Here is a 70,162-nt window from a genome sequence, read left to right as displayed (position 1 = left end):
TGGAGGGCAGAAACAAAGGATTCAACTTGCAAGAGCTGTCTATAGTGATGCTGATTTATATCTTCTTGATGACCCTTTTAGCGCGGTAGATGCACATACGGCTGCGACCCTTTTTAAAGTAGGTAAAAATGTTAAAATTCTTCAGAAAATTGGACACATTCATATACATACCTAAATACATAGATGCATTCATTCATTTATACTGATTAAGCTTAAGCTTTTGAAGTAAGTGGTTGTTTCACATGGTCTCAAAGCTATTGCCTCATGCAGGTCCTGGGTTCAAAACCCAACAACTCCTTGATATTAAAAATCCACGTGTACGGCCAACCCAAAAGAGGGGCCACATGTGCCCACGTGTATGGCCAATCTAAAATAACAGGGGCCACACGCGAGGGGGAGTGTTGAAGTATAAATAATTAAATAACACCAATTCTAACAGCTAAAGCTTTTGGACTAATTGGTTCTTTCACAGCATGCAAATACACATACAAATATTTTCTTCTCTTGTTTACTGAATGTGACTAAAACAATTGCAGGATTGTGTCATGGGTGCTTTAAAAAAGAAAGCTGTCATTCTTGTGACTCATCAGGTTGAGTTTCTTGCGGAAGCTGATAGAATTCTGGTAATGAGGCTTACTGGAAGTAATCAAATTTTCCTAGAAAATATGTTAGTCGATTAATCAAATTTTCCTGGAAAATATGTTAGTCAATCCTTGGCATAGATTGAGATCAGGTGCTTACTTGTTCAGGTTATGGACAATGGACTAGTAACTCAATCGGGAAGCTATGAGGAGATTCTGAAGGATGGGACAGCATTTGAACAGCTTGTGAATGCTCACCAAGATGCAATGACAGCCATCGATCGTGAGAGCGATGATCAAGCAGATGAAACTCGACAAGTTGACAGGGATCAAGTGGAACCCACAAAAGAAAAAAATCAGGGAGATATTTCAATCAAGGGTCTACCAACAATCCAGCTAACAGAAGAAGAAGAAATAAATACAGGAAATGTCGGATTAAAACCATACATCGATTATGTTTCTGTTTCAAAGGGATCCCTTCTTTTTGCCTCAGCAGTATCTTTTCAATTTGTTTTCATCATTCTTCAAACTTTGTCATCATATTGGGTGGCAAGGGCTGTTCAAATTCCTCACATGAGCAGTGGTATTTTGGTCGGAGTTTACACAGGAATTTCAACTCTCAGTTGTGTATTTGTACATCTAAGGACCTGGTTTGCAGCCCATCTAGGACTGAAGGCTTCTAAAGCTTTCTTTTCTGGTTTAACAAATTCGGTGTTCAACGCTCCAATGCTATTTTTTGACTCTACGCCAGTAGGGAGGATTTTGACACGGGTAAGATTTCTTACTGCGATTTTATCAGTAGACCATCCACCTAAGTTCTTCAACCTTGAGGCCAGAGGTTCAATCCCAGCTTACCTCCCAAAAAGCATATGATACCCTAATAATTATTAAAGGGGTGTTCAACGCTCCAATGCTATTTTTTTACTCTACCCCTGTAGGGAGGATTTTGACACAGGTAAGATTTCTTACTGCGATTTTATCAGTAAACCATCCACCTAAGTTCTTCAACCTTGAGGCCAGTGGTTCGATCCCAGCTTACCTCCCAAAAAACCATATGATACCCAAATAATTATTAAAGGCTTAAGTACTTGTGTAGTGACAGATTGTGAAGTGATGGACCTTATTTATTACAATAGCTGATAGAAAGTGTTACCTAAATCACCCTCATCTGTATCGGGGATTTAGATAAGTGCTATGTTTTGTCTGAACTAGTTGCATCTAAATTCATACCCATATCCCTGTCTGTAAAGTTATCTGGGCATCATAAATTTGTCTTGGTTATTCATGATACACTCTTATTTGGATCCATATTCATATCTGCATTGTTATCTGTGCATCATAAAATTGTCTTGGTTATTTACAATACAAAGTTACAAACTTATTTTGAGGTTGGTGTCATGCAGGCATCTTCAGATATGACTGTATTGGATTTTGACATATGTTATTCCATGACTTTTGCAATGACCGCGGCAATTGAGATGGCAACAGCCATAGTGGTTTTGGCAGTGGTGACATGGGAAGTTCTAATTGTGGCTATTCCCATTTTGTTAGCTACAAGATATGTGGAGGTGAATCTTGACACTGAATTTTACTTTTCAAGCTCTACCTGTCTTTGATCGTTGGATATAAGAGAATCTTGTAGTTCATCTTACCTATTCTTAATTTATTTTATTAAAAGGGGTACTATATAGCCTCTGCAAGGGAGCTAACAAGGATTAACGGGACGACCAAGGCTCCTCTTATGAACGACACGGCAGAGACATCACTCGGTGTGGTGACAATAAGAGCTTTTTCTATGATGGAGAGGTTCATCCAAAACAACTTAAAACTCATAGACACGGATGCAAGTCTTTTCTATTATACAAATGCTTCTATGGAATGGGTACTTCTACGAGTTGAATTGCTCCAAAATCTGACCATATTCACCTCCACTCTTCTCCTTGTTTTGCTTCCTCAGGGTACTATAGATCCAGGTATGTGATCGGCATTTCTTTTATATCCGTTATTGAAAAATCCCACATCGGAAAGGGAGAGAAAGTGACTGGGCTATATATGTAGACCTCTCTCTCCATAAGGGACGGAGCCAGGGGGAGAGGGGGGCGATTTTTGCCTAAATTTTTTCCTATGAATTAGCATATGGCACAGACGTTAAATATCAGCTTTAAAGAAGCCAAATTTTTTTTCCTTCTACAAACGAAAGTTGGGCTTTAAGAGTGCATTGCAGATTTGTGATTGTAGAGAATATCTTTTTGATAGAAAGGGTTTTTGTTCTTTCCACATATATTGTCCAGAGCAGTTTTGAGATTTAAAGAGGGACGTTACAATATTTTGTAACTAAAACTAGGAAATTGCCCTCTCCATGGTGATAATTTTGGGATTTAAAAAGGGACATGAGTGAACATGTATATGAAATCAAGACCATTGATCTTGTAAAACATCATCGGGTGACTCACATGGTCTTAGCACCATCCTAAATGAATACCCAACAAGGTGTAATACAAGTCATTATAAAAGTAAGAGTTAACTTTTTAGTGGAAAAGCCTTGTTGGTTTTTCTGATTTTGAATCTAAAACTGATTATTGTCCTCTGTTTTGGAATTTTTTTTTTTTTTTTTTGCACTTTATGCATAGCATGGGTGGGGCCCACCATTTTACACATGTTTTGATGGGTGAGGCCTACCATTTTAATTCATGTTTTGATGCTGTGCATGCATCCCACTATCTCCACCCAAGCCATTGCATAAGCTGGGTCCCACCATTTTACAGCTATGGAGCAGGGCCCGCCATTTACACATGATGTTTTGATTTGGTGGGGCCCAGTATTTTCACCTCATGTTTGGGTAATGATACATTCGCCCCTTTTTTTGTTACTTGGGACAGCCATCTCTAGTGGATTAGTGTAGCATAAATACACTAGAGGCGGTTGTCCCAAGTAAAAAATGGGGCGGATATATCACTTTGCCTCATGTTTTGATGGGGGTGGGGCCTATAATTTTATGGGCTACGAATGCTTAGTTACTCAAATCTTATGACTTGTGAGAGCTTCGAAATTAATTTGGAAGACAATGAAGTGAGCAAATTTTTTGTGAGCAGAAAAAATAAATATAAGTAATTTTTAAATTGAAAGTAATTTGAATTAAAATTTGTGTACTTTTTTTTTTCCTTTAAGATAATTTATTGATTATTATATAACAACTATTTTTTGCCCCCCGTGGGGCAAATTCCTGGCTCCGCCCTTGCTCTCCATGTGTGATGCATTTTAAAACCTGGGCGGGTTGAGATCTAGAACCAGACAATGTCTACATAATGGGTCGAGGAATGACAGAATGGTACCAAAGCCGTACCTCCCGCAGTACGATGTGCCAGCAAGGACACTGGGCCCTAAGGCTACGAGGGATGGATTGTAGAACCCCATATCGGAAAGGGAGAGAAAGTGACTGGGCTATATATGTAGACCTCTCTCTCCATGTGTAGGTGCGTTTTAAAACAGGGCGGGTTGAGATCTAGAACCGGACAATATCTACACAGTGGCGTCGGGGCGTGACAGTTATACTTCATTTTGGACCATAATGTCTAACTTCTTTGAGGGATAAATTTTTTCAGGATTTGTGGGGCTTGCTCTTTCTTATGCACTAAATATGACATCTACCCAAGTGTTTCTAACGCGATGGTACAGTAACTTAGCCAACCATATCATATCAGTTGAACGGTTAAAACAATATATGCATATTCCATCAGAGCCTCCAGCTATTGTTGATCACAGTAGGCCACCCCTTTCATGGCCCTTTGAAGGGAGAATAGATTTGCAGGATCTTAAGGTAAGGTTGCAAGGCTGAAGAGTGCCTTCACGAAGTCTCAATATTCATAGTTCTTATTTAGTCAATGTAAAAATCTTGAATTTTCATGATGTCTCCTTATTTGGTTATTTCCAGATAAGATATCGTCTGAATGCTCCTCTTGTTCTGAAGGGAATCACATGCACTTTTATAGCAGGGAGTAGAATAGGGGTGGTTGGGAGAACAGGAAGTGGAAAAACAACACTTATAAGTGCTTTATTCCGACTTGTCGAACCTGACAGTGGGAGAGTTTTTATAGATGGATTGGATATTTGCTCCATTGGTCTGAGGGATCTGAGAATGAAGCTCAGCATAATTCCTCAAGATCCTTCTCTTTTCCGAGGCAGTATTCGCACTAACATGGACCCGTTAGGCCTTTACTCTGACCATGCGATATGGGAGGTAAGCAAGTTTGTTCTTATTTTCTTAGAAAATTCTTATTATCTCGTATATGTTCCTTAATTAATTACGATTTATTTCTCCCTTTCTATATCCTTTGTACTTGGAAGGGTTTAGTCTGTGAGTCTTGAATTTATGTAGTCCCCCTAGAGAGTTAAACATCACCATCTGATTGATGAGATTTAGAGTTCTTTTCCAGTTTGTTTATCTTAACACTTACCTTAAGAAAATCCGAGTTGGTTTCTCTGTGATCTTTCCCAATGTTTCTTTCCACCATTGCATGAACCAAGTTTAAAAGCATAAAAGAATTGAACCTATGTAAATTGCATAAAGAAAAACCAGAACACCCATTATTCTATCCATTGACAGCTGATTCATTGGAACAACTGCTCATTAATCTTGGAAGCAATTTATTTAATAACTGAGATTTCTTGGATTGTATAGATAGGTTATCATATGTTTATTTTTACTCTTTTGTGCTTAAATACTTGGAATTCTAAGATGTAATGCACTTTAGAGGAGTTTGTGTTCTGATCTTATCTAGTTCCCTTCATGCAGTGCCCATTTATTCCTTCATCACTTTTGTCAACATGGAATTCTAAGATGTAATGGACTTTAGAGGAGTTTGTGTTCTGATCTTATCTAGTTCCCTTCATGTAGTGACCATTTATTCCTTCATCACTTTTGTCCACATAATTAATTTTTTCTTATTGTTCAGTTATTTACAGTGGCCACTTTGATCTCGGTTACGCTCTCTGACTTACTGTCATGTTACTCATTTCAGGCTTTAGAGAAGTGCCAATTAGCGACTAGAGTTCGTAGCTTGCCAAGTCTTCTCGATTCATCTGGTAAGTTGATTTCAACAGCCATTAACAAAATGAATATCCTAAGGTGGGTATCTAAAATAAATTCTTTGTTCTTATTCGTTCCCATCAACAGTGAGCGACGAAGGTGGGAACTGGAGTGTCGGGCAGCGCCAACTATTCTGCCTTGGACGTGTACTTCTCAAGAGAAATAGAATCCTGGTTCTCGATGAAGCAACTGCATCCATCGACTCTGCAACAGATGCTGTCATTCAGAGGATTATCAGACAGGAATTCTCTAACTGCACAGTGATAACTGTAGCTCACAGAGTTCCCACAGTTATAGACAGTGATATGGTCATGGTTCTTTCTTATGGTACGACACCCTTCTGAAGATTTTTCACTAAGGTTCTGTTTCTTTCGACGTAAAATAGGTGTAGAACAAATTTTATGCCGATTTTTATTTATACAAATGGGTGTAAATTTTGTTCTACGCCCATTTTTACCTCGAAAGAAACAGAGCCTAAAAGATGTCTCATTTGACAGAGGATCTGTTTGAGCTAGTTATTTCAAATGATGGATTTTCATTGGCTGTGTTTTGCAGGGGAGCTTGTTGAATATGATAAGCCGTCAATTCTTATGGAAACCAACTCCTCCTTCTCTAAGCTTGTAGCTGAATACTGGTCCAACTCCAGAAGGAACTCTATGTAGAATCTCGGGAATTACCAGTGAGAGGGAATAAAAATAAACTGGGTTTCCTTCTATGAACAGTCACCACCGACTTTACTTATTAGATAGAGTTTTTCTTATTTAGGACTTCTTTTAGATAAGTTATAAGAGTTTGTAGTTAGCATGATAAGTAGGGTTGATTTTATCCATATCTTGGCTGCTGTTAACAAGTCAAACAATCTACTTGATGTATTTATATTAGTGGATCGTGTGGAATAAAAGTAGAGTGCATTCACATTTCAACAATATCTCCATTCTCACGGTTTCCTATGTGTGCTTTTACGTTTTGCAATTTGTTTTGTCTCCCAAGTTTTGCAAAGCAGTTTCTTTACTTTCCTCATGTAAAATTCCAATAATCTCTCTCTTTCTTCTAAGATTACCAAAGAGGTTCACAAGTGGTATTAGAGCAAGGTGGTCGAGCGGAATACTTGTTTGTTCTTTGGTTTGCTTCGAGGTGAATCGATGTGTGAATACCGGTATGCTCTTTGGTTTGATTCGAGGTAATATCGAGGTTGGAAGAACAAGGAGATGGAGGAAAACGTTGGTATGTTGGCAGGGATCGAAAAGCTCAACAATACCAAGTACATCTAGTGGAAGTCGTGCTTGGAGTTGTACCTTCAAGTTCAGGAACTATGAGAGACAGTGAATGGCAAGGACATCGAGGGAGTGGATGCACTGCAAAAGTGGAAGATTCATGCCGGAAAATCTTTGTACGTATTGAAAGCGTCAATACAGAAGGAGTTGGTGATCTTATTAGAAATGCTTCAACTCCGAAAGAAGTGTGGGAGGCACCCTCTCTCTTTTTACTAGCGAATGATACACGGTTGCAGATGTTGGAGAACGGGATCAGTTCAATAATACAAGGTACTTTATTTGTCTCTGCTTATTTTATAAAAATAAAGAACTTGTGTAATGAGATCTCTCAGTTAGATGGGGAATCTAAGATTAGTGAAAGACAGATGCAGATTCATTATCCGCGGCTCAAGACCTGAGTTTAGCGGTTTTATCACCGCTATACATGGTTGGCCAATGCAACCATCTCTCTTGGAATCGGAGAATCTTATGATTAATCAAGAAATGTTGGCAAAGCTAATGGTTGGATTTTTTGTGAAATAGAGTGATGAAGTGCTTGCGGTAACTACCATGCGGAAGTGGCAGAAAAGTAAGAAATCGAAGGATTGTTATTGGAAAGGTGATCAGGCTAAACATAATGATAAATCACATGAAAAATGTGATTTTTATTGTTATCACTGTGGTAAGCCGGGTTATATTAAAGAAATTGTCAGGTTAAGATCGAGACTGATTATGGAACTATTGTCATCGAATCCAAGGACAAGAATGACAATGTGAAGTGGTAAGACAAGAGACTACTACGGAATATGACTTTGAAAGGGGGTTTCCTCTGCACTGAGTGTTGCAGAATCCCCTATTGCAAAGAGTCATGAGTCCGAAACAAATTTGGTTTGTGATCAAGAAACACTTATAGTACAATATAATGTCTTAGAAGATTGTAAGGTGGAGGAGCCGACTTCCTTTGAAGAGGTAAGAGACATCAAGGAGTTGAGTACTTTTCTCTCCATCAAAGAAAAAGATAATGATTTGTGTGAAGTAACTCTTACAACTATAGAGATTGTGGATATCGGTAGTTTAGAAGACATAAGCAATGGTGACCGAAGAGTTGATTTGGGATATTTGAATCATGTGATAGCCATTCCGTTTGATAGTGACTCTAGTGGGCGTGATGTCAAATTAGAAAAAGCTCAAGAGGAGGTGATGCCCATAGAAGAAAACTAAAAGCCTACAGATGTGATGTATGTAGCGACATCAGTTGAAGAAGTCGATAATTATCGTACCGACATCTTTTGAAGAAGTCCAAGCTGTTCCTGAATTGAAGGGAGCATTGGAATAGGAGATTCTAATCTTGCTAGTTCCACTACTTGGTGGAGTGTCATCTATTTCCTGTCAATGGGGACACAAGATAAAGACGGAAGCGGATGGATCAGTAGAGCGGTTCAAGGCGAGACTTGTTTCTCAAGAATTCTTACAGAAGTACGGGTGTGATTATGAGAAGACATTTAGTCTAGTAGCCTAAGTTACAAAGGTTCATGTCTTCGTAGCCCTTGTTGTTTTCGAAGGGCTAAACTACAAGAAGTTTACGAAGTTTCAAAGGGAACTTAGCGTGACTAGTGGAGTCAACGCTGAGGGGATGCTCGAGTCACCACTGATTCATGCAAGGCGTCGAAGGGGTCTGGCCGAAAGGTTTGAATCCTAGTTGTTTTAAGAGTATGAGTCAGTGTTGAGAGGGAGAAGTGTGAACTATCACCACCAAATTTACTTATTAGATAGAGTTTTTCTTATTTAGGACTTCTTTTAGGTAAGTTAGAGGAGTTTGTAGTTAGCATGATAAGTACGATTAATTTTATCTATATCTTCGTCGTTGTTACCAAGTCAAACAATCTACTTGATGTATTTATATTAGTGGATCGTGCGAAATAAAAGTAGAGTGCATTCACGTTTCAACAGTATCTCCATTCTCACGATGTAATAACCCAAAATACCCCTAAGCAAATTTTTGCCCCCTCTCTTATTAGAGGGCATTTTCGTCCTTGTAGTGTAAGTTGAGATTAGGGATTCTTGTTGGGGGTATAAATAACACTTTTGGGATTTGTGCAGGGATTAACCCTCACCCAAACGTGCGCAGCCCCCAAGAGAGTCATTTTCGTGGGGAAGAAGAAGAAAGCCAAGATCAGAGATCGCGAATCGCGATCAGAGGTAAGATCCATATTCCTAGATGATTTTTGGTCCCTAAAGAACTCTAAAAAGATCAAGTGTTGTGTGTAGGAGAGTTTTGTTTCAAAATATTTTCATCGTTGAGAGTATTCTTTGATCGATCTTGAGTTCCTTGGGTTTATCTAGTGTCTGAATCCTCAACAGACCCACACCATCTTACTTAAATCAATAAAATAAGAAAACTAAGTGATTACAGAATCAATTTTTTACTCCAATCATTATCACTCGAGTATCCGGTGACTGGATTGGGTACGATGGAATCCTCATGTCACAAGGAGTACAACGGATCCAACTTCGCATAAATCAGAGGTCAAACGAATGAGATATGATCATTCAAAGTTGTGGACATACACTAGCCCTGTCGATAGGTATTTGAATAAGAACCAGTAACTAGTTCTGACATAGTGGACAGTCGATGTAAAATAACATATCATTAGAACCGCGATATAACACGATATATTATATTATTACTATATGACTAGGCCCATGACCAGATATGTACAAGAACTTTGTACCCCTGACCATGTGAATTAGAACTTTGCACTTGTGACCATTAGTATAAGAACTTTGAACTTTGTTTCCCTTTGTATAAGAACTTCGACCCACTTTAAATCTTTTGTATGTTAGTTCCCCATTGGACATAGAATCATTAGAACTGTGGTTTACGTTATACTCTCTTGATTCCCTACGCCATGCTATTCTCAACTGAATTGATTATTATCATGTATTTGAGCTTTGGCTGACTGTGGATTAACATTTTTAAGATACCGATCCTCGCGGCGTTGACGAAGGAGCTGAGGCATAGTTTCATCCACGATCACTTCTTAGTTAGTTTCTCTTTTATTTGCTAGTGAGTACTTTTGGATGGATGTAATAAACAATGTTTGGTCATTTTGTTTATGGGTAGATGGGAGTGTGAGAGTTTGATTCACTGGTTTATGTAAGACTTTGCTATTGCTTTAGTATTTATTTGCCATGGATGGTTTTGAAAGTGCTTTCCTGGCCTTGTATACTTGCAGAGATTTTCTTTGTAGGTGTACAGCGTTGCCATGTTGTAGACACCCCATTTTTTTCAAGATCGGACTAATAATAGTTTGGCGCGATGATGATTCCAATGATGAATCCATGTTAGGAGATTTATGCTTACCCTTGTGGTATAGTATCTTGAATCCATGTTAGGAGATTTATGTTTACCCTTGTAGTATAGTATCTGCAGCATGAGAACTGGAGAGTGTAGATGCTTGGATTTCAGAATTTTCAGAAAATTAAATAAAAATTTCTTAAGTTCTGAAAATTCGTATGAATTTCTAACTAATTTTCGTATAAAAATATATGTACGAAAATTTAAAATTCGTACGAATGTTCAGTACTCTCGGAAAAAATTTTATTGTGAAATTTTGTACGAAATTATTGTTTATTTTGTACGAAATTACAGAAGAGCAAATAGTTTCGTACGAAATTTCAGAATGATGATCCAATCCATGAAATCTTTAAATTGTTTTGCATGATCTGACTCTTAAGACTAGGATTTCTTGGGCGGGAGTGGTGCTTAACACTAGGGGTGTAAATGGATATTCGAAAATTCGATTACCGTCCGCATCCGAATCCGTTTAAAGCGAATATTATCCGGATCCGTTTCAAGCGGATATTATCCGAATCCGTTTATGAGATATCCGGCTCTTAGCAGATGCGAATCTGGTAAATGGTATATCCGATCCGTTTAACATCCGAATCCGAGAAGTAAATCCTTTTTATTTATTATTAATAATATCATTAATATTTATTTTTAGTAATGACACACTATCTTTTGTTTCTAGAAAAGTGAATTTTCTTTTTAGAAAAAAACAAAAGCAAAAAGTGTTTTGGGTAGGAAATGAAGTAATCTCTCATTTTAAGGACATTCTTGGAGTTTGACATGCCTTCTTTATGAAGAAACAAATGTGGGTTATAGGATGAAAGAGACAAATGTATGATGGTGATTGAAAGACTATGTCATAGTTTCTAAAGAATTCTAGAGCAAAAATGCCATAGTCATTGATGGTAAATGGATGGCTCAGGTCAATTTTTCAACTTCGGGTTATATAAAAACCCAAAATGTAATTAAAAGAGGGGACATCTAAGGTTTGCAAGGAGAAGCAAGAGAGAGGAAAAAAGGAGGAGGCTGAGACACCATCTTTGGCATTCCTTGGTGCCTCCAACCCCACCAAAATCCACCGTCGCGCCTCTCCACCTTCTCACAACCACCTCCATCACTGTCAGTCACCTCCATCTCTAATCCAGTCCCCATCTCCATCCCCATTTCTCTTCATATTCCACAATCAGCACTCCTACTTCCCCTGTTCAAAATAGCCCAAACCCATTCCATCATATACATTAAAAAAAAAAAAAAAAAAACCAAAGACCACTACCAACACCATCATCCATCCCCACCGCCTCTCTCTCTCTCTCTCTCTCTCTCTCTCTCTCTCTCTCTCTCTCTCTGCCTTTGTTTTAAAAGGAAGAAGAGGATCTCATATATTTTAGGGTTTGAGAGTTAATTTTGTGAAGAGAAGGTAGAGGTCAGGTTTTAGGGTTTGGAAAATTTATTCGAGAAGTAAGAAGGAGAAGAAAGATAAAGTGCTGCAATAAAATGTTCGAATTTACCGGATAAACGGATTCGGATAATATCCGAATTCGAACAATATCCGACAGATACGAATTCGGTAATAGATATTAAATATCCGTCAAATTCGAATCCGAATCCGAATTCGGATAGTGTATACTGTAATCGAATTCGGATATAGCCATATCCTATTCGAATTCGATCCGTTTACACCCCTACTTAACACCTTCCACTCGTGTAACCTAATACGACCTAGAATCTTGGTGAAGCTGAAGCCTTATAAAGAGTTAACAAAGGTGTTAGAGTAATTAGGTCAAGCAAGAGGTTGCTTGAAGCATTACACCCAAGGTATCTAATTTGGAATATCAAGTTTGTTGCCTCCAGCCCCTATATATATTAGATACACTAGGGTTTTAATAGGTTAGTGGGCTCTAGCCCAAATAGGCCCACTACACCGGTCCATTATCTTATTGGGCTTATATTAGAACATACATGGGTTATATTATATACCCAACAATCTCCTCCTATGTTCTACATATAACACAATCCAATAGATAGATAGTGTAATGTTCAAAATAAAATATTGAATCATCCACATCACCATATGGTCTATATCATAAAAGATCTGTAATCCAACTGAAAACACGAATCCTTTTATGAAAAACCAAGAGTTTTAGATATATATAACAAGCTAAACTCAACTAAAAGGTAGTTTCACATATAAGTGAACCCCACTGATCTTAGATGAATTCATTCATGGGGTATGATTCTCATCGAGATCCAAAATAAAGTTCCACAAAAAAGTGAACTCTATACATACTGAAATGAAAGCATAGTCTTTATGACTATAGAAGATTTACTCATCAAGTAAGTCATCTTCATCAAAATCCAAATCAGGACAAGCTCCTCCTTTTTCGCCAATTCCTGTGAATTACCAAATATGGATTTCATGAAAATGAATCCAATCATTTGTGTAAAACACTAAAGTATCTAGTTCTACCTGAAGAAGAACTTAGTACAAATCAAAAATGGCTGAAAAAGTATCAGTATCACTCTCACCATAAGCATCATTGTCAAGTTTCAATAAAGAACAAGACCTAAATAGCTTCTTTTGCAAAGAATCATTCCTAATTGTCAAATTTCAATAAAGAACAAGACCAAATAGTTTCTTTTGCAAATAACCATTTCATGTTTCTTTTTGGAATGTTACAGTCATCTTATCCATATTTAAGTTAAGTTGTATCATCAAGTTTGGAATGTACAACCTTTCCAAAAAATGACATGACATCAAATGTGGAATGACACACAACAACTGTAAACATCATCGAAATATATCAAGTGCCTATCTTGGCCAAAAGGGAGATTCGAAGATTCAAAATAACATGGATGTAGGTTGCTTGAAGCATTACACCCAAGGTATCTAATTTGGAATACCAAGTTTGTTGCCTCCAATCCCTATATATATTAGATACACTAGGGTTTTAATAGGTTAGTAGGCTCTAGCCCAAATAGGCCTTACACCGGTCCATTATCTTATTGGGCTTATATTAGAACATACATGGGTTATATTATATACCCAACAAAAGGTACCTAGGCCCAATCCTATGTGGCGACTCTACAATCTTCATCAGATTAAATTCTGATGAAGATCTTGATTTGATTTTCAAACTAAAAAGATTTCAAATCATATCAAAACCAACGACAAGAGAGATCTAAGAACCAAATCTGTAGGAGGACTACCCGAGAACGCTACACATGTCCTCTGGCGTGAGTGTATGGTCTGGAGCGTGACACACGGTTTCAAAAGTGTGCTTTTACATTTTGCAATTTATTTTGTGTCTCAAGTTTTGCAAAGCAGGTTCTTCACTTTCCTCCCATAAAATTCCAATATTCTCTCTTGTTCTTCCAAGATTACCAAAGAGGTTCACACCTTTTATACGTATGGAGAATCATTTTATCCTTTTTTTGCTTGCTTAATTAGGAGATTGAATAAACGTTAGCTGAGAAACCCTTGATTGGAATCCTTAGTATCTGACAGTGGAGGTGAAGAATGGTTGACCGGACTATGGTGGGAAAAAAATCCCATGTTTGGTTGACCGGTAAAATAAAAATCCCATGTTTGGTTGACCGGACTATGGTGGGGAAAAAATCCTGGTAAAATAAAAATCCCACTTTGTTTGGTTGCTTGAACTGTTGGGAAGAAAAAAGTTCTTCTTTTGGTTATTTTGGTTCCTCGGATTTCATACAGGATTATTTTGGTTCCTCGGATTTCATACAGGATTATTTTGGTTCCTCGGATTTCGTGCGGGATTATTTTGGATCCTTGGATTTTTTTTTCCAGCTTTGGGTTTCGTGCGGGGTTATTTTAGTTCGTGGGATTTTTTTTGGGCCCACTATTTAACCAGCAACCAAACATGGGTTTCCTGCAGAAATTCCACAAAAGTCCCAAGAACCAAAAAAATTCTTGCATCCAAATGGAGCAGGTTTTATGTAGCTCTGCAAGCCTAATCTCAACGTATTGGTACCCATTGTCATTGTGTCGGCATTTTCCAATCAACAGAGACTAGAATATGGATGTCATAATTTATTAACGGTATCTATTCTAGAGTTTTTATATGGTGTAAGGCCTTACAACAATAAGGCCATTGTATGCAGGGGTGGCGACGGGGCGGGGCCCGCCGGATGTTGCATTCTCTGGCCCCAGCCCCAGCCCCAGCCCCGCCTCAAGGGAAATTCCCCATCCCCGCTTCAAGATCCGAAACTAACAACACGCAAGGCCCTGTTCGTTTTGGATTTTGAGAACAGATTAAAATTTGACTCCCATAATCAGTTTTGGACTCACAATCAGTTCTCAACTCAACTAAGCCTTTGTTCCAAACTAGTTGGGGTCGGCACTCACAATCAGTTCTAAAATAACAAAAAAACAAATAGGGCCTAAACATAAATTTGAGTCCAATAATCAGTTTTTGACTCACACTAGGTTCTCAAAATCCAAAACAAACAGGGTCAAGGATCAGGAAGTGATGGTGGCTTGGGAAACAGTTTATTTGACTAAGGCATTGAGCTCACGAGAGAGAGAGAGAGAGAGAGAGAGAGAGACGATTGACCACTCATCCAGTATGTTAGAAGCCTCACATGATCTATGATTCTACAGTTTGCCTTTTCAACGATAGGGACAACTCTATGCATTACTAGTCCTTGTCTTCTCTCTCTAACCTCACGGATTTGCCCCTCACTCTTTCTAACATTTTCCCATTCATTCACAACAATGAACTAGTATTAATTGGGCATCTTATTTCCAATGGCCATTTACAACTTTAAGTAAGAGAGAGTGTAAAAAGCAAAAATTACCCTGACCCTTTTGAGAACCTAGGGTTCTTTCATTAACTTTGAGAAAATTCTTGTAAATTGTGTATGGTGATCGTGTCTATATATTTTGTGGCCTCTCATCAGTCTAACCTGTTGCCATTGATTAATTTGGTTTTTGTAATCTGACTTGATGGAATCTTCTTTTTAGGTGGGACCTACACACTTGGAAACATCTAAAGAAGACCCATTAGATCAACGGTCATTATCAAAAAACACATACGGCACTTGTATGCATCATGATCATTTATACTATATAAGGACACAACTGGCAATTTTGAAGAATGTAAGGACATTTCCACCATTCTAGTCCCCAATATCTCTAGACCCTCTTTTAACATATTAGGAGTACGTGAGGTTTCACTGATTTGCACTTTTGAGAAAACGACAACATGGAAACTTTGTCATTTACTTCAAAAAACACAAGGGTACATCCGTCATCGAAATGAAACAAAATTTGTGACATAAATAAATCGACCTTAGCAGTCATGGAGCAGCCACAAAACCTATCCCTCTCTCTCCAAACACAACAAAAATCCTTCTTCACTTCTCCTTTACTTCATTCCTTCCATCTTCCATCCTCTCTTACCTTCACTACACAAACTTCATAAGGGCTAACTTACCCTAGTCATCTCTCTCTCTCTCTCTCTCAACACAACACAACACAACACGACCTTATTTTCTTCTTCTTCCCTCCACTCCTATCATCTTCCATCCTCTCTCACCTTTACTCTACAATCTTCATAAGTGCTAACTTGCCCTAGGCCTCTCTCTCTCTCTCACACACACACACATAATACAATACCTTATTTACTTCTCCTTTCCTTCATTCTTTTCGTCATCATCTCTCACCTTCACTACACAAACTTCATAAGGGCTAACTTTCCCTAGGCATATAAATGGAACCACCCCAGGCTCCCCCACAGGGTCTCACCAGAGAAGAATTCACTAGACTCGAACCGATCATTCATCAGTACCACAATTTCGAGCAATCGCCCAATACATGCACATCATTGATAGCCCAAAAGGTCGATGCTCCGCTTCGGGCGGTGTGGCCCCTCATTAGGAGCTTTGAGAATCCTCAAAGATACAAGCACTTCATCAAAAGTTGTTCTATGAGAGGAGATGGAGGTGTGGGAAGCATAAGGGACGTGTCTGTAATTTCGGGTCTTCCGGCGTCCACGAGCACAGAAAGACTGGAGATTTTAGATGATGAGAAGCATATATTGAGTTTTAGTGTTGTGGGTGGTGAACATAGGCTAAGGAACTATAGGTCTGTGACATCAGTTAATGAGTTTAGCAAGGATGGGAAGGTCTATACAATTGTTTTAGAGTCATATGTAGTTGAAATACCTGAAGGGAATACAGGAGAAGATACCAAGATGTTTGTGGATACGGTTGTGAAATTGAACCTGCAAAAGCTGGGTGTTGTAGCAATGGCTTCTTTACAAGGGCATGATGTCTGCACAACTTGATTTTGATCATGGTGATGACGATAATGGCGATGGTGGTTATGGGTTCTCTTTACTTTTTTGTTTAATTTTAGTCTAGTGCTTGATATGAATAAATAAACTAATGGAATTCTGCAAGTTGGGATGGTTTTTTATTTTGTTTTGGTGGGTGGACTTTGATGTATTCTTACTGAAAATTATCACAATGACAGTTTGTAATCTCTCTCTCTCTCTCTCTCTCTCTCTCTCTCTCTCTCTCTCTCTCTCTCTCTTATATTTCGGCTTTCTCCACTTTCCACTGATCTATATCTCCTGTTGTAACAGAATGCTCAAGCCAAATTCATTTGGGTTTTGGTTTTTCTTGAATCCCATTTTAGTTTTTTTTTTTTTTCAATTTTTCAAAATTTTCTACTCTCTCCAACGTGGTTTGTCTATGCAGGCATTAGTATTTTTAGCTTTTCTTTTTCTTCCTTCTTTGAACCATTAAATTTCATGTAAAATGATGGAAATCAAGAACATGTGCTCATATTTATTATTCTTTTCTCTTTTTCCATCTGGTGCTTGCCCTGAATATCAATGCTTATAATTTCTTGTACCGTGTACTCTTTCATTACCAATGCTTTTTCTTTTTTCACGAGGGGAGTTTCATACCATTTTCTGATATTCTTGTTTCCCAATGTCCTTGCTTAGACATGTAAGTAAGTGGACAGATCAGAACCATATGAAGCTTGAATTTCCTTAAAAGTGTTAGAAGTAGGCAAGTCATTTACGGTACCACATCCCTTTACGTCTTTAATATCAACCCTAGTTTCAAGGGCAACAACTGGATAGACTTAAGCCCACATGTGACAAGTCACAACCATGGGAGACATGTGAAAAGAGGCTGCATTTCGGTTTTCCATTAAATGATACAACCACCATCCCATACCCTCATTTTGTAGAAGATCTTAAGGAAGCCTCATGATCCCAACATCCCATGCATATGCACCGCCATTTTTCAAACCCTTTGTTAGTATTTTTACTATAAAAATGATTTTTTCAAACTCTCCTTTATTTATTACTTTTCCACTCTAGGTAGAAGAGGGATTTGCTTGGGACCATCACAGAAGTCATTTTGCACCTGGGTCAGATGAGTTAAATGGATGAGACAAGATTTGAGCATGTGTGGCTGCTCTCTCATGCAACAGCCCAAGTGCGAAATGCTTTCTGTGATGGTACCTAGCAAATCCTTTTAGAAATTTTTCTTTTTTCTTTTTCCCTCTAAAAGAATAGTCCCGTAATAGAAAGTTGAAAAGATGTTTGTGATTAGATGAGGAAAGAGTGGCTACATGAATGGTCAAGTTCAATAGGCCTCCTTATATACGCTTGGTTCCGTTGGATTGCATGTGGATTGCCCTTGCAGCAACCATTTTATTTCTCACTTATGTCTCTATTTTACAAATTGTTAGATTCCATAGCCATTAAACCTCAAACAGTTGCGATTAAAAGGGGTGTGTTTTCGTAATGGAAATGGCTTTCGGCATAAGCACAAATTTACGTTAAGTAAAGAGAGTGACCTAGTACGTGCCTCGATCATCTCACCTTGGTGAAACTTATTTTTTCCCATTTGCTAAAATTAAGTTACGACCATATATGCCCACATTTCTTTTTATTTACTGGTGTCCGTAATTCGTAAAAACATTTGTGATCATGAGAGTGAGATATTACTCCAACGAGTAAATGGTTGACAAGCTTAATCTAACTACTATATATGAAGGCAAAATGATGGGTTAATGTGTTCCACCCTTTGCCGTTATTTCCACGTGTGTCCTACTGCCATAATTCCAATTGTATCCCACATGTAAGGGCATTTGTGTCATTTGCCGTTATTTCCGCTTGTGTCCCACTTTTGATCCACACGTCAGCATTATTCTTTTACCATTAAGCATTTTGCTGATATCTAACATCTGCCTCTATGAGAAATTATTTGAGGATAAAATCGTAATTTACATACGAAAAGAACCGACACAGGTAGTCTATGACAATTACGGCAAAAAACTACCAAGAAGAGGCAAAGACATATGACAATGACGAAAGAACTAATTTATATTACTCATGCAGGACGCTTGCAAAATATTGACAGATTCCGAGCACCTGAAGAGGAACAACAATTATGGAAACCCCTATCGATTGGAGGGCTAGGATCAACCTATGGAAATGGTTTTACGGGCACAACCGATTGATGTTGTGTTCCATCACATGGACGGTTTAGATCAACCTATAACCCTCTATAGATCGGAGGGTTCGAATCAACCTATGAAAATTATTTTTGGGGCACATCCTATGTAGGAAGTGGCCCATTCAAAAGAAATTTCTTTTCTTTTTATCTAGGATTTGCACGTCAGCATTACTCTTTTACCATTAACCCCTTTGCTAATATCTAACATCTATCTCTATGAGAAATTATTTCAAGGTAAACTCATAATCTACATACGAAAAGTACCGACACAGGGTACAGGTCATACCGTACATTTCAATAGAGTGGGGAGTGCGATCATCAAAATACAATGAGTAGTGCCATTATAAAATATGGTAGTGAGGACATTAGCAGTATATATAATTTCAAACCGTCGTTGTTACTTGGATGTTCCCACGCAGGTCGGGTTCCACCCGAATTTGGGTTGGGTCGGGTAAAGCTTTTTCTCAAATCGGGTTGGGTTGGGTTGGGAAAAATCAACCCCAATTGGAAATCGGGTTGGGTCTGGTTGGGCTGTTGGGCAACCCGACCCCGACCCGAAACCCGAATTTGGGTTCCATCTGAAGAAGTTTTGTACATTTCTGTTTTTCTTTTTCAACATTGAAATAGCCTCCACAGTCCACAATGGACGGCTTGGATAATCCTATGGTGCGGGCCATACCGTACTTGAATAAAGTGAGGAGTGTGATCATCAAAATATAGTAGTGCGTGTAATATTTCCCTTTTTTTAATTATTAGTCCCTGCTTGGTTTGGATTTGGAGAACCGATTGTGAGTTAAAAACTGATTATTGGTGACTCACTATTGGTTGTCAAAATTCAAAACAACCCAGCTTGAGTTGAGGTGGTCAACAATTGGTACCATATCAAATCGGGTCACCCCGACCCAACCCAACCCGAATTGGGTCGGGTTGACACCCAAGTTGCACCCCTAACGATGACGAAAAAACTACTTTTCCTTATTCACTATGAGCGGATCAAATTACAGAAATGTTGATATTACAAATGCATGACACATGTAAAAGTATTGACGAATTCTGGGCACTTTGAGAGGAACAACAATCATGGAAACCTCTATAGATTGGAGGGCTAGGATCAGCCTATGGAAATTATTTTACTGGCACAACCTATTGATGTTGTGTTCCATCACATGGACGGTTTAGATCAACCTATGATATGGTCAGTACAATTTTAAATGGATAGCACGTGGAACGCACGTGCATTTTTACTAGTTTGTTTTAAAGGCCAAAACTAACCATGTAATCTCTGGCATGGTATAGGGAAGATGACGACTTTGATGGACCCATTTGTTTGGTTGAATGATCCAAGTCGTCCATATGGCATGCCATATTGTAGATAGGTCATGGTAAGAAAAATCAATGTGATCGCCGGCCATTAAATACATAACTAGAAGTGAAAAGTTAATGGACGGTTCAGATCATTTTATTGGCCCCGCAATAGATGGGCCAATTAAATAGGGTTAAGCAGTAAGTATTAAAACTTTAAGATTGTCCCGTATCTAACCCACCTTCACGTTGAAGTCCCCCATAAATCAACGGTTAGGATAGTCCATTTTTAAGACTCTTCAGATCAATCTACGATTCTGACCCCACTGAGAGTTTATTCAGTGAATCAGTGGGGTCCATCATTTGAGCAAGAGAAGAAAAGGAAGATTTTATTTTCACCCCCTTATAGGATTATACGCCCACTTCTCTAAATTAAACCCTTCTCCAAGGAGAGATGAACTCTTTCATGGCATTCAAACGATCAGGAAATTCTATTCTCCCTGCTCTTTGCAAGGTACATTACTCAAATCCCTCTCGTTCCTTCTTCAAATCACACAAAACCCTTAAATTTGTACATCTCTCAGCTCCTCAAAATCTCCTCATAAAATGGCTTAGCACCTCTGTCATCCCAAACAACTATCAGAGGCCCCATCTCTCTAACCCTAGGGTTTTTTTCCAACGCGGAAATCAAAATCAATGGAATTCCCAAAACCCTAATCAAAGGCCTATACCCAATAATCAAATTGGAGGCATTGCCCTACGCGGCAATCAAAACCAATTGAATTCTCAAGATCAGAACCAGAAACCCCAAGTCGAGAATCAAACCCTTTATGTTCTCGCCCCTGGAGAAGATCTAACAAGTTTGTGTAGAGAGGGGAAGATCAAAGAAGCCATAGATGTATTGGGTCAGGGTTTCCGTGCTGATTCTCACGCGTTCTTGGCACTCTTGAATGCTTGTACTGAATTTAATCCTTTGGAAGAAGGGAAAAAGATTCACGATTTTGTAGTGCGGTCTCCGTTTAGGGTTGATATTGAGATTAATAATAAAATGATTGAGATGTATGCGAAATGTGGGAGTATGAATGATGCACGCTATGTGTTTGATAGAATGCCTGAATGGAATTTGGATTCTTGGAATTTGATGATAAGTGGGTTTGGGTCGAATGGGCTGGGAGATGATGGGTTGCAATGGTTTGAACAGATGCGTAAGTTAGGGTTGCAACCTAATGGGCAGACTTTTCTTGGGGTTTTATCTGCTTGTGCTAGTGTAGAGGCTGTTGAGGAAGGTTTTATACACTTTGATTCAATGACAAGAGAGTATGGAATTGTACCAGGTCTTGAGCATTATTTGGGAATGATAGATGTGCTTGGGAAGTGTGGGCATGTTGTTGAGTTGGAGGAATTTATTGAGAAACTGCCAATTGAGCCTACATCGGCTATTTGGGAGGCATTGATGATTTTTTCTCGAATTCATGGAGATATTGAGCTTGAAGACCGTGCTGAGGAATTGCTGGTTGCACTGGACCCGTCTAAGGCCGTTACCAAGATCCCAACCCCACCACCGAAAAAACTATTGGGGATCAACATGCTGGAGGGGAAGAACAGGGTGAGCGAATATCGGACTGCCACAAATCCCAACAAGGGTGAGGCATATGAGAAGATGAAGGGCTTGAGTGGGCAGATGAAGGAAGCGGGTTATGTTCCGGACACAAGATATGTACTTCACGATATTGATCAAGAGGCAAAAGAGCAGGCTTTACTCTATCATAGTGAGCGCTTGGCAATTGCTTATGGTTTGATCAGTACTCCAGCAAGGACCCCACTTAGAATAATCAAGAACCTCCGTGTCTGCGGTGATTGCCATAATGCTATCAAGATCATGTCCAGGATTGTTGGACGAGAACTTATTGTTAGGGATAATAAACGGTTTCATCATTTCAAGGATGGGAAATGTTCTTGTGGGGACTACTGGTAATCTCGGTTTCATCATTTCAGAGATGGGGAATGTTCTTGTGGACACTAATGGTTAGGGGTGTAAACGGATTGAATTCGAATCGGATATGGCTATATCCGAATTCGATTACCGTATACACTATCCGAATTCGGATTAGGATTCGAATTTGACGGATATTTAATATCTATTACCGAATTCTTATCTGCCGGATATTGTTCGGATTCGGATATTATCCGTATCCGTTTATCCTGTAAATTCGAACATTTTATTGGAACACTTTTCTTTCTTCTCCTTCTTACTCCTCAAATGAATTTTCCAAATCCTAAAACCAGACCTCTACCTTCTCTTCACAAAATTAACTCTCAAACCCTAAAATATATGAGATCCTCTTCTTCCTTTTAAAACAAAAGCAGAAAGAGAGGCGGTCGGGATGGATGATGGTGTTCGTAGTGGTCTTTGGGTTTTTTCTTTCTTTTTTGTGTGTGTATATGATGGAATGGGTTGGGCTATTTTGAACAGGGGAAGTGGGGGTGTTGATTGTGAAAGATGAAGAGAAATGGGGATAGAGATGGGGATTGGGTTAGAGATGAAGGTGACTGGCGGTGATGGAGGTGGCTGTGAGAAGGTGGAGACGGGCGGCGGTGGATTTTTGTGGGGTTGGAGGCACCAAGAAATGCCGAAGATGGTGTCTCAGCCTCCTCATTTCTCCTCTCTCTTGTTTCTCCTTGCAAACCTTAGAAGTCCCATCTTTTAATTACATTTTGGGTTTTTATATAACCCTAAGTTGGAAAATTGATATGAGCCGTCCATTTACCATCAATGACCTAGATGGCCTTTTTGCTTTAGAATTCTCTAGAAACTATGACATCTTCCTTCAATCATCATCATCCATTTGTCTCTTTCATTCTACAGGCCACATTTGTTGCTTCATAAAGAAGCCATGTCAAACTCCAAGAATGCCCTTAAAATGAGAGATTACTTCATTTCCTACCCAAAACACTTTTTTTTTGTTTTTTTCTAAAAAGAAAATCCACTTTTCTTTTAGAAACAAAAGATAGTGTGTCATTACTAAAAATAAATATTAATGATATTATTAATAATAAATAAAAAGGATTTACTTCTTGGATTCGGATGTTAACCGGATCGGATATACCATTTACCAGATTCGCATCCGCTAAGAGCCGGATATCTCATAAATGGATTCAGATAATATCCGCTTGAAACGGATCCGGATAATATTCGCTATAAAAACGGATTCGGATGCGGACGGTAGTCGAATTTTCGAATATCCATTTACACCCCTACTAATGGTAATCTTGGCACACATTGAAGGTACAGCCACTGATATGGGTATGCAACCAAATTTTATTATTTTCATTTTGATGTATAAATCACAAATAAATGTTTGGTGCATTGGTAATTATATTTTTGGTTCTGCCTGTACTGAAGTTATACTTCTAATAGAAAAAAGTCAATTTACACTTCACTACACAAGTAGTACACATTACATTATCATTAGTTTGCATTGTTGCTAAAATTTAATCTACACTGGGAACCAAAATCATGGTCTTCTGTTTTTGCGTGTTTTTTTATCCAAACTAACTAGCTACTCTATAATTGCATTTTACTTCATGTTTCTTTAATGCAATTCTGCTTAAAATAAATTAACTTGTTACATTTCTTGGTCAATTATTTGCATGGTGGTGACCGTCATTATCTCTGACTAGTTACTGTTTTTATGAAGTAAATTTAGAGTGGTAACAGTTCTTCCATTGTGTTACCTTTCATGAGTGCAGCAACATGCAACCTTTCTTGCTTTTGGCCACCATCTTGCATCTTTGGAACTTCTAAGTGTTATAGGTTCCTGTATAGTGTTATTGTTATTGAATCTATATCGTGGTTTTAAATTTCCACTGAAATCAACACGAAACAATCAAAATGTTTCTGTTTATTTTTTATTTTTTAATGGTAAAATGTTTATGTTTCTGCCCCCCACTTAAACACATACCGAAACCTAAATATATACTAAAACCAAAACCGGAAGTGTATTAGTAGTATATTATTCCCATGTGTGTTACACAAATATAATTATACGAAGAGTGCTGCTAAGGATGCCAGTTGCCTGACCAAGAGTGGAACCAGACAAATCCTTGCATGCCACGTAGCCATGGAGGGTAGTTTTGCCATTTTGTGAAAAGAGCTAAAAAACAGGAGGAAGCTGTTGTTAACGTGTGAAGAGGCTATTTGTTCGGTTCCCAACTCGGTTATCATATCATGAATTACATGTGAAATGTGGTATATTTATTATGTATAAATATTTATATGAATTACATGTAAAATTTGGTATATGCTGAATTATCAAACATGCGTGACAGTAAAAACCCACCCATAATAGTTTAACAACACCGAATCCTTAGTGACATGCGCTTTGATGGTTCTGGAGTGTGTATTTGTGCTTATACTACCACTTCCTAAAGTTTCATCTTAAATGTTCAGAATTTGCCTACGTTTCCAAATGTTTCCATGATTTTATTGAATTTCACCAAAATTTCCATCCGAAACCTACATGTTTTCATTTCCATATGGACTGAAACACATCGGAAAACTTGAAACTTTGATCTTTATCCATTAACACATATAGAAGAAACTTTAGAATTAATTGTGTTTTGTTGGATTTATTTTTGTCTTCAGGAGAGGTGCATATGTCTAGGACTGAGGTTGATAGGAGGATTTGGGCAAGTATTCAAGAACTTTTGTTTTTTTTTGGTAAAATAATACTTTAGAATCCTTTTGTTGGATTCTGGTACCTTGTTGTCTGTAGCCTATGATATGGGTTGCTCTAGTGCTAGTGAAACTTTTCTTCAAATGTAATTGCATGGGCTAATAACAAAGTTGCAGGGCAGTGGAAATAAGCGGATATTAGTACTGAAATCAGGGATCTAGTTATTATCAATTAAACATAAATTCCAGCATATGAAGCACTCAGCAAACGAAGTCGCAAATAAACTTGCTAAAGGAGGGGTGGGGAGGAGGGATTGGAGATTATTTCATCTGAGAACTAAAATCTGCAGAAATCCAGTTCTAAGAGTTGGGAAGAATTGGCGGGGAGTGGACTGCTTTTCAATTTCAGATATGTGTCTTTTGGTTTCAGTAGCCTTTGTTAACTGCCGAGAGGACACATTGTCCCCTGGATGCTCCTGTTTTTTACTTTTGGTTTTAATAAAATCTTTACTTTTCAAAAACAAAAAAGTAGTACTTCCTATGGGTTGTGGATCCAACAATAAAATGAAGAGAAATTTCAGGTTATGACTTCTACAAGTGCTTCAACTTCTTCCCTATTGTTCTCTATTTCGGGCTTTTCTTAATCATTGGGACACCACCCTTCCCTGAGAAAGAGACTGTCTCTTACATCTGTCCAATGTGAAACATCTGGCCACAGTTGTAACACAACCACTTATCATGTTTCTCCTTGTCCTAAAATGGTAGTTAGTCTCTTTTTGGGAGGGACAGTTGTGTTTACTTAGGTAGAGTTAAGATTTGGTGGTTCCAGCCTCTTCTTTTGAAAACACAATTGACTTTGCTATGCTAATACCTCTTTCTTCTTGGAGCTTGGAAAGGCCAACTGTTGTTGTTAGTGTTTGCAGATGACACATCTGCACATTCATTCGAATCTCCTTCAGGTCACTGACAAAATAGTTATAATATGGAACGTCGACAATCCATTTGCCATATGTTGGCAAAAGATGGTGTGGAAAAGAATGGTGGAAATGATTCCTCCTCAAGGCTGTTATAGTTTTGGATGGGTGGGCTTTATTTGTATTTTGGGTGGGTTCAGTAGTTGTCATCTATGGCTGGCTGCCTTGTCTTCTTGTGCATCTGTTTTTCATTGATAAAAGTTACTTATTAAAAAAAAAGTAGTTTGTAAACTTTCGGGATGAATCCTCCATCAACCAATTGAAAAGGATTAAATGCATTAGAGAGAAAACAACTAATCAATGACAGAAATAACTGACTCTAAATCTTTGTTCTAAAAGGCGGCCTCCCCGGCAGCCAGGCGCCGCTTAGGTGCTGAGAGGAGAAAAAACGCACTGCCCAGGCCCTGGGCGTTTAAAAAAACGGTCTCACCGCCTGGGCGTTATTAGGCGGCCGCCCAGGCAATAAGGCGACGCCTAGGCACTGAGCGTGGGGACTGGGCGAGGCAAGTTTGAAGACTCAGATGAAGATAGAATCTTGGTCTTTGAGAGAGAGGACAAAGATTGGTGAAGACTGAAGAAGTGCTTGGATTTTAATCTTTTTTTTGTCATGGATTTGTGTTGTATTGTTAAATACTTAAATTATTAAGTACTTTATACTTAATTTCTTATTATGTTTTTAATTTTTTGTTATTATTTAATGTTTAGTGCTTATGCATAAAATGGTTTAAATTGTTATGTATTCAAGTATTTATATTTTATATAAAAAAATACAAGATATTATGGAAATATATTAATATCTAAAAAACAAATGAAAAAGCCTCAAAACGCCTGGGCGCTGGGAGGTCAATCAGCCGCCCAACTCCGCTCAACGCTTTTTAGAACACTGCTCTAAATAACCAACCATAACAATTAAGACCCCATAACCCACCCAATATTAGACTCACTTAGCTGACTCAGACCTAACTAACTCTTTAAACGTAGGAACGGTTTCACCTCTGCGACTAAATGCGTCGACTTGAAATCAGCCTTTCACTCTTTTGTTAAGAGGTTGTTTCACCTCAGTGAAGATTAATCTCGACCTCTTAAACATGTCTTAACTGAGGTGAAACAACCTCTTAACAAAAGATTGAAAGGCTGATTTCTCGGCGATGCACTTTGTCATGACAGAGGTGAAACGACCTCTTACATATACATATCATGGCAGACTCTTAACATACAAATGCTAACATGCTGATGATCCCCGGCCAACTGAACTTATCATCCCAAAGTACCTTTTGATCGATTCTTTCACAATTTTGATCATAAAATCCAAATAGTTTTGGAGATTTTTCTTGAACCCAGCAAGATTATAGCAAAAAAAATGTGTTGTTTGCCTCTTAACAAACGAGCCAAAGACGGAATATTAATTTTATTCAGAGTTTAATAGAAAATTGGGGTTTTGGCATATTGGTTAGGTACCTAACATATTTCAACAACTCGACACCAAGGAGACTGGAGAAGATGAGGGTGGAAACCAGTACTGGGTATGATTGGGTTTGGTCGGTCTAATCCAAACCGCTAAGGGAAAGAGGAGGAACAAGAGATGAATGTTTTCTAGTTCTATTTATCTCTCTCTTCTCGTTGGCGTGTTGATAGTCCACAAATGGAGGAATGTCAGATAGAAGAAGCATTCGGCCATGTCCTTTACACTGTTGGGGTCCTAAGGGGGGTTTTGCCTAGGTATGAGGCTAGGTGCGACCTAACCTGATGTGGGACAGGTTTAGAGGGCTTAGTCTAACATGTTCCATTATGGGTGCAACGTTAGGGTCTTAAGGGGGGTTTTGCCTAGGTATGAGGCTAGGTGCGACATAACCTGATGTGGGACAGCTTTAGAGGGCTTAGTCCAACGTGTTCCATTAGGGATGCAACTTGGGTCAGGCTCAACCCGAACCCAACAGGTTCAACCCGATTTTGGGTCAGGTTTGGTTGGCATTTCCTCGGGTTGGGTTGGGAAAAGCCAACCCTATCTAATTTTGGGTTGGGTTAGGGTTGAGGCCTTGGCAACCCGAGCTCCGTCCTCTTATTTTATCCTGATTTTCTTTGGGTTTTTGTATTTTTTTTGCTTGGCCCTAGGTGAACCTGAACCCAACCCGATTTCGGGTTAGATGGGTTGGGTTAAGGTTGAGATATTTAGAGGCGGGTTGGGTTAGGGTTGACCATCCTCAACCCAAGGCTCGGGTTGGGTTGGGTTAGGGTTGAGGGATGCTATCTCGGGTTGAGTTAGGGTTGGCCTCAACCCGATTGATGTAGGATTGGGTTACGATTGATGTTACGAACAACTTTCATGTTGACAATGAAACCCAATTATGAGCAGAAGTGGTCCAAATGAAGAGAGAGAAAATGAACGAGAGAGGAGAGAGAAAGTGTAGAGAGATAATGAATGAAGAGAAAGAAATTCAATTCCTGAGGAGAGAGAAAGTGTAGAGGGAGAGAGAAAGAGAGTGATGGGGTGGGGAGAAAGGGAGTGAACTGTTAGAGAAAACAAAAGAAAATATTTCTGTTTTTTTTTTTTTTTCCTAGGGGGTGCCTAGGGGTAAAAACTGTGGGGTTAATTAGTCTTTCCTAATGGGATGGGGGTGTCCCAGAGGAAATGGGGGGTAAAACTTGTCTTAGTTTATAAGATAAGTAATGATTTAAATAAGGGGGTGTCCAGAAGGAAAACAGAGAGAGGTTGAATATGTTGTTTAGTTTAGACTCACTTAGCTGACTTAGGCCTTGGCAAATCGGGTTGGGTTAGGGTTGAGGCCTTGGCAACCCGAGCTCCGTCCTCTTATTTTATCCTGATTTTCCTTGGGTTTTTGTTTTTTTTTTTTTTGCTTGACCCGAGGTGAACCTGAACCCAACCCGATTTCGGGTTATATGGGTTGGGTTAAGGTTGAGATATTTAGAGGCGAGTTGGGTTAGGGTTGAGGGAATGCTATCTCGGGTTGAGTTAGTGTTGGCCTCAACCCGATTGATGTAGGATCGGATTACGATTGATGTAACATCAACCCGATTGATGTTACGAACAACTTTCGTGTTGACGGCAAAATCCAATTATGAGCAGAAGTGGTGGTCCGAAAGAGGAGAGAAAATGAGCAAGAGAGAAGAAAGAAAGTGTAGAGAGATAATGAAGAAAGAGAAAGAAATTCAATTCCTAAGGGGAGAGAGAAGAAAATAATTCTGTTTTTTTTCTAGGGCGTGCCAGGGTAAAAACTCAGGGGCTAATTGGTCTTTCCAAATGGGAGAGGGGGTGTCCCGGAGGAAAAGGGGGTAAAACTTGTCTTAGTTTATAAGCTAAGTAATGATTTAAATATAAAAAAGCAGAAACCCTTGGGGGTTTCCTTCTCCCATAAGCAACGCACGGAGCGAAGCAAGTCTCCAGCCAAGGCGAGGAAGCTCCCGCGAAGGTTGACGACGGCGGTGGTGGCGTTCGGGACTTCAACTCTTCTGTCTTTTTTTTCCCGTCCACGAAGAAACTGTTTTGGGTTCTTCAACAAGGATCCGGTGCCGGTGGTGTGGCTCCGGCGAAAGGTTTGAACGAAAAGTGAGGAGATGACGAACGACGATGGTGATGGTACTATTTAGGAGTTGGATTAGGGTTTTGGTTCTTTTAGGGTATGGTAGAGGAGGGGTTGTTGTAGAAAAGGGTTGAGAGAGGAGGCAGGCTTCTGTTTTGGGTTTCTATAAGTATGGGACTGGTTTGGATGGGTTTCGGACGGTTATTTCCGAGCTTAGTTCTTGGACTCTGGTACAACATGGGATATTTCTCTCTTGGATCTTTTGCTCTGGTACCAAATTTCATGCAGGCTGGGGAAGAAAAATAGAAGAAATGGGAGAAAAAGAGGAGACAAAGAGAAAACAAAGAGAGGAGAGGGAAGAAGAGAAGAAGAATTAGAAGTAGAAGAAAAGAGAAGGGGGAGAAGTAGAGGAAATTAGAGGAAATTAGAGGAAGGAGAACAACACGCAGAGAGGAGAAGCTAATCAATTCAATTAATCATTAAAATCACTAATACATGAAGCCTGTATATAATCATTAAAATCACTAATACATGAAGCCTGTATACAGGCAATAGGATGGAAATAAATTTCCATGAAAAATAGAAGCCCTACAAGTAGAATGGAAAATAAAAACCTAGAAACTAAATAACATGAAAAATTAAAAACATGTAAATAAATACTAATGGGCAAATATGTCACTTATTTGGCCCACTATCTGCATCACCGATCCAACTTAACCCAAGTTGCACCCCTATTACATTAGTTCCGAGGCTTTTGGTTTATTGGTTAGGTATTGGGAGAGTGGAGAGAAATGCAAGGTGAGGCTTCCTGACTAGTTGACATGGGAAAGTAGTTGACATATAGTTGGGCTCATTTTTTAACCACGACCAATGAAATGGACAAGAATCAACTCAAAGTTCCAAAGGACTGCTCATATACTGTGCAAAACTAAGCAACCTATGGAAGTTGGTTTTCTTTAAACGCGGAGGAAGAAGCTAAACAAAATTGATATAGCATACTTAACATAAATGCACTGAACCATGATTTTATCATTGCAAGCTTCACCTATTAACCATCACAACAATGTGATGTGAAGCATACCATGAAAACAAAATTATGTACTATTGTACAAATTTTAGCCAGAACACAGAAAATAAGCAGATTTCAAGCGTGAAAGAACTTTCTTAGATAATTGATGAACAAGCTGATACTTTTCTATTGATTCCTCTACTGATTCCTCCTGGGCTTTCAAAGTTTTTCACATGCTAGAAATTATATTTATATCATCATTCAAAAAAATTTATATTCATATGCATGAGAGTGGCAGCAACAGATTCTTTCTTATCAGTCAGCTGAATATCCCCCTCAATTTACAAATTCAACCCATCTTACAATAGGATTCTTTTTCTTTCCCAATATGATCCAAAAATGATGACCTCTTTCCCCTCCTCTGAGCTCCCTAAATAACAAGCAAAATGGATTAATAAAAACCCATTTTGCACTGGTACTAAGAGATTGACAGAAAAAGAAATATTGGAGTAACAATGCTCCATGCTAACCTGTAATTTAATCAAATCGACTAGATACGAAAATGTATAGGATGAGTGGTTGCTAGGTTCAGAGGCCTCGGTTTGTTTGGAGTCTCTGGTCACTGCTGCTTCCATGGTTTCGACGATCATTGGCGGTTCCTTCGCTTTGACCATTTTTATTGATTTCTGAGTACATTTCTTCTATCATCGGTTTCCAGAGACGAACACGTGCATTTATAAACCAATTTGACACCTGATAACTCAAAGAAACCATTGGGAGAAGAGAAATGAGTAACGGTAAAAAGCAATTCACAGAGCCCATAAAGCTTTTAAAATGTTTCAGTCAAGTTAGATTAGTATTCAATCCCAAGGTTTACACAGTCGGAGATTTTACACTCCTATTGTGAGATTTTTTTAAAAAAAAAAAGATGAAATAAAGCACTTGCTAACATCACATCAAAATCCCTCTTCTGCATAGTCTATTTTTAATTCTAAATACCTGACTCCTTGTTAACCCACTTCGAATCGCGAGTAGATGCTTCTCTGAATCTTTTGGATACCTAAAACCCATAAAATATAATGACTAAACCATCAGAAATGTATAATTTATCAAGTTGGAAGTACAAAAATCGCTTCTATAAAGAAACTCACGGGTGGAGGAAATTCTGAAACATCCATGCCCGTAAAACTGAAACTGACTTTTCTCGCAACCCTCTGTGTGGTTTCCATGATTGCGAATTGTTTCTCCTCAGCTGTTGCAAAGCCCACTGCTTTTGGATGAAAGAAGATTCAAAAGATTTCTCTTTTTCTCTCGTGCATTCACTACCTAGGAATTCTTCAGTTGAATGAATTTGATTGGTGATTTGCTGCCTCAGGTTTCTAAATATGCTAGAAATAGTCTGAAGGGCAAAGCGAGCAAGCAACTGAGGGTCTGACTCAGTTGCAGTAAGGAATGTAGAAATAATCCTCCGGATCTCATCTAGGCATTGATTGTACCTACGATCAATCTGACGTCAAGAATCAAGAGGCGACATAAGTGATGTAATGGTACCCATAGTTGAAAAAAACATAAACACAAAAAAATGCATTTTAAACTTCGTAATTTACAAAATATAGTAGGGGGTAAAGTTGGCCAAAAAAACGTGTTTAACATGTTTAAAACATTTTTCTCCAAAAAAAAGAGTTTTTTACTGTAAAAGTTTTAAACGGCAAACCATTAAAACGAGTTTTAAACTGCATTTTTATCACACTCCAGGATTTATTCATGAGATTAAAACAGAAGGTAATGGATTAGTAAGACTATTATCATCCGATGAGAAGTGGTTTTAAAAATAACTACTGCTTTAGGAGGATGGAGGAGGAGAAAATGAGAGAAAAGGGGGAAGAGACGGAAGTAGAGAGGTGATTATGAGGGAAGACCAGAGAAATAAGTGTCATTAAAAACTACTAAACCGGTGAACATTTCTAACAATTCATGCTCGGTGAAGTTCAATCATCTTGCAATAAAAATTCGCACTTTTAAGAGAACCTTCTTTTTTTCTAGAAATGTTTTGACACTCATGACACTATTTTATAATGGGATTTGCTAGCGTCCATCGCAGAAGGCATTTCGTGGATGGTCTGTTGCATGTGAAAGGAGCCACCCCATGAATGAATGCAAAATCTGCTGAAAAGTGTTGGTGACCATCTGTGAAATGCCTTTTGCGATGGACGCTAGCAAATCCCTATTATAATAGGTGAACAATGGAATGAATTAATGTATGCTCATGAAATATGCAGCACTGTCTGATATGATTTGTGCAGACCTATGCAAGAATTAACATGATCATCAAGCAACCAGATAAGTCATATTAAACCAATGTAAGATTTCGAAAGAAACTCCGTAAAAACATGATTCCTATATATTTTAAAGATTTCTAGCCCTCCCCAGACCCCGCAATGGTTTGAGCCTCGTGCACTGGGCCGCTCTTTTTTTTTATGTTAAAGATGCAGGTTGGTTGAAGTGGAAGCTTGCCTTAAGAGTTCTATGTGACCGTAAAATCCCTACCAAGTTGAAGGGAAAGTTATATAAGACAGTTGTGAAGCCAGCCATGCTGTACGGCTTAGAATGTTGGGCCACCAAGAAGCAGCATGTGCATAAGATAAGTGTAGCGGAGATGCGAATGCTTAGATGGATGTGTGGCCACACAAGGTTAGATAGAATTAAAAATGAAGACAATCGTAAAAAGGTGGGGGTGGCACCAATTGAGGAGAAGATGAGAGAGCAACGCTTAAGATGGTTTGGACATATCCAACGTAGGCCTTTGGATGCTCCGGTGAGAAGAGGTGACTCATGCCAAATTGATGGAGTAAAAAGAGGTAGGGGCAGACCGAAAACAACTTGGGTAGAAACAGTGAGGAAGACTTGATAGCTAGGAACGTAACAGAGAACATGACCTTGGATAGGATAGAATGGAAGAAAATGATCCCCGTAGAAGAACCCAACTAGAACCAAGATTAGAACCGGGTAGATTCTTTTTACCTTGTTCATGAATTTTTTCTAAAGGATTCATTTAGCCGACCCCAACTAGTTTGGGACAAAGGCTTTGTTGAGTTGAGTTGAGTTGAGTTGAGATGCTCAAGTCATCAAGGGGCGACTGATACAGATTCAAATCAATATATGGCAACATGCAATGTCGGCTTGTGAAACGAAAATAACTCTTGAGAATCTTGTTAAGAAATTGTTACAACTGATATAGAAAAAAACCAGCAAGGTGAATGACGGAACAACTTTGCAGCCGGATTTTGATCACAGGAAAGAGATTGATCGCAGCCCACATTTTTCTCTAGATATCAGCCCAGGATTGGTGGCTTTGGAGCCAGAGCCAGAGCCCGAGCCAAAGAGGGGTGGAAAAACAACTTTTCATAACACAGGATAAGAGCCCAATTCTGACAGAGATGGGGCCCACTTCAATGTAAGACTATGATGCAGATGGGTCCTTTTACAAGAATCAATAAAGAGTTACATAAGTTGCACGAGTGAATAAGAATAAAAGAGAACTCACATATGTTCATGCCACTGTTCACAGCAAAGTTCACAGTACTAGTCACAGGGGTTTTGGAGTGAAGTTGATTTATTTTTGTTTAAAGTCAACTAGAAGGTTTAATGGTTATGAATGTTTGTGTTTTAAAAATAGTTATTTGTTTAGCAAGTCTTTTATATTTCTATTAGTCCTTTTGTCTTATGTTTCTGTTAGTTTCTTTTTTTTGTTGCAAGTAAGTTCTAATTCTATTACCATTCCCAAAAAAAAAAAAAGGGAAGCAACAATGGAGGTTATATATAATACTTATAATCTTTGGTTTTAGAGACTCCAACTTTTGAAGATCTTTTGATTACAAACTTCCGCAAGATTTTTGAAGGGATTGACCTACTGTTGTAATCAACCTAGATTTAATCTATTTTGACAGAAAATTTCATTCTTTTGGTTTATTACCAAATAAAAGGCGAGTTACTGTAATTTTTCAACAGCAATTTACTTCTTAGTTGATTTCAGATTTGAATTCTATTGTGGATATTCAAATTTAAAAGCTACCCGTCAACTTTTGGATCATATTTTTATTATGAGCTACATTATTTGGTAAAAGAATGTCAGTTTTATATTTGCTCTACACTATTTAGTATCAGAGTATCAATTTTATATTTGTTCTACATTAGTAAACCGTCACAAATCCAGCAATTAATTGAGAGCTCATTGGAACAATGTGTCTGAAATCATTAAGGTGCACACATTAAACTTTTCATCTACATGGTTATACTAAATGAGCTAGACTACATATGGCTGTAAAGTGTAAATAACATAATGACCAGATAAGTTGACAAATAGCTGTGTATTCACTAATTAGCTTAGAATGGGGAGCCTTAATAAATCAAAGCAACATACCACTTGGAGCATAGCTAACAGTTCAGCTTTCTTGGTTTCAAGAATCCGTCTTTGCACCTTGAGCTTCAGATGCCCCTGAGCTTTGATTTCTCCATAATAGAGAGAAAATTGATCAGAGCGCATCTCTAGAGTCCCCCTGCCAGTAGAGCAACTTGAAAATGACATCTTTGGCTCACTATGTGAGGTCTCATCCAGTGAATGGTCAAGAATGTTTAGATTCTGTAATGCATAGCAAGAAAATTCGGAAAGTATTTCTTGGGTCACGTGCAGATATTTTGATCGTAATAGCATGTGCAAGAACTGAGCCGATCTATAAGAATCACAACCCGGAAAAAGCTCCTCGGTATTGGTAGGGGTTTTCTCCAATCCCAACCCCATTCCCAGTCCAAAATTGTGTGCAGGATGCCTAACACGAGAACCAAAAGGAGACTGGCATGTGGCAAGACTAAGGGAAAGTTCGTTGCTAGGAATACAACCAGGTTGTGGCATGTATGGATGATTTTCAATCACACTGGATTTGTTTGAAACCAACCCAGGTTGTGAGCTTCCTATAACATGATAGGACTGAGACACTTTGCTCATAGGAGTCTTCCTTGGGAGCCCTTGGTAACCCAGAATTTCATTATAGCCCCATTGGGAGTTTGGTTGACCATTCACACTGGCGTCTTTATTGGGTGCTAGAAAGTCAATACCACCCCCTACTCTACCATATGAACAGTTTGAAAGAGATGAATTTGAAGTATTACAACCATCATTTGAAACAAATGTTCTCAAATCCTCTAATGGTGATGCCAATGTGGCTGAGATTGGACCCACAATCAGATTCTCCAACAAACCACTGGTTGAAGCCAAAAAATTGACATGTGAAGAGGCAACAAAATGGTCTTGCAAGTCACTGTTGCCAACAAGACAGTTGGCTAAAGTATTTCTTCTGTCAGAATGCATATTAAGTGGCTGTGTATATAAATGGGATGTTGTTGGATCAATAGCCATACGATTTTGACCTTTTATCGGTAGGGAGGCATTGTATGTATCATTCTCCATTATTATGCCACAAAACTGCAGTGTATCATACAAGAACAGCTGCTAAACCACTGCTAAAAATGTAGTGTACTGAAAAACCAGTTCCACTATAAGTAGATTTAAGAAAGGTTTATCGTAACCTCTAACCAAGATTTCCTTTGAATAGTATGAGGCAACTATATTTCAGAAAGATAAATTACCATTCCCAAGTCTTTCTAGCAAGTCACAGTAATAATACCATCCATACTGAATTCACATTACCTTAGTGAACCATGAAGTGGTTTCCGTGAACCAAAAAGCAATTAAGGCGTTTTCTTTCTCAATCTAGCCAAGAATGTACGAAACTGCAAATTGTAAAGGGAAACTGAGCAGATTATTGGGTCACTAGGTTTTGAGCACCAGATGGTTAACACTTTGAACATATCCTTCCCTGACCATCAGCAGAGTTTGGATACTTCTGTCTTTAGGACACGGTTTCTGGTATTCTGAGCCTTTAAATTTCCATTACAGTATTCGCCGGGACTCGTGCGACAGAATTGTAATTTTGGTATTCCACTTTCATGAACATTTTCAACCAATCTTCAATTGGACCCTTGCCACTTCTCAAATACTAGCAGGCTGGAATTCTTTTCAATAATTTGTAATCGTCCGCATGGTTTATGAATCCATTTTCAGATAATGATGACCTGGAAAATTAGATGCCACGCAAGAAAAAAATCTGAAGTACATGGTATTGAAAACAAGCACCGCTGGACCATATCTCCAACACGGCAAGCAACAATATTCCCTAATGAGCACAATTGACACTCATGATGTAAACAATAACAGACAAATATTTGTTTTTTGAGAAAAGAGTATGAACAAGTGTACAAATTGAAACATATAAACCTCCTCAGGAATTTATTTATTTTATTAATAGAGGAAAAAATATTTCTTCTTCAAGCAAGGACAAAAAACAGCTTCAGATTGAAGTTCAGCTAAAAAAAAAGTGCCCATTTGCAAGTGACTAAGACAGGTGACTCTATGGAAATGACAAAACATTTGGACTTCATCCCAGCCACTATGTATTACGAAGAATGAAGAAAATGTTCCATCGACTAAGCAGTCATAACAGCAACAATAACCAAAGAATATTACTTGATAAAAGATTCTGAAAGAAACGTGTAAATTGAAACAGACATACCTTTTTTTAATATTAGCATACCTTTTAACACTCACAAATATCTCCATGATTCGGAAATCCTCTAAATACTTGAACGATATTTACAAAACGTGATACTTTCTCGCAATATTTAAAAAAAAAAAATTTCTATCACTGTGTGATATTTGCAAGAATATTGCAATATTTCCTACATTTTCGGTTTTTTTTTTCAAGATTTGCGTATCATTTGTATTGAGAAACAAGAAACATATTCCCACGCCCTAATTAGCTTTTAAAGGCAGTGACAATTCCTAAAATGCCCTGAAACCATTTTAAAGGGTAAAGAGCAGAGTGCCATTATTGAATCAAGGGTGCAGAAATATCATTTCCTTTTATATTTATCTGTTCATTTGTTTTTGTATCTCCTTCATTCACTTATTAAGTTTCCTCATTTTGCAATATTTATTTTTCTCTGTTTTCCACAAGAAATTCTCACACGAAAAAATCTCAAAATTTGTAAATCTCACAAGAACCAAGAACAATATTTTCCATTATGCCGTTCAGGTCAAGAATGGGGTCACCTTGGAGTTGACTATGAAAATCAATAATGATGAGAAAATACTTGAATTTCAAGTTAGACACTTTACCCCTTCACCATTACAATGTAATGATATAATCCTTGGGGAATGATTCAACAAGAGTAGAACAGTGTGATGCTATTCCTTTCCCCTTTCTAGCAAGCATTCTTGACTGTTATCTCAGATTCTTCACCACTAAATACAAAAGTTTTTTCATACTTCCATGGGCATTTATCCCTCAAATTTTACAGTAACCTTTTGAGTTGCAAAACCTTACAATGTATTTACTTATAGTTTGCGATGCTATATTGCTGGAACATATTTTTTTCATCCATAAAACTGGTATCAAAGTAAATTCTGATCCAATCAGCCCGTCATATTTACAGGGATTGGCCAGATCTTGATGGAAATCATTAGGATCACACAAGGTTGGTCGTTTTGCAAGTTTTCAATCAAGGTGACAAAATGGGACTGAATTTAGAGGAAAAGTCACGGATGTAAAAAGAGATGACATCTTTTCTAACCACTCAAGGATTAATTGAATAATTAACTTACAATGTTGGGGCTATGACAAAGCTAAGAATAATGGGACTGAATTTAGAGGAAAAGAGATGACATGTTTTCAAACCACCCAACAATGATGAAAAAATAACTTAGGATGTTGGGGCCATGATATTAAAGCTATAACAGATAGTTCAATCTCTGCAAGGGTTAAGCGCTTGCAAATCGAGAAGAATTAGTAGATACAAGTTCCTGTTTGACAACTTTAGATTGAGACGGACACATCTAGTGGGCGATCAGTTGGCCATTCTACATCTTCTTGTAGTGGAATTAAACGAGAAAAACGCAAGTGATCAACAGATAACAACAATACTCCTAATTCTTTAGATGGAGAGGAGCAGAACAAATAACCTTCAAGCGCCCAAATATAGGACAAATCTGGTTGTCGAAGGCAAAGATAAAGGATTGAGGAGTTTGTTAAAGAACCTGATGCAGTAGAAGGGGACGGTTACCTATTAAGAGGGTTACAACTGTTCGGAAGGACACAAATGAAGATTGGAGAAGGTGAAACGGACATGAATTGTCGAATTTTATGCAGTGGAAAGCTGTGTTTAATACTTTCTAACAGAGGAATAAAAAAGAATGTCCTTTTAATCAGAATCATCTCCACACTTAACATATATGATATATCCATTTGTATGTCTGTGTCAGCTTGTTTGGTTATCCAATGACAGAAACAGAGCATGATTTCAAAATGTCTCATCGCGGTATCGACATCATAAAGCTAAAGAGATTTGAGATATTCTTCCAAATGATTTGGCCCCTGTTGAAGAGCATACTTGTAGTTACGGGTGTCATACGGGCATATTTGTAATTATGATTAGCATTTTATTAATATAATGATATTTTGAGGGGGGTCATTCTAACGCTCCTATCACCAAATCCATATTCTCTTCTTCCATTCTTCTCTCTCTTCTCCTCTCTACTTGCTCTTTACTCATTCTTACTTGGTATCAAAGCAGGTTTCAACCACTTTTCCTGATTTTTTCTTCCTTTTTTCCCTGCACCCAAAGGAGTGACATTTGTGATGTATGCCTGATGTCAACAATCGTACGATCATGCCTTGAAGCAAGATGCTAGAGGTCGATGAAGCAGTATTTTAGAAGACTTTTGGTAATTTTTCAAGAATTATTTAAGGACATTTGAATGTTCTTTTGTGCTATTTTCTCAAAATCCTAAAAAATATGTTCAGATAAAATTGATGTGATTTGCTCAATAAAGGGTTTGTGCAAGGGAAAATGGTGATGGTTTTGTCTGGACTATAAATTCTAAGAGACAAAAACTGATCTCATGAGATTTGGAGAAGTGTGGAGGGAGTTGTGTTGATTTCTCCCTATACATTTTACCGTCCCTTTAATTTTTCATTCGTGCATCACAATAGGGAAATCACATGTGACCGGAGAATGTTTTACACTCAACTAGGGTTGGTTGAGTTTCCAAGCGACCGAGATGTTGACTCATGTGCGTTCTAAGGTCACCAATATGGGTACCAGGGTCCCAATAAATGGATTTGGTATAATAGGTATGAGTGACACCCCTACATCACTACAATTAAAATAGATGGTCCAAACTACCTAGAGTGGTCTCAGTTGGTCAAAATGTACATCGGCGGATGAGGAAGATTAGGCTACTTGACAGGACAAATCTCAAAGTCATCTACTGAGGGTCCCTCCTATGCTAGGTGAGAGTGATGATCATGTCATGGATGCTTAGTTCTATGCACTCTCGGTCAGACTATGATGTTTCTTTCTACTGCCTTGTGACAAAGACCTACTCATAGAGAGAATCCTGCCAGAGCTTATCAACTTCAGGGAAGATATTGTGACCCTCACTAGGGGGAGAATGGCCACATATATTTGTCTCGGTAAGCAGAAAATCCTCATGATGAATATTGGAACTACAAACAACCATACCCAAACAAATAAGACGTGGGAAAGCATCCAAAACACTTGTACCGCACAAATTTTCCCCTTCTGTTGGAGAGAGAGAGAGAGAGAGAGAGAGAGAGAGAGAGAGAGGTACCCGCTTAATATATGACCCAAAATGGAAAAAAGCAATACTCCGAATTGCACTTCGGTTCAAGTAAAGCAAAGACAAGAAACTACCAGGAAGCAGCAGCTATAGAAATCATGAAAAGGCCACGGACAAATTGTCTTAGCTGTATTACATTGCATTCTTCGAAACCTCACCTAGAGATTGATTTCCATGTTTATCAAACTAAGTAACTAATACGAACTAACTAAATCTAAACATGGAAGCTTCATTATATGGTGCAACAATGTTTACAGGACGAGAAAAAGTAGGAAGATCACACAACAATAGATATGAAAATGCAGCATCAGATTGTGGGCAATAAATCCACATTGTAGTTCTTACAAGCAACACATGAACTTAGATATGAATCTCTAAACTTACAGCGCAGAAAATCAATGATAGTACAAAATTCCTCCGATATAAGGCGCTTCACTTCAACAAATTCAAGTGAAATTTTTAAGCAAATAGAAAATAAAACTGGAAGAACAGTTCAAATACGGGCAACGGGAAAGCATATTGAAGAACTAACCTCCATCCCATCTGCAAAAGACCAATCACCAACTCCTCCACAAATCGCCAAAGACACGATTTCCTTCTTATAGGCTGAACCAAAACCAGAATAATGAAGATGAAACTTAATCAGGATACATGGGTTTTTACGCTTTCCAAACTTCTTCCTCTACAAGAAAGTTTTTTTACACCTTGACTGGTTAAATGGGGTTTCCCAGAACCCAACAAACAAGAGAAGTGCAGTGCAAAATTCAACATGAATCATTAGTTGCTCCATTCCTACTAGAAAGCTAAAAAAAAAAGTGGGGCATTTTAATCTTTTTTCATTATAAAATTGAGTTTCTTTCTTAGAAGAATGAGGACCAAAACCCATCAAGAAACATACCTTGTCCCTTGTTCTACACAGAAGAAAGATTAAAATAAGAAGTGGGGTTTCTCCTTGACTGCTAGGAAAGGTCTATTTCTCCTATAAAACCCAAAAGACCAAGGAATGTGATTCAAAACCAATCAAGAACCATGGGATTCAACCTTTCTTCCCCAAGCTACAACACATAATCTAAAGCAAAAAAACTAGAGCAATTTTTTATTGCCTTTTGCAGAAAAACCAAAAGACCTCAAATGGACAAAAACACACCTCAAATGGGCAGAAACCCAACGAGAGAAGCATTCAAAAAACTCAAGCAGAGGTACCAACAGATATATGGCCCATTAATTAAAGCATGTGAATGTGAATAAAGAGGATAGAAAGAAGCAGAGCCACACATGAGAAAAGAAAAAAAAAACAAGAAATAGAACATTACCCTTTGGGCAGTAGCACTCATTTCTCTTGCAGGCTTTTGGGGGCCCATTTCTCCCTCTTTCACTCTGATTTCCTTTGTCTTTCCCATCTCCCTCTGAGGCTCTGCAATCATAACAATCAAAATATCTGAAATCTCTGTTCAAATTTCTGTTCATGGCAGGTATTTTCAGACAAGGATTTTTAGCATTTTTTAGAAATGAAACTGTAGAGAAGGAAAAAGAGTTTTGCTATGATGGAGAATCTAACTAAAATCCAAGAGTATGGTACACTTTTGGTGGCGGGAGGGTAACTTGTTAGCGTCAGCAGAAGCCAAATGAGTACTGAGAAAATCTGTGTGAAGATCTTTGATGAATTTATACCGGGCCAATTTTACGCTGATTTACTTATTCTGGTCATGGATTGTTTATTATTTTTTTCTTTTATTTTAGGGATTTGCTAGGGGCTTTCTCTCAGATGAATTAACTGAATAAGACAAAATCTGCTGAAAAGCGAACCTATGTGGCTGCTCCCCAATGCAAAGGCTAGTCGCCAAATGTCTCTCTACGAAAGTCCCTAGCAAGCAAAATGGGATTTAAATTTGTCCGGGAATAATGATGAAATCCACTGTTGTGACCCTGCATAAGAAAACTAGAAAGTGAGATGTAAAAATCAGGGACTATTTTGGTCGCCAGATGCATGGCATCCTCAAGGATCTCCCGAGCAAAAAATGCACTTTTTTGGCCACATGCATGCATGGCATCCTCGAGGATTTCCCAAGCAAAAAATGTACTTCTTTGGTAACTTTATGGTGTTGGATTACCAATTTAGCATCCCAATCACAAGATTCACAGGTAGTTATTGCTTGTCTATTAGGGCTGCACTGCACAAAACACCGGCCAAACCGATAAACCGAACCGAACTTTTCTTTCGGTTGGGTTTGGTTCGGTTTTTATCTGCATTGGTTCGGTCATGGTTTAGAATTTTACCGAACCGATAGGATCGGTTTGGTTCACGGTTTTAGAGTTTTAATCCGAAAATTAACTGAACCGTACCGAGAAATGGAGGATCAACTGATTTTGTGTCATTATCAAATCTAACGTGAGTTATTTCATTTGCAAAGAGAATAGGAGTGATTTAAATAGGGGGGTGTGTCTATATGAATTCCTTGTATTCAAAAGTAAATAATACATTCACCCCTTCCCCTTAGACCACCCCTTACTTAGAGGTGTAAAAAGAATAGTACTAAATACTTAGAGTTAGAGGGGCTGTCCAAGAGAAGAAAAGGGGGGGGGGGGGGGATATATCATCCCCTTTATAAGACCCTCGATTAGGGTTAGAGAAGGAGGGGTCTCTTTATTTTTTGTTGAGAGAGAGACAGAAAGGGCATAGAGAGCTTACTTAGAGAGCTTGCCGGTCTCGTTTGCACACCGTTGATGGTTGATTTGGATAGATAAACCTTTTTTTTATGGATAGATAAACGTATTTAACTACTTGATTTGGATTTGTACTGGATAAACCGTGAACCGAACCGAATCGGTCAAAATCGGTTCGGTTATACCTCCGATCCGTTTGATTACGGTTTGGATTTTCTCCAAACTGATTTTATTGGTTCGGTTAAAAAAAACTGCCTAAACTGAACCGAACCATGTGCAGTCCTATTGTCTATGACGTGGCATCCACGTTCCCTTCTTATACCTTCCATACTATATTTCTAAAAAAAAGATGGAATTCTTCATAAAAAAAAATTTGTTTGCTCTCTCTACCCCCCCCCCCCCCCCCCACACACACACACACAGCTCTTCAAGGTTGGCAACCAAACATTAGTTGCGCGGCATAGACTCGGAGAGTAGGGAAATAAGTACGAGTGTCATTAGCAATATAGAGGGGTAAGAGAGAGGAAGGAAAGAGAAAAAGAGAAAAAAGAAACATTCCCAAGAAATTTCAAGCAAAGTTCCATCTTTTGTGGATTTTAGCTTGGAAGTTACAAGAAGAGGATAATGATGCTACATCGAGGAGACATCCCTAGAAGTCTCCAAGGAGTTCAATGCTATATTGTCAACCAAGCAAGGAATTTTGCTAACGTGGCACCCAAATGCCAAGCAAAATCGATAAGCCTCCCTGGCTTTTGTGCAACCAAACACACCTAGGTCGGGGGAGTTTTGCAATTGAGCCAAAAAAAAATCCGTTAACATGTGAAGAGGCTAATTGTTCAGTTCCCATTATCGGTTCCCAACTCAGTTACCATATCATTATTCTTTTTAAAATGAAAATAAAATAAAATAAATGCTTACAATAAATTCACTTCAACGTTATTAGACTAGACTTGTACCTCCATTACGTGGTTAGAACTGTTGATCTTAAGCGCAAACATATGGTTAACCAAATGCCATGAGAATACCTTGATCGGATGTTCTAGACCCTCGATCTATCAAGCCTCATTTTAGGGTTCCACCAAGAAAAGCTACATCATTGATTTTGTAGTTCATCTAATGCATGGAAGGCATGCATGCTGAGGATGTGACCAAGATCATGTGGGCCTCATAATGTTCTACAAGATCAACGGTCTTGATCTCAAAGACATGCCCCATGCTCCTTATGGCCTTACCTCAGTAAGTTAAAACTTTGGCTAAACAATAAACATGGGAAACTCTCAGTTTCATCGATTACCAAGATAGTTCCAGACACAGCCTCAGTGTTCTCATACATGCTTAGCTTATGATCGATAAAAGACAGCTACTAATGGAAGGATTAAAAAAAAACTATGCTTCTACTGTTGATCATAAAGGTGACCTTTTGCGTAGACGCGTAGTCATTATCACTAAAGACGAGATAGGATATGAACAGCATTTACAAAAAGGGACATGGGTCGATTGTTATGTTTTGGCAATTTTTAAATTTTTCATCCAAACAATGCAAATGCTCTGTAATCCCTGGTAAATTATGGGGAATCCCAATTCCTGTCTCTTACTTGTTGATTACTTATCCCCATCCCTATAATTGAAGATTATTTCTTTCTCCCTTACATGATTAGAAGTGTTGATTCTAAAGACACCATAAGCTGGGCCAAATGCTACTATGAAAAAACTTTTGGTCGAATGATTCTGGCTCTTGATTCATAAAACCTTGTTTTCCGTTTGTAGACAACCAACATAAAAGTAGAAGGAAAAAAAGGGGAGTGATAAATCGACTCCCATATATCTTAAATCTTACCCCCATGTGTCTATCTCTCTCCTCTTACTCTCTCTAACCCAGAGGAGAGAGAAAGACATATCTCTCTCGTCTTTCTCTTTCTAACCCAGAGGAGAGAGAAAGACACATACGGGAGTCGAATTATCACTGCCCGGAAAAAAAGATAGATTCTTATTTCTTAATTTTCATTTTTCTTCTGATGTGATAGGAAAGTCAAAGAGTGCAGCCAACAGGACTTACATGTGAATAATAAATGACAACCAAACAATGAAAGAAAATGAAAAATGTATCCTTCTGTTTTGATTTTTCCACTTTTTGGAGCATCCAGAGGGACTCTTAGGCTCTGTTTGGATGCCACATGCAAGGCTTCCTCAGGTAAATTCCAAGCGAAAAAAATTAAATTACTGTTCTTCATATCATATAAAATCTGTCTTCTCGTCTCATATAAAACATGGCCTTAAAGTCTTAGAATGAGGGACACCATCTTCCTTGAACTAAATTGGGATTTTGCCTACTAAAGATGGTAGCATTTACACCTGCAAACGATACTCAGGCTTGGAAAGGTGGTAAAATTGAAGTAAAATATGTTTGGAAAAGTAAAAAAGGTCATGTCGAGTCTTTGAATGATTTGGGTACCATTGTAGAGAAACTTACTAGACGCAAATCTTTAAATGGTTTGGCTACCAATTGGAGGCATCAGACTAAATAAAAAAAGGTCAGGTTAAGTTGGAACGTTGCTAGTTTAGGCTCTATGGGAAATATTATTTGATGCCTCATCCCTTCTGGTCACGTAGGAGATTTTGCTACAAATAAATGCATGATTTTTTTGGGAAAAGTGTGCCTCATCCTTACCTTCTAGCTTATCTTGGAAGATCAAATTCAATGTGGCTATATGGGCTAGTCGTTATCATGATTTTTGGGGTTACTTGGTTGAGTGCATTATTAGGAATTGGATGACGATCTCGTGAGGCACAACTGTGAAGAAGAAGAAGAAGAAATCAGCTTTGTGGAAACCTCTTTCTCCCAATACTCTTAAACTCAATGTTGATGGTTGATCAAGCCTCAGAAAGCAGGAATTGGGAGTGTATTTAGAGATAGCAATGGTGTCATCATTCATCTGTTTTAAGGTCCGATTGGCTTAACAAAGTCCAGGGAGGCTGAGATTCAGGCTTTCCACCTCGGCATGAGCATATTTATAGGGAGCAAATGGTAGGCAAATTGGAGATGGAAGGTGATTCACTAATGTTATTTCTTGGCCTCAAGGTAAGAGTGCAGGTCATTGGAGATTAGCTAGGTTTTTAAATTTTGTGCAATGTATGATGATAGATTTATTTATTTTGTCTATATTCCTAGGAGTGCTAACAATCTTGCAGATCGATTGGCCAAATCAGAGGCCTTGCGAGATTCCCTATATGTTGGGCAATCTTTGCCTGTTGACTTGAACATGTAATCTTTACTCTTTTAATACAGTTATCTTTGGCAGAAAAAAAAAATGACGTAAAACACATTGCTCTTTCTAATTAACTTGACAATTGCATTACAAAAAAGATACAGAACATTTGGAGTATTCATTTCTACTACTGCATTCAAATCTTTGGATCTTCATAAAGTTAACTATACTTAGTGAGGAACTGGTAGAGCTTGGCAAAGAGCTTCATGTGAAGAGACTGGAAATGTCTCAAACTCGCAGTCAACTGATAAGAGAAGATTAGTGCTATTTTCTTCAGTGGAGATTGTCCTTATGAGGTGAAGGAGGACTGTCTCTAGCTCCTCTGCATTGCTCCATTCATGAACCTCTGCCTTGAGACTCAAAGGGGGGCAGCTACAAATCAGATCCCAGAGGGGGAAATTTTTTCTGGGCATCACATAGTCTCCCTCTCCAAGCTTCAGAGCTGGGCAGAAATCACCTTTTCCATCTCCGAGATAGATGATTCGTTTCTTTCTCTCGGCTGAAACGGACGCTTGGATTCGCTCTATCACAACACCCTATAGCAAAAAGACATTGATCAGCATGCTAAACAAGCAAAGACACAAAGGTAAGTAACAGAAAAGAAGCCAAACAAGCAAAGACAGAGAAAAAGGTATGCAACAGAAAAGATGCTTAGGGCTTTTAGGTGGTTATAATAACTGTTCATGTAAGCTTTATAACTTCCCAAAAGGTAAAACAAAGGAAAGATAGAAGAAACACATGACCAACCACTGATACTTTTTGAACTGTTAAAGAAAAGATACAGAGAATGCATGCCAAATTCCGAATGGTCATTGATGATTGATAATAGACTGAATGATAGTGTATTATATTAACCATCTGAGCATAAGACTATATGGTCAACGGTCCACCTTAGACCCTATTTGTTTTGGATTTTGACAACCAATTGTGACTTTGTGAGCCCAAAACTGATTATTGGTCTCAAATTTACATTTACACCATGTTCATTTTGGATTTTGAGAACCAATTGTGAGTCCAAAACCAATTATTGGTCTCAAATTTACGTTTAAACCATGTTTGTTTTGGATTTTGAGTACCAATGGTGAGTCCAAAACCAAGGAAGCAGGATTCTTCCTTGGGAGCCTTCGATTCCCGCTTCGATTCCCGTTTCGATTCCCGCTTTCGATTCCCGCTCTGGCAACCTTTAGTAGGATTCTTCCCTGCGAGCCTTCGATTCCCGCTTTCGATTCCCGTTTTGATTCCCGCTTTCCAAAACTGATAATTGGTCTGAAATTAACATTTACACCCTTTTTGTTTAGAATTTTGAGAACGGATTGTGAGTCCAAAACTGATATTGGACTCAAAATTAAGGCCCTGTTTGTTTTAGATATAGAGAATCTATTTTGAGTCCAAAACTGATTATTGGACCCAACTTATACACAATTGTGAGTCCAATAATCAGGTTTGGACTCAAAATCAATACTAAAATCCAAAACAAACAAGGCCTTAATTTTGAGTCCAATAACAAGTTTTGGGCCGTTCTCTCCAAAAAAACAAGGCCATTTTGGGCTGTTCTCCAGGAGGATAGCAAGCTGAGGTTTACTTTATCCTTTGATAGGTTTGCTATCCAAGGATAAGGGCATACTAGCCAGTCACAGGGGATTATTCAAGACAAATTATCCAATCAGGGTAGCCAATCCCAGGATTAGCTTATCCAAAGATTTGTATCCCCTTGTAAAAACAGTCCCTTGGAATACCTTCAAGTCATCATGTAGGATCAGTAGACATTGCGAGGATCGGTAGGAACTTAAATTTTTTTTGCCAAAATAGACAATTCTAGACCTCTCACCAAGGGGGGAAAAGATGGAAGAACTAACTTCCAGACTTCTTTATACGGTAATCAAATAGAGTAATAAAGGAAATGATCAAGAAGCAGATTAATAAAGGAAATTACTTGGAAAATATGATCACTTACCTTACAGATGTTTAGAGAACAGCTATTGAGATTGCAGCCATGAGGAGAAGAGTTGAAATCATGGAAAGGGAAAATCCTAAGCTTCCCATCCTCATCAACAAAAGTTGGGTTTGTATTGATCTCAGAGAAGTAATCAAACAGCCCATGGTGTTTGAGGATTGTCTCAATGAAGAAGAAATTGGCATCACTCACTATCCTCAAATCACATCTGAAAGATCATTACCCAATACATAGACATATTAATCAACATCACAAATACTCAAACAATAAATTGTTGAAAAAATTAAGAAAGGAATTCAAGAAAAATACCCAAGAGCATAAGCTGATTTGATGGATCTAATGATTTGTGGATGGAGAGGAGCCCTTCTCAAGCACTCTGCAATTTCTTCAATGGTTTTCCCCATTGAATGAAGCTCCTTCATCATTCTATCCTGAAAAACATTGTGAAAGAACCCTCTTAAGTGCTAACCAATGGAGAAATAGAGATGGAATCATACAAAGAAGGAATGCCTAGTGGAAAAATCACAAAGATAAGGTAGAGAAAACAGATGGTTCAATAGAATTTAAAAACAAAAAAAAACAAAGTGTCATTGACAGAAACAAAAAACAGTCAAAGGAATAATTGTCTTGTATAAGACCTAAATTCCCAAATTTAGTAAGAAGCTATACCCACATTGATCCAAAGTCCAAACTTTCAAATTGTTTGTCTAGGACATGGATGGGGAATAGCCTAGAAATTGCACCAAGTAATAAAGATGGTTTATAAACAATTTTGGTAGATAATTTATACGGATATTAGTCAAAAATAAAAAGATTGAAAAAAAAAACCAGCAAAGAACATTGAAAGTTACTTTCAATACCCAAGAAATTGAAAGAGAATGAAATCCGAGGCCCTCCAAGAACCCTAAAGAATCTTGAATGAAACGGAAACTGTTGGATTTTCTTTATGAACTAAAAAAAAAAAAAAACCCTCTGTATGTAAGAAATAAAATAGAAACCAAATTAAGGGTTCTTGCCAAAATTAAAAAAAAAGCCTCTGTTTAGAAGAAATAAAAAACAAAACCAAATTAAGGGTTCTTGCGAAAATTAAGAAACAAAGAAAATAAGGATAAAAAGAAATGCCCACAAAAAAAACAATGAAGAAAATAAAACCTTCAATAGTCTTCCATTAGAAAAAGCAATACCCAGATGGAAGAATCCCCAAAAACAAAAAGGAAATTGTAAAAAAAAAAAAAAAAATCTTATGTTTGAGACTACTAACCATTAAAGAATTCCATGGCATGGTAGGAAGAAGCTCATTGAAGAGTTGGGTGGCACCCAATTCGTTCACAACCCAATTATCACTATCACAATCAATAATCGTTTTGTCGAAATCGAAAACCACCACAATTCCGGCCATCGATTATGGTTTTCCGATGTTCAGAATCAATATTTCCTACACAAAAGTCACTAAACTCAACTCAATTAGCGATGCTTTCTATCCTCTGACATGCACTTAAGAGGTATTTTATAGGCTTTTTGTTGAGAATTTAAGATGGGTAGAGAGGAACATCTCGTGGGAGGTTCATTATTTTGCGCATTATTCGGTTCGGTTTTTTTTCATTTCGGTTCGGTTTCGGTTTCGGTTATCTAAAAAAATTGTTAACCGAAATAACCAAAATTATGATAAAAATCATTTTCTTCCAAAAAAAAGTGCTATATGTGCACTCCGTAGGATCATCAAAACCGTCCATTTGATTGATCACAACTTAATTAGGTTGTGTTCAAAAAATTATTTCGATCGCATGATCCGCCCTCCAATCCAAACCAAGTGTTTGCTTTTTTTCCTCTTTTTCTCCCATAATTCGGTTATAACCGAATAACCGAATTTTTTTTCGGTACAATTTTGGTTGCCGAAATTTGGTAACTGAAATTATTTCGGTTACCAAATTTCGGTTATAACCGAATAACCACCCCTACTTTTATCAATGGGTACTCCGAAAGCTTAAACTGATGGAGATGTTGTTATTTAATCTTTTGTACTTTAACACTCCTCCTCACGTGTGGCCCCTCTTTCTGGGATTGGCCTACACGTGGCACATGTGGCTCCTCTTTTGGGTTTGGCCATGAATTTTTGCTATCCGGGAGATTTGAGCTCGAGACCTTTGCTCTGATACCATGTGAAACAACAGTGATGGAGATAGTGTTATTTAATCATTTTTACTTTAATACAGGCACACTGCTCTCAAAATCGTTGGAATATAGAATATTCTTTTGGCACAATTCTATTTGCACGTGTGATTAAAGCGCTTTCCATGCTTAAAGAGAAATATTCGGGGGAATATTTTCCTTAATTTCTCTAAAAATAGTAGCTATTTGTGTACAACTTTCCCTCCACTAGCCAAAAAGAGAACTCCACTCAGTTTGATTCTATTCGTATAGCCTACCGTTAGGAGATGTGTTTTCTCTTTGGAATGCAGGAATTTTCTAGAAAACTTTTGAAATGAAAAATATTTCTAAAATTTTCTACTTTATCATTCCTCACATTATAAATATGATCGAGCTATGGTCGAAATTTGTCTAAAATGCAACCGCATGTGCATGCCATTTTGAACATGTTTGGCCTCCATGAAAAAAATATTCCATGGAAGGTAAATTAAAGATGGAAGGTGATTCGTCTAATGTTATTTCTTGGGCTCAAGGTAAGTGTGTAGGTCCTGAGATTAGTGAAGTTTTTGGATGAAATTTCTGCAATGTAATCTTTGCCTGTTGACTTGAACAAGTAATCTTTACTCAAAAAAAATGAAGTAAAACACATTGCTCTTTCTAATTAACTTGACAATTGAATCACAAAAAGATACAGAACATTTGGAGTTCTATTTCTACTACTACATTCAAATCTTTGAATCATTATAAAGTTAACTATGCTTAGTGAGGAACTGGTAGAGCTTGGCAAAGAGCTTCATGTGAAGAGAGTGGAAATGTCTCAAACTTGCAGTCAACTGATAAGAGAAGATTAGAGCTATTTTCTTCAGTCGAGATTGTCCTTATGAGGTGAAGGAGGACTGTCTCTAGCTCCTCTGCATTGCTCCATTCATGAACCTCTGCCTTGAGACTCAAAGGGGGGCTGCTACAAATCAGATCCCAGAGGGGAAATTTTTTCCTGGGCATCACATAGTCTCCCTCTCCAAGCTTCAGAGATGGGCAGAAATCGCCTTTTCCATCTCCGAGATAGATGATTTGTTTATTTCTCTCAGCTGAAACGGACGCTCGGATTCGCTCTATCACAACACCCTATAGCAAATAGCCATTGATCAGCATGCTAAACAAGCAAAGACACAAAGTAACATAAAAGAATCTAAATAAGCAAAGACATAAAAAAGGAAAGTAACAGAAAAGATGCTTATGGGTTATCTTTCAAGAAAAAAAAAAGATGCTTAGGGGCTTTTAGGTGGTTATAATAACTGTGCTTGATAACTTCCCAACATGTAAAGTAATAGAAAGAAAGAAGAAACACATGACCAACCACTAATACTATTTGTAACTGCCGAAGAAAAGATACAGAGAATGCATACCAAATTCCAAATGATTGTTGATGCCAAAACTGATTATTGGTCTCAAATTTATGTTTACACGCAATTTTGAGTCCAATAATCAGTTTTGGACTCAATCATTTCTCAAAATCCAAAGCAAACAGGGGCTTAATTTTGAGTTCAATAATCAGTTTTCGGTTCTCAAAATCCAAAACAAACACAGCTATTTGTGGTTGTTCGCGAGGAGGGTAGCAAACTGAGGTTTACTTTATTCTTGGATAGGTTTGCGATCTTCTAATCACATCAAGAACAGCCCCCCAAGGGTAGGGCATACTCTACACGCAGGGTAGCCTGTCACAAAGCCTTATTCAAGATAAATTATACAATCCCAGGGTTAGCCTCTTTGGAACAGCCTCAAACCAGCAATTCTTTCAAGACATTGCGAGGATGGGTAGGAACTTAAATTTTCCAAAAGAGGACCATTCTAGAACTCTCACAAAGGGAAAAACGATGGAAGAACTAACTTCTAGACTTCTCTATGGGGTAATCAAATAGAGTAATTATTCAGTTAAGTCAAAGAGCAGATTAATAAAGAAAATTATTTGGAAAAGATGATCATTTACCTTACACATGTTTGGAGGACAGCTACTGAGATTGCAGCCATGAGGAGAAGAGTCGAAATCATGGTAAGGGAAAATCCTAAGCTTCCCATCCTCATCAACAAAACTTGGGTTTGTATTGATCTCAGAGAAGTAATCAAAAAGCCCATGGTGTTTGAGGATTGTCTCAATGAAGAAGAAATTGGCATCACTCACTATCCTCAAATCACATCTGAAAGATCATTACCCAAATACATAGACATATTAATCAATATCACAAATACCCAAACAATAAATTGTTTAAAGTATTAAGAAAGGAATTCAAGAAAAATACCCAAGAGCATAAGCTGATTTGATGGCTCTGATGATTTGTGGATGCAGAGGAGCCCTTCTCAAACAGTCTGCAATTTCTTCAATGGTTTTACCCATTGAATAAAGCTCCTTCATCATTCTATCCTGAAAAGCATTGTGAAAGAACCCTCCTAAGTGTTAAACAATTGATAAATGGAGATGGAATCATACAAGGAATGATTGGCTAGTGAAAAATCACAAAGACAAGATAGAGAAGATAGAGGGTCCAATTGAATTTCCTTAGAAAAGCAAAGTGTCATTGAAAGAAACATAAAATAGTCAAATCCCAACCATCATGTTGTCGGATTACGACATGGATGGGGGCATAGCCCAAAAATTTCACCTAGTGATAAGGATGGTGTATACAATGAGTTTTGGTAGATAATTCGTACGGACTAGTCAAAACTAAAAAGTTTGAAAAGAATCCTTTAAATAAACAAGAAATCGTTTATAGATAGTGTAAAAGCAGAAAACATGAAAGAGAATAGATTCAGGGCCCTACGAGATCCCCAATGAATCTTGCATGAAACTGAGGCTATTTGAAAAAAAATCCTCAATAGAAGAAACAAAAGGGATAACCAAATTAAGGAATCTTGCAAAAATTCAAGAATCCCTCTTCAACAATGTAAAAACATTAGAAATCCCCCTTAAATTAAGGCAACTTTGATTGCCATTCACTTCAAAAAAAAAAAAAGGAAAAGAAAGCCATAGAAAAAGTGACAAACCAAACAAAACCCAATAATCTTCCATTAGAGAAAGTAAAACCCAGATAAAAAAAATCCTCAAAAACAAAACACAAACTAGAAAAAGAAATCTTGGGTTTTAGAGTACGAACCATTAAAGAATTCCAAGGCATTGTAGGAAGAAGCTCATTGAAGAGTTGGGTTGCACCCAATTCGTCCACAACCCAATTATCACTATCACAATCAATAATCGTTTTGTCAAAATCGAAAACCACCACAATCCCAGCCATCGATTATGACTCTCCGACGTTAACAATCCGTAATTCTTACACACAAAAATTGCACTAAACTCAACCCAATTACTTGCAAGACAATCCAATGCCTTATGCTTGCATGAAATTAGAGGTATTTATAGGCTTTTGGTTGGGACTTTAAAAGATGGGTCTAGTGGAATATTACGTGGGAGATTCATACACAACTGGATTGAAACACTTTCCGTCAGAATATAGAATATTCTCTTGGCATAATTCTATTTACACGGGTGATTGAACCACTTTTCCTGGGCATAAGAGAAATATTCTGGTAATGTCCGATGAATCTTTTCCTTTATACTTTCTAAAATGGGATGTGTTTCTATACAGCTTTCACTCAAATTATAAAAAAAAGGACTTCCACTCAAATTAGGATTCTATTCCACTAGCATACCAATATTGAATAGATAAGTTGGGAGATGTGTTTGTAAAACACTTCTATATGGGATTGGTTTCTTTCGAGGTTTTGAAGAAAAAATAATAAGGCCATGTTTGGCAACCTTGAAATCTTTTTCATGAAATATTTATGGGGTCAGTTGTGAGAGATGTGGGAAAGAGGGAGGAGTTTGATAGGGTGGACATAGCTAGCAAAACGCGGTTTTTATGCAAAAAAAAAAAAAAAAACTTTTACACTGACTCTGATTTTCTAGGAAATTGTTTTAAAAACATTTAAAACGCGTTTTAGATATATTAAATGCATTTTTGGCCGACGTTTCAACTTTACCTCTACTATATTTTGTAAATGGCAAAATTTAAATGCATTTTTTTTTTGTATTTCCGTTTTTTATTACATTTTTTTAGAACCAATACCATATTAAACTCGAATTTTTTCCGTTCTTTTTTTTTTTTCATGATTTTGCTAGTGATGGAAAGTGAAAAATAAAAAAATAAAAACTAGAAAACAAAAGATCAATTTCAAATAGGCAAAATTTCCCTATTTTTTAAGAATTTCTGATGCTCTCTACTCCAACCAACTTAAGTCTCACCCTCTCCATCCTCCACCCCTCTCTCAAAATTGGGCCCACAATATTCCATGGAATAACTTTCCATTGTTGCCAAATATGGCCCAAGTATTTGTGTGAAGGAAATTTTGTGATGATCTTGAAATGATAAGAGCAAATAAATTGGAATACTTGGGTTGTCTATTCTATATAACTAAAAACGTCGGGGTGCACATGACTATTTAATACTTAGGAAGTTAAATAAATAATGAAACCGGATTTGCTATCCTTATGACCTGCTCTAAGTTTTGGTATTTTATGTGGGGGCCATTAGCCATGGGCCAGTCGGGGTTATATGCCCATGTGGGCCCTGCGGGGGGGGGGGGATAAAATCTGGGAGAGATCTTTCCTTCTCTTCTTTTTCTTGGGTTTTAATATTGTCACACATGCGTGAGTTCGAATCCCTACGAAATGCAGAAAAAACTCGAAATGACCAAATTGTTGGCCAATTTCACTTTTCATCTTTATTTTCCAGACGAAATGCCGTTTTGGGAGTGTTTTCCAAACTCTTTTTATTCTCAAAAAAGGAGAGATACAAAGCAAGAAATGCAACTCTCTTATTTGGTGTTCTTCCTTCACCCCTCATCTTCTATCGAGACAGCTCTAGCTTTCTATCTAGTGCCTTGAGATATCGGAGCATGAACATTTTAAGTCATTGCCCATTTTGTGACATAACTTCGACAATGAGAGATGAAGACGATTAACGATCAAAGCTCTGCAAGTTTTTTCTGCAGTGTTTTTCGTGATCAACGGTGAAAAGTATACACCTCTTTCATCATGATTAGTACTTAGATTCACCTTATTTTGACTATTATTGCACATTTGGAATTGGAACTCTTTCATATAGACATTAAAATAGCATTTCTCAATAGAAAACAGGATGATAAAATTTACATGGATCAGCATGTTGGCTTTGTGGCAAAGGAACTTCAGCACAAAGCCCACAAGATTAAGTGTTCCCTTTATGGCATGAAGCAGCTTCCAATCAGATAGTGGTATTTTCGACTATGGAATCATCTACATGTTTAGGATGATCAAAGAAGACCATTGTGTGTATGTTAACATCATTTGAAGAGGCTCTTTATTCTGTCATTATATGTTCAATGACTTTTGAGATGATTGTCAACACAACCAAAGGTTGGCTATAATCTCATTTTGATCGAGATGACAGACATGGGTGAGACATATTATGTTCTTGACATTAAGGCCCACAAGAATCCCTCAAAAGGCTTTCATGTTTGTCTAAAGAGACTTACATTCAGAAGATACTTGAGATATTTGTAATGCAAAATTACAAGCCCATTGAAATTCTAGTCGAGAAGGAGCATAATTTACATCATGGTCTCTGTCCAAAAAGAGATGCAGATAAGGGGAGGATGTCCCATGTTCCTTATGTGAGTGTGGTTGAGACTCTGATGTATGCTATGTTGTGTACGAGACCAGACATATTGTTTCACTAGTCAATATAGGGCTTGTGAGTCTAATCCAAGTGAGACTTATTGGAGCAATAAAAAGGATATTCTTATTCTACATGGGACCTCATGCTACAAGCTTTGCTACACTATAGGGCTCTTCGGTCTAATCCAAGTGAGACTTATCGGAGAGCAATAAAAAGGATATTCTTATTCTACATGTTTGCGATCATATCATGGTTGAAAGTTATAACTTTAGGATTGTACTGATGCTGATCGTTAGAGCAGTAATTTAGACTAATGTCAATCTATGAATCCTACTTTAAATTTAATTTTTTTTATTTTATTTGATAAAAATTACAAAATTCATGAATCCTACCATTTGGGGTTTGGCGAATTTGACACCTCGAATCCGTGTCGGATTCCGACACCTGAATCCGAATCTATGCAACACAGGGGAGAAGATACCAAATATTTCCTTCAAAAAACTGTTCTGCAGCTTGTAACTTATACCATATGGGCTTGAGTGATAAAGTCGCTGAAGTTGAAATTACTAGGTCACTACATACTTACTTTTGCATGAATTCTGTTCATGCATAGTGTGTGCAGGAAAACATGTGTTCAAAAGAATTTAAACATTGTTGTTGTTGCTTTTTTTTTCTTTTTTTTTTGCTATAAACTAAGTTATAGCTAAAGACAACTTTAAAAAAAACCAAGACTGCAGCCACAGTATCTTTTTAAAAAAAACCCAAGACAGAAGCCATCATATTTTTATATCTAAAAGTAGGATGGTCTGTATTAGAGAGGAATAATCCAATACAACTGTTGCATGCATCATGATATGCTGGTATACATGCCCTTGTATTAGACTTGTGGACGGCTTCTCAACCATTAATTTAGATTATCTGCTTTAAGTGTGATAATCCTACATTCCCCTTGCCCTAAAAGTCATTTCAACAAGACTAAGACAATGCACTTGGTCAGCCACTGAAGGCATGTTTGGCGACCATGAAAACTATTCCATGGAATATGGGTGGGCCCAATTACAAAAGAGGATTTGAGAGGAAGGGTGGGGAAAAAACTTGAGTGGGCGTGAGTGGAGACAACATGGAAAGAGCATGAGACACCCTTAAAAACAGTGAAAAAAAAAGCTATCATACTTCAAATTGGTTTTTTCCCCCCTGTTTTTCATGCTCTCCCCTCACTCCAACCCTCTAAAGTCTCTCCTTCTCAGCACTTCTCTATAACTGATCCCATTAATATTCCATGGAATATTTTCATTCATCAACAAATTATTGCCGGATAAGCGTCCACTTTCTTAACCTGCAATTTGGCAATGTTGTTTTTTATGTGATAACCATTGAATTGCTTGTAAATTAAGCAATGTTACCTCAAAATGGCAAAGAAATTGCTTAGAAAAGGGGAAATGATATTCCAGTACTCTTATTTTATTTCAATAACGGCACTCTATTCTTTACAGTGCACATTTTAAAATTGGTTTTTCAGAGCATCCTAACAACCTCTAGAGACTTGTAAAGTGCCATTAAATCAAAGGCTTGGGAATATCATTTCCCCCAAAAATGGAAAAGGCTCAACGCCCTCTTGCAATCACGTGAAGGAAGCCATTTCTCTTTGTTTTTATCAACAAACTTTGGGTTTTTGAGAAACAAAGAACCTTTTGTTAGTTACATGAAGCATTCTATCCTTTTTTAGTAGCGTATGCACTCTTCTTTCTCTTCCCCACAAGCCAAAATTTGACCTTTGATTAGGTGACCATTTACAGGCAACAATGACCACTTTCCCACATTCAATGGATGGAAGCCCTTCTTCAATCGGATGGTTATGATCAATCAGTTGGATAGTATTGGAGATCTTATTATCAATGGGACCCCACAGGATGAACTGTCTAGATCCCACTTATCTGTCATATAATTTGTTAGGATGATGGCCACATGGTCTCATTGGATTGGTTGGAGCACCTCAATGTAACCGTTTAAGGGGCCCATCATTTTACAACCATATATCGATAGCATGCCTATATTACTCACCATTTTACCCTTTAATATTGTAGGGCCCACCATCTGTACCTAAACCCATGCATATGGTGGGGCTCACCATTTTACACCCATGATGCATGCGTAATGTCGCTAAGGGCTGTTCATTCGGTTTAAACCGAACCGAATAGCCCTAAATTAACCGAACCGAAAATTTTCGGTTTCTCTAAAATGGTAACCGAAACCGATAACCGATAAAATGATAACTGAACTGAACCGAAACCAAATAATAATTTCGGTCGGTTTTTTGGTTCGTTCGCTTATAACCGAATTAAGTTTGTGCGAATTTTAATATGAGTTATTGAGAATCATAGTAAAGAAAAAAACAGCAACAGGAAGAAGTTGTAGTTTTAGAGTAAGGAAAAATATAACCTTTTCTTAGTTGCTTCTTGATGCCTTATCTTAGTAAAGAATCTTGCTCTTGATGCCTTAACCTTTTCTTTACAGAGAGGTGAGAGGTGAGAGGTGAGAGGTGAGAGAGGAAGATTAAAAGTAAAAAATGCCCAAATCCTCTTCTTCCTCTTTCTTCTTCTTCTACCTGAAGTTGAATCTTTTGATAGAAGTGTTGGGAGCTGCAGATTACCATCCAAATGCCATTTATTGCTCCATGCTTTTGATATTGACACTCCCCAAAAAATGAGAAGGAAAAACACGTGTAGGATTTCTATGATAAAAGCAAGAGTAATGAATGCTTTTTTGCTTTTTTCAAAGACCGGCAGAATGTTTTTTCACTTTTGAGAGAGAAAGGAGTAATGAAGGCATGAGAGAAGAAGAGCAATGAATAATTTTGTCCTTTTCCTTACGTTTTCTAGTGCGGGACAGCTTATTCTATTCTCGAAAAGTGAAACCGTAACTTTGACGAACCCTTACATCGGGTTTCGGTTTAACCGAGATTTTTTCAAACGAAAACAGCAACCGAAACCGATAACCGAATATTAGATATTTTTAAAACCGAAACCGAAACGACCCACCTTCTAACCAAACTGATATAACCGACCAACTTCGGTTCGGTCGGTTATTTCGGTTTTAACCGATTTATGCACACCCTAATGTGGGGCCCACCATTTACACCACTCAACCTAAATCCATGCATAGAGTGGGGCCACCATTGTACACTATGTTTTGATATAGCGGTTCCCACAATCTCCATCCAAACCCATGCTTAGTGTGGGGCCCACCATTCTACGTCTCATGCTTTGATGGGGTGGGGCCTATTATTTTGCACCCATGCATAGATAGCATGGGCCTAGAATGCTAGTCTGGAAATAGAGACTATGATTTTCTCCCTAGTTGATGATAGTCGGAACGATTCAAATAATCTACGCAGCTTCAACTTCTCCCGGTCTAACTCAATTTAAAAAAAGCGAAGAATATGAGCAATCAAAATCACATTTTCCTTTTTTATATTTCGACCGCCTGTCCTTTAATCCTTTTTGAGGAATGATACATGCAAGGACCCTTGTATTAGACTTGTGGGCCCAATATTAAGAGAGGATTTGAGAGGAAAGGTGGGAGAAGAACTAGAGAGGGCACGAGTGGAGAGAGCATGAGAAACCAATAAAAACTTGGAAAAAAATACGTTTCTTCAAATTGGTTTTATTTTTTCCCCCATTTTTTATGCTCTCCCCTCACTCCAACCCTCTAAAGTCTCTCCTTCTCAGTCCATCTCTCATAACTGATCTCACTAATATTCCATTTGAATATTTTCATTCATCAACAAATTATTGCCGGATAAGCGTCCACTTTCGTAACCTGCAATTTGGCAATGTTGTTTTTATGTGATAACCACTGAATTGCTTGTAAAGAAGCGATGTTACCTCAAAATAGCAAAGGAATTGCTTAGAAAAGTGGGAAATGATATTTCACTCTATTCTTTAGAGTATCCTTTTCAAATTGGTTTTAGAGACGTGTATACTATAAAGTGCCATTAAATCAAAGGCGTGGGAATATATCGTGGGAAATGTTATCTGCACTACTGTATTTTGATGAGGGCACTCCTCACTTTATTAAAAGAACTGTATGGCCCGCACCATAGGATGATCCAAACCGTCCATTAGATGGGCCACAGCCTAAATAGGTTGTGCCCCAAAAATCTTTTCGATAGGTTGATCCTAACCCTCCGACCTTTTCAAAATGATTTTTGGGGCACAACCTATTTAGGCTGTGGCCCATCTGATGGATGGTATAGATAAGGGTGTCAATTTTGGCTCAGGCTCGGAAGCTCGCTCGAGCTCGGCTCGAAAAAAGCTCGGCTCGAATCCTTAACGAGCCGAGCCGAGCCGGCTTGCCAGGCTCGTTAAGCTTAACGAGCAGAGCCCGATTTAGGCCAGGCTCGGCTCGGCTCGGCTCGTTAAGGGTCGTTAAGAATTTAATATATTTAAATATATATATTATATATTAATATATACACTAAAAGGGTTATCCAGGGAGTGAAAGGGGGAGGCAAAATATGTCACTTCATTTTTAAAACCCCATTTCTTACTTGGACCACCTCCCATAGTGTAAAAAAAGTAGTCAAATTACACTAGATAGGGCTGTCCAGGGAAGATGAGGGGTGTGAACTTAATATAACCCGAGCTCGGTAAGGCTCGCGAGCCTGGCCGAGCCTAACCGAGCCGAGCCTGGTTCGAGCCCGAGCTGAGCTTTTGAGCTTAACGAGCCGAGCCGAGCTCCAAGCTCGGCTCGGCTCGGCTCGTTTACACCCCTAGGTATGGATCATCCTATGGTGCGGGCCATACCATACTTTTAATAAAGTGAGGAGTGCCGTCGTCAAAATACAGTAGTGCTGATAACATTTCCCTATATCATTTCCCCCCAAAATTAGAAAAGGCTCAACGCCCTCTAGCAACGTTTGTTAGTTAGATGAAGCGTATCTCCTTTTTAGTAGCTAAACGCACTCTTCTTTCTCTTCCCCACAAGCCACTATTCACTGTGGGCCCCACAATCAATGGCCCACTTCTAATAAACTACTACTTGACGTCTGATCAGATGACCATTGAGGCAACAATACCCACATTCAATGTATGGAAGCCCTTCTTCAATCGGATGGTTATGATCAATCAGTTGGATAGTATTAGCATCTTATTAATAATGGGACCCACTGAATGAACTTTCTAGATCTCATTTATGTGTCAATTAATTTGTTAGGGTGATGGCCAAATGACCTCATCGGATTGGAGTGGGCACCTCATACAATGTAATCGTGCATGGAGTGTGAGTGTGTGACTCACCATTTTACACCTCCATGTTTTAATAATATAGGGTCCACCATCTTTACCTAAGCAGCTAAGCTCATGCTTATGATGGGGCCCACCATTTTACACCCCTGAGTGGGGCCACCATCTCCACCCAAATCCATGCATAATGTGGGGCCCACCACTTATACCAACTCTACCTAAATTCATGCATAGGGTGGAACCACCATTGTACCCCATGTTTTGATATGGTGGGTCCCCCAATCTCCACCGAAGAATGGGCCCCACCCCATCAAAGCATGAGTAAACAATGGCGGGCCCCACACTATGTGCATTTTTTTACTCTCACTTCGCCACGCTTTTCTGGCAACAAGAATGGGCCACCAAGGACCATCGTTTTTTTCACTTCGCCACTAGCTAGCAAGAGCAAAAATCGTCGATATAGATTTTAACGGCGATCACTGCTGATTTTAACTCGGAGGGGTAAGTGAGTTGACTCGCCAAATCAAGTCTAGTTAGAATGAAACTTAAATACAACAGAATAAGAATAGAATTGATTCGGTAATAAAGACTATTCTGGAACCAAACGGGAACAAGAATAGAATTGATTTCGTAAGAGAATTAATTCTAGAATAAAAATATTCTGGAACCAAACATGAATTAAGAGAAGAAGAGTTGACACTATTTTTTTTTTTATATAGGTAAGCTGGGTTTGGCGGAGATCCCTAGGGGTGTAAATGGATATTTGAAAATTCGATTACCTTCCGCATCCGAATCCGTTTAAAGTGAATATTATCCTAATCCGTTTCAAGCGGATATTATCTGAATCCGTTTATTAGATATCCGGCTCTTAGCGGGTGCGAGTCTGGTAAATGGTATATCCGATCCGTTTAATATCCGAATCCGAGAAGTACATCATTTTTCTTTATTATTAATAATATCATTAATATTTATTTTTAATAATGACACACTATCTTTTGTTTCTAAAAGAAAGTGAATTTTCTTTTTATAAAACAAAAACAAAAACAAAAAGTGTTTTGGGTGGGACATGGAGTAATATCTCATTTTAAGGGCATTCTTGGAGTTTGACCTGGCTCTTTTATGAAACTATGGGTTGTAGGATGAAAGAGACAAATGGATGATGATGATTGAAAGAAGATGGCATAGCTTCTGAAGAATTCTAAAGCAAAAAGGCCACTAAGTCATTGATGGTAAATGGACGGCTCAAATCAATTTTCCAACTTAGGGTTATATAAAAACCCAAAATGCAATTAAAAGAGAGGACTTCTAAGGTTTGCAAGGAGAATCGAGAGAGGGGAAAGGAGGAGGTGGAGACACCATCTCCGGCATTCCTTGGTGCCCTCAACCCCACCAAAATCCACCGCTGCCCCTCTCCACCTTCTCACGGCCACCTCCTTCACCGCCATTCACCTCCATCTCTTACCCAATCCCCATCTCCATCCCCATTTCTCTTCATTTTCCACCATCAGCACTCCCACTTCCCCTGTTCAAAAGAGCCCTAACCCATTCCATCATATGCACCCAAAAAAAGAAAAACCCAAAGACCACTACCAACCATGGTTTTAAATTTCGACCAAAATCCAAAATTTCATTGGGGACCGAAACTGAAATTCGCCGAAATTCCAAATTTTGGGGAATAAATTTCGTTTTTTGGTATTTTTTTATTAAAAAAAATTGTTACAAATTTTCGTCCGAAATTTCGAAATTTCAAGCCCAAATTTCGAAGCTTAATACCAAATTTCGGATTTCGGTGGGGTCCGAAATAGGTACCGAAACCGAAACTTTAAACCTTGCTACCAACACCATCCATCGCCACCACCCCTCTCTTTCTCTCTCTGCCTTTGTTTTAAAGGAAGAAGAGGATCTCATATATTTTAGGGTTTAAGGGTTAATTTTGAGAAGAGAAGGTAGAGGTCTGGTTTTAGGGTTTGGGAAATCCATTCGAGGAGTGAGAAGGAGAAGAAAGATAAAGTGTTGCAATAAAATGTTCAAATTTACCGGATAAATGGATACGGATGATATCCGAATTCGAACAATATCAGCCAGAATCGAATACGGTTATAGATATTAAACATCCATCAAATTCGAATCCGAATTCGGATAGTGTATAGTGTAATCGAATTCGGTTAAAGCCATATCCGCTTCGAATTCGATCCTTTTACACCCCTAGAGATCCCTACCGGTTTATTAAATGAAAAGAAAGATGATGCATTTAAGTATGAGAACCATCATCCTTATCCCTTGGACACACTAAATAGGAAAAATAAAGGACTCAAATGATCCAAAAAAAACTAGGGACTTATGAGCTGTGCCGGTTCGTTTTCTCCTTAACTGTTGGATTTCATAAAGGAGTGTCCATTTTTTATTTTTCCTGATCATGGAGCAATGGTTCATGGTTATTGTGAATGGAACACCTAGGGATTCTTCTCCATTAATAGAGGACTAGGTGAAGAGAACCCTCTTTCTCCCTTCTTATTTACCATAATAGGAAAAGCCTTGAATAAATTGCTCACATGGCGGAGAAGAAAGGCTTAATATTAGGGGTCGAAATACAAGGCGCAGGATGCATAAATCATCTGCAACTTACGGATGATACTTTGGTCTTTTGTGGAGCCAACATCGAACAAGTAAATAGTCTAAGGAACTTTTTTTTTTGGATAGGTAAGCTAGGGTTTGGCGGGGACCCCTACCGGAACGTATCAAGGTGGTGGAGGCTAATCCTGTTGGAAAAATTTGTTGAGGGTACTGTTGATGATAGAAAACAGAAACCTGTTGCTTCAAGGCGTGATATCACTTTCCTTAAGACAAAATTCGCCCCCACTAGTAGTGTGCAAAGGGGATCCGCGAATTGCCTCCAAGATACAATGAAGCCTAGTAGGGAAGCCCTACTAATGTTTGATGACGCGTAGCACTAGCGGAATCAAACCCGAAATGCCCTTCCGAAATTTCAAGCCTTAGAGAAATCTCTAGATTCTGTTTCTGCAGAAAAACAGTATCTAGAACAGTAAACAAAAGAAAAACAGTATGTAGAAATACTTGGGGATTTTTGTAGGAGTGTAGAAGAGAGTGTAAAATCAGTCAGAATTGCCAATTTGATTTATATTTGAAATGACTGAAGTTTGCACATTTTTATAGACCATCTGGTGTCTTTTCAGTGTGAAAAACACCTCTACAGGGCACCTTTCCAGAATGTTTGAAATCTGACCGTTAGATCGCATCCATTGATATTGAACGGTCCTGATCGATCCTAGATGTGACTGTTGGCTTGAGTAAAACCTCTCTCCAACCCAGTCATCGTTAGATCAACCATCTATGGTGTGGATCGCACCCCCTTGGCACATGACCGTTGGGGAAAGGGACACAACCCATTTGATCACACCCTTTGACCGTTGGAGTCATGGGTCCGTTGGGCCGACCGTTAGGCCCGAACCGAAACGGGCCCACCGTTAGGCCCGAACCGAAGCCCAACCCAACTGAACCATTCGGCTTGATGGGCCTGCGAACCATTTGACCCACCCATCCGACCGGTCCACCTTCATCTTGATCCAACAGTGCAGATCAAATCTGGAAAAATTAAAGGCTCCAATCGCTCCTCGCGACGTTGCGTACGTGCGAAGTGCGCCTAAAAAATCGCCACTATGCGCCCTATAGCCCATTGCCCACGCCGCGCGCGCGCGTGCGCGTGCGCGTGTGCGAACGGTGCGTTGCACCGTCCCGCGGGTCCAACCATGGGTTCAACCCAATGTGCAATCAACAAGAGTTAGAAAAGGTAGTGCTTTATAAGCCCTTCTCTTTCTTTTCTCTCATCCGATGTGGAACTATCTTTTCAACTACACTTCTACATCCTTTTGTAAAAGCAAATATTTCCAAGAAAACATTTTCTTTTTCCCAAACGCTTTTGATAAAACATTTTCCAAAACACTAAAACATGTAATATACATGATTTTGAAAATGCAAAATCACTAACAAATCCAAAATTAAGGTAAACAGGGAAAGTGTGGAATGCGGTGCATCATATTCATGGTTTTAAATTTCGGTTGGGACCGGCACTGAAACGTTCTGAAACCGAAATAGGCGAAAGCTTTCGGTCAAAATTTTGGAAATTTCAGAGAAATTATTGATAAAATAATATTTTTTATTCCTCGACCAAATTTCAACTGAAATTATAGGCTCAAATTTCGGCTGAAAAAAACAACATTTTGAGAGCTTCTACCAAATTTTGGGATTTCGGCTAAAATTTTGGTTTCGGTGAGGACCAAAATTTCACCTGGAACCGAAATTTAAAACCTTGATCATATATGTGTTTTCCACAAGGTTTCAGCATTCCAATTTGTGCTCCCAGTCAGAGAGAATGAAAAGGAAGATCTTATCATTTGGGGAAGGATAACACTCGTCAATGCAGCCCTATCCAACATCTCAATTTATTTTATGTTGTTAATACAAGATTTTGGTGGTTAGGGAGAAACACGAAGAGAGGATACAAGAAAATTCTTATCGGACGGTAGGGAAGAAGGGAATCGAAGGACTTTCTAGAATAGCAAAGCCGCCATCATCTACGATTTGTCCAGGCCAGTTGGAATAACAGACTCTACCGAAGCCGAGCTTCATGCTCTTGACATGGGCATGAGCGTAACGAGGGATCAAATGTAAGGCAAGCTGGAAGTAGAAAGGGATTCATCAAATGTCTTTTCTTGGGTTCAAGGCACGAGCACTAGTCCATGGAGACTAGCTAAGTTTTTGGATGGGACTAGTCTATGATTAATGATAGAATCTTCTCTTTGGTTCATGTTCCTAGGAGTGCAAATGATTTAGCGGATCGCCTTGCTAAATTTGGGGCACCGTGGGACTCTTTTTACTCTAGAGTCACTCTCCCCATTTACTCTTTTTACTCTAGTCACCTTTTCTTCAAAAAAAAGGAAGGTAGGGAAGAAGGGATGTAATTAAAACACCTAGAAAGATAATACAAGATATGCAAATCCAAGAAACAATGGGGAAAATCCTCTGAAAATGGAATGAGGTATTACAAAAAATTTCAAAAATAAGATCAAAACCAATTAGAAACCGCCTTTCCCAAAAACTTCTTCCCATTTAGTTCAAAATTAGTTAGACCTTTCATGGCCAAATGCCATCTACATGATCAGCCCATTACAATCTTTCTATTAACTAGACCAATGCATAGTAAAAAAATAAAAAAGCATTTGGCCTTTTCATTGAAACTGATTCAAATTTTTGAACCATTACAATAGTGAGGAACTTGTAGAGGTTGAAAAAGACCTTCATGCAATGGAATTATTTCCAACTTGCAGTCAACTGATACGAGTTCATTAGAGCTGTTTTCTTCAATGGAGATTGTCTTTATAAGGTGAAGTAGGATTGAGTCTAGCTCCTCTGCATTGCTCCATTCATGAACCTCTGCCTTGAGACTTAAAGGGTGGGTGTTGCAAATCAGATCCCAGAGGGGGAAATTCTTCCTGGGCATTACATAGTCTCCCTCTCCTAGCTTTAGAGATGGACAGAAATCGCCTTTCCCGTCTCCGAGATAGATGATTCGTTTCTTCTTCTCGGCCAAAACTGAGGCTTGGATTCGCTCAATCACAACCCCCTATATTAGAAAATCAAATTGATCAACATGTTAAACAAGCAGAGATACATGTAAATAAGAGAAGATTTATAGGGGCTTTTAAGTGATTATGAAAATAGTAAGGTCCTGTTCGTTTAAGACAACCAATTGTGAGTCCAATACCAATTATTGGAATCAAAATTGTTTAGGCCTGTTCGTTTAATTATGATGACCGATTGTGAGTCCAATAATTGATTTTGGATTCACAATCAGTTGTCATACAGAGCGTAAGGATGTAAGCTATCCATTTGGATGTGTGTAGTATAGAAGGCAACCAATGGAGATTCCTATTTTTTACTTCCCTTTTTCTCTTTATTTGAGAGGAAAGTATAACAGCTAGGAAATGGAAAATGTGTCCCTTTACTTTCTTCTTCCCATTTTGGTGCATCCAAACATACCCAAAAGGAAAAGGAAAGGGAATTAAAAGAAAGAAGAAGCTCATTAGAGCACTTTTGTTGTTGTAGAAGAAAGATACAATGAATTCAAGCCAAATTCCATATGATTGTTGGTGATTGATTATGCACTGAATAATGGTGTATGCATTACCCACCCACAGCATGATCAATAGACTATAATCAATGATTGATTCCCCTCCCTTGAGATCTGCTTCATGAGCATAGTATAGTACACCAGGTTGAGTTCATTTTGGGCCAAAGTTGTTCCTAGGATTGGCTATCCTACTTGGATATTTATCTTGAAATAGCTTCTCCTTCACAGAAGAAAGGTTGACGTGAACAGACGATAGCAAGTCTATCCAAGGATAAAATAAACCCCAGTTTGCTATCCCCATGGTGAACAGCCTCTTTGAAATTATTCATTAAATAATGTGGTATAGCTTATACACCTTATAGTTCCTTGTGGAAATACTCCACAAGATTTCCAGTGACAGACACCCTCAAACCATCTCCACATAAAAACACACTAAGAGCAACCATGTACTTTCTAGACAATTCAAGGGACTTAAATTTTCCAAAAGATATGCCTCTAAAGTTCTAGCCAAGAGGAAAATGATGGAAGAACTAGATTCTAAGACTTCTCAATAGGTTTATCAAATAGAGTAATTACTCAGTTAAAAGATGAAGAGATTAATAGTCGTTTGGAAAATGTGATCACTTACCTTACACATGTTTGGAGGACATATATTGAGATTGCAGCCATGAGGAGAAGAGTTGAAATCATGGTAAGGGAAAATCCTAAGCTTTCCATTCTCATCAACAAAACTTGGGTTTGTATTGATCTCTGAGAAGTAATTAAACAGCCCATGGTGTTTGAGGATTGTCTCAATGAAGAAGAGATTGGCATCACTCAGTATATTCAATTCACACCTGAAAGATTATTACCCAATAGATGAAGGCATATTAATTGAAATGTCAAATGCAAAAAAATAAATATGGAAATGATATTCCCACACCCTTGATTCAGTAACAGCACTAAACCATTTACACTTTCCTAGCTTTCATATGAACTCAATAACCAAATCTAAAACTTAAAAAGAACATAGTGGCATTATCGAAACAAGGGGGTGGGAATATCATATCCCAAAATAAATTGTACCAAGTATGGATAGTTAAAGAAAGAAATTTAAGAAAATACCCAAGAGCAAAAGCTGACTTGATGGCCGCAATGATTTGTGGATGCAGAGGAGCCCTTTTGAGGCAGTCTGCAATTTCTTCAATAGTTTTTCCCTGTGAATGAAGCTCCATCATCATCCTATCCTGAAAACATTGTGAAAGAACCCCATCAGGGAAATCAGATTAAAGGTCCTTGCAAACTTCAAGAAAGCTTTAACAATGCAAACTCATCGCAAATCACCTTAAATTAAGAGTTCACTGATAGAAATGAACAAACTAAGACCGAAATAAAACAAAATTGCAGTAAATTACGAAAAAAAGGATGACAAGAAAATCATAGAGAAAAACATTAAACTAAGAAGAAAACTTGAAAGAATCTTCCATCTCAAAATGCAAGATCCAGAAAGAAGAATCCGCAAAAAAAGTGAGGGAAATCAAAAAAAAAAAAAATTCTTAAGAAGCTTTGATGAACGACACAATGAGATCAGTTTAAAGATGGAGCAGCCTCAACCATTGATAATGACATATCAAATGATGACTCATTGCAAGACCAAGAGAGGAAAAAAAGGGAGCCGAGAAAGAAAAAGAAAAAAAGAAGAAGAGAGAAGACTTTGGGAAAGTGCATTGGGACTACGAAGTACGAACCATTAAAGAATTCCATGGCATGGTTGGAAGAAGCTCATTGAAGAGTTGGGTTGCACCCAATTCGTCCACAACCCAATTATCACTATCACAATCAATAATCGTCTTGTCAAAATCGAAAACCACCACAATCCCAGCCATAGAATATGGTTTTCTAACCTTCCTATGCAGTATTTTTGACAAAGCAAGGATATCTTCTTCCGTGGAATATTGAGAGGTATTTATAGGCTCTTGGCTGGGAATTTTAGATGGGCAAAGAGGAATATTACATGAGACATGGGCTGTGTAAGCTTTTTCATCAATTGGGTTGGGATTAGAGTTTTACCAGACTAGGTGTCTCTCAAAACCGAAGAAATATAGAATATTCTTTTGGCACACGTCTACTTGCCCACTAAGCAAAAAAGTTCACTCTGTTGGGGATTCCATTCCATCTTATAGGCTACCTTATTGTAAGTTAGGACGTGTTTTCTCAAAGATAGAAATTGGATGTAGTCTTACCAGATTTTGGTTTCAATCCGAACAGAAACACAAAAATGGGAAGTGACATATTAGCACCACTACACATCTATTTACTTTTCCGATGTGCAATCTTTGCTTTTGCGTGGAACCCCCAACAACAGGTTCAACCCGATTTTGGGTTGGTTTGAGTTGGCATTTCCTCGGATTGGTTTTGTTATGGTTGGAAAAAGCCAACCTGATTTAATTTCGGGTTGGGTTAGCGTTGAAGACTGGGGCAACCTGACCAGATTCGAACCCAATTTTCATCCTCTAATTTTTTATTTTGGGTTGGCTTGGGATGGGTTGGTTTGGGTTAGGGTTCAGGGAATGCTATCTCATGTTGGGCTAGGGTGGCCTCAACCCAATCTAATCCAAACCGAGTTGCACCTCTACTAAACCTAGTAAGACCACCCCACCGGTGAAAACTCGAACTGAATTTAGGTTCATTTGTCTCTCTGAGTGTAGGGGAAATACATCCGTGATTGTTTCCCTAGGGCCCAGGTTTTCCCCTATAGATCATATCCATAGGATGATCTTAACCCTATATATCATCTATAGAGGCGTACACAATGTGCAGTCCCTCTACAGATCAGACGGCTAGGATCATCCTATGGAGATGATGTATGGACTATGGGGTAGTCGTTGCCCAACAAATGAACGGTTTAGATCATTGTGTGAAGTAGGCCACACTGTACTTTCTGAAAAAGGCTGAAGAATTGAACGGTTCCGTTCCGATTATAAAGTCTAATCTCTTGTTTTACATTTAATTAAAAAAGAATAAG

The 70,162-nt window shown here is 38.3% G+C and overlaps 6 protein-coding genes, 1 long non-coding RNA gene and 1 pseudogene across 19 annotated transcripts in view; 4 read left to right on the top strand and 4 right to left on the bottom strand.

Moving 5' to 3' along the window:
- Positions 1-6,595, top strand: part of ABCC8 (multidrug resistance-associated protein 6) — a 9,927-nt gene extending 3,332 nt beyond the window's left edge. Inside the window, exons 3-12 of one of the 2 annotated variants that reach the window (XM_077361119.1) lie at positions 1-118; positions 537-623; positions 750-1,352; positions 1,985-2,149; positions 2,260-2,554; positions 4,184-4,398; positions 4,549-4,818; positions 5,600-5,663; positions 5,755-5,994; positions 6,223-6,595. The exon at positions 1-118 is cut by the window's left edge and continues 203 nt beyond it. In XM_077361119.1, the coding sequence (XP_077217234.1) occupies positions 1-118; positions 537-623; positions 750-1,352; positions 1,985-2,149; positions 2,260-2,554; positions 4,184-4,398; positions 4,549-4,818; positions 5,600-5,663; positions 5,755-5,994; positions 6,223-6,329 (2,164 nt within the window). In that variant the 3' untranslated portion in view covers positions 6,330-6,595. Of the gene's footprint in view, positions 119-536; positions 624-749; positions 1,353-1,984; positions 2,150-2,259; positions 2,555-4,183; positions 4,399-4,512; positions 4,819-5,599; positions 5,664-5,754; positions 5,995-6,222 lie in introns of both variants that reach the window. The other variant, XM_077361116.1, reaches the window with a different exon arrangement.
- A 2,424-nt stretch (positions 6,596-9,019) lies between these two features.
- On the top strand, positions 9,020-10,128 carry LOC143861328 (uncharacterized). The gene is made up of 2 exons (XR_013239949.1): positions 9,020-9,119; positions 9,902-10,128. It is a non-coding gene; the product is annotated as an uncharacterized LOC143861328 (long non-coding RNA).
- A 4,774-nt stretch (positions 10,129-14,902) lies between these two features.
- PYL2 (PYR1-like 2) lies at positions 14,903-16,777 on the top strand. Its single transcript, XM_077372262.1, has one exon. The coding sequence runs from the start codon at positions 16,005-16,007 to the stop codon at positions 16,578-16,580; it is 576 nt and encodes a 191-aa protein (XP_077228377.1). The 5' UTR covers positions 14,903-16,004; the 3' UTR covers positions 16,581-16,777.
- A 3,706-nt stretch (positions 16,778-20,483) lies between these two features.
- On the top strand, positions 20,484-22,321 carry LOC143861319 (pentatricopeptide repeat-containing protein At2g15690, mitochondrial pseudogene; annotated as a pseudogene).
- An 8,177-nt stretch (positions 22,322-30,498) lies between these two features.
- On the bottom strand, positions 30,499-41,642 carry LOC143851573 (homeobox protein ATH1-like). 10 transcript variants are annotated; one of them, XM_077361058.1, is made up of 8 exons: positions 41,341-41,472; positions 40,926-41,006; positions 40,560-40,633; positions 34,694-36,402; positions 31,425-31,780; positions 31,273-31,333; positions 30,804-31,026; positions 30,499-30,703 (listed from the first exon to the last, which is right to left on the bottom strand). In XM_077361058.1, the coding sequence occupies exons 4-7, from the start codon at positions 35,735-35,737 to the stop codon at positions 30,862-30,864; spliced, it is 1,626 nt and encodes a 541-aa protein (XP_077217173.1). In that variant the 5' UTR covers positions 35,738-36,402; positions 40,560-40,633; positions 40,926-41,006; positions 41,341-41,472; the 3' UTR covers positions 30,499-30,703; positions 30,804-30,861. The 10 variants fall into 10 exon arrangements, with proteins under 10 accessions (XP_077217173.1, XP_077217170.1, XP_077217205.1 ...); XM_077361055.1 differs by lacking the exon at positions 41,341-41,472 and adding an exon at positions 41,175-41,244; XM_077361090.1 differs by lacking the exon at positions 40,926-41,006 and having other exon boundaries at positions 34,694-34,829; positions 41,341-41,628.
- Positions 41,643-46,000: 4,358 nt separating this feature from the next.
- LOC143851566 (thiamine phosphate phosphatase-like protein) lies at positions 46,001-49,491 on the bottom strand. Its single transcript, XM_077361039.1, has 4 exons — positions 49,173-49,491; positions 48,221-48,342; positions 47,912-48,119; positions 46,001-46,493 (listed from the first exon to the last, which is right to left on the bottom strand). The coding sequence occupies exons 1-4, from the start codon at positions 49,308-49,310 to the stop codon at positions 46,128-46,130; spliced, it is 834 nt and encodes a 277-aa protein (XP_077217154.1). The 5' UTR covers positions 49,311-49,491; the 3' UTR covers positions 46,001-46,127.
- A 1,202-nt stretch (positions 49,492-50,693) lies between these two features.
- LOC143851557 (inorganic pyrophosphatase 1-like) lies at positions 50,694-53,448 on the bottom strand. Its single transcript, XM_077361026.1, has 4 exons — positions 53,209-53,448; positions 52,357-52,478; positions 52,047-52,254; positions 50,694-51,184 (listed from the first exon to the last, which is right to left on the bottom strand). The coding sequence occupies exons 1-4, from the start codon at positions 53,344-53,346 to the stop codon at positions 50,819-50,821; spliced, it is 834 nt and encodes a 277-aa protein (XP_077217141.1). The 5' UTR covers positions 53,347-53,448; the 3' UTR covers positions 50,694-50,818.
- A 12,667-nt stretch (positions 53,449-66,115) lies between these two features.
- Positions 66,116-69,126, bottom strand: LOC143861307 (inorganic pyrophosphatase 2-like). Of its 3 annotated transcripts, none has more exons than XM_077372248.1 (4): positions 68,886-69,126; positions 68,281-68,384; positions 67,787-67,994; positions 66,116-66,651 (listed from the first exon to the last, which is right to left on the bottom strand). In XM_077372248.1, exons 1-4 carry the CDS (start codon positions 69,021-69,023, stop codon positions 66,271-66,273), a joined length of 831 nt encoding a protein of 276 aa, XP_077228363.1. In that variant the 5' UTR covers positions 69,024-69,126; the 3' UTR covers positions 66,116-66,270. The 3 variants fall into 3 exon arrangements, with proteins under 3 accessions (XP_077228363.1, XP_077228356.1, XP_077228368.1); XM_077372241.1 differs by having other exon boundaries at positions 68,263-68,384; positions 68,886-69,119; XM_077372253.1 differs by lacking the exon at positions 68,886-69,126 and adding an exon at positions 68,482-68,678 and having other exon boundaries at positions 68,263-68,384.
- Positions 69,127-70,162: the final 1,036 nt, after the last annotated feature.

This window comes from Tasmannia lanceolata, unplaced genomic scaffold (assembly GCF_043159265.1).
Source record: "Tasmannia lanceolata isolate RefF3 unplaced genomic scaffold, GAP_Taslan_0.1 ptg000003l, whole genome shotgun sequence".
NCBI lineage: Eukaryota > Viridiplantae > Streptophyta > Magnoliopsida > Canellales > Winteraceae > Tasmannia > Tasmannia lanceolata.
This window is presented reverse-complemented; position numbering and strand designations above follow the sequence as displayed.

Excerpts from the sequence above, each read along its gene's own strand:
- LOC143851566 (XM_077361039.1), bottom strand. The coding sequence starts at position 49,310 with ATGGCCGGAATTGTGGTGGTTTTCGATTTCGACAAAACGATTATTGAT. Across the intron at positions 48,343-49,172 it reads TGCCATGGAATTCTTTAATG|GATAGAATGATGAAGGAGCT; the intron begins GTTAGTAGTCTC and ends AATGTTTTTCAG. Across the intron at positions 48,120-48,220 it reads AAATCAGCTTATGCTCTTGG|ATGTGATTTGAGGATAGTGA; the intron begins GTATTTTTCTTG and ends ATGATCTTTCAG.
- LOC143851573 (XM_077361058.1), bottom strand. The coding sequence starts at position 35,737 with ATGGAGAATGATACATACAATGCCTCCCTACCGATAAAAGGTCAAAAT. Across the intron at positions 31,781-34,693 it reads TGTTAGCTATGCTCCAAGTG|ATTGATCGTAGGTACAATCA; the intron begins GTATGTTGCTTT and ends TCTTGACGTCAG. Across the intron at positions 31,334-31,424 it reads TTTCAGAATTTCCTCCACCC|GTATCCAAAAGATTCAGAGA; the intron begins GTGAGTTTCTTT and ends TATGGGTTTTAG.
- LOC143851557 (XM_077361026.1), bottom strand. The coding sequence starts at position 53,346 with ATGGCTGGGATTGTGGTGGTTTTCGATTTTGACAAAACGATTATTGAT. Across the intron at positions 52,479-53,208 it reads TGCCTTGGAATTCTTTAATG|GATAGAATGATGAAGGAGCT; the intron begins GTTCGTACTCTA and ends AATGCTTTTCAG. Across the intron at positions 52,255-52,356 it reads AAATCAGCTTATGCTCTTGG|ATGTGATTTGAGGATAGTGA; the intron begins GTATTTTTCTTG and ends ATGATCTTTCAG.
- LOC143861307 (XM_077372241.1), bottom strand. The coding sequence starts at position 69,023 with ATGGCTGGGATTGTGGTGGTTTTCGATTTTGACAAGACGATTATTGAT. Across the intron at positions 68,385-68,885 it reads TGCCATGGAATTCTTTAATG|GATAGGATGATGATGGAGCT; the intron begins GTTCGTACTTCG and ends CAATGTTTTCAG. Across the intron at positions 67,995-68,262 it reads AAGTCAGCTTTTGCTCTTGG|GTGTGAATTGAATATACTGA; the intron begins GTATTTTCTTAA and ends ATAATCTTTCAG.
- PYL2 (XM_077372262.1), top strand. The coding sequence starts at position 16,005 with ATGGAACCACCCCAGGCTCCCCCACAGGGTCTCACCAGAGAAGAATTC.